This window comes from Bos indicus, chromosome 7, assembly GCF_029378745.1.
Source record: "Bos indicus isolate NIAB-ARS_2022 breed Sahiwal x Tharparkar chromosome 7, NIAB-ARS_B.indTharparkar_mat_pri_1.0, whole genome shotgun sequence".
NCBI lineage: Eukaryota > Metazoa > Chordata > Mammalia > Artiodactyla > Bovidae > Bos > Bos indicus.
In genome coordinates, this window is record NC_091766.1 from 16,275,575 (window position 1) to 16,343,717 (window position 68,143).

The 68,143-nt window shown below is 50.7% G+C and overlaps 5 protein-coding genes and 1 pseudogene across 12 annotated transcripts; 3 read left to right on the forward strand and 3 right to left on the reverse strand.

Annotated features, from left to right (window-relative positions):
- The first annotated feature begins 3,676 nt into the window (after positions 1-3,676).
- On the forward strand, positions 3,677-5,106 carry RETN (resistin). Its single transcript, XM_019963594.2, has 4 exons — positions 3,677-3,835; positions 3,999-4,126; positions 4,478-4,555; positions 4,856-5,106. The coding sequence occupies exons 2-4, from the start codon at positions 4,009-4,011 to the stop codon at positions 4,987-4,989; spliced, it is 330 nt and encodes a 109-aa protein (XP_019819153.2). The 5' UTR covers positions 3,677-3,835; positions 3,999-4,008; the 3' UTR covers positions 4,990-5,106.
- Positions 5,107-11,990: 6,884 nt separating this feature from the next.
- MCEMP1 (mast cell expressed membrane protein 1) lies at positions 11,991-14,841 on the forward strand. Of its 2 annotated transcripts, XM_019964252.2 has the most exons (7): positions 11,991-12,146; positions 12,435-12,524; positions 13,090-13,218; positions 13,383-13,433; positions 13,513-13,659; positions 13,969-14,037; positions 14,161-14,841. In XM_019964252.2, the coding sequence occupies exons 1-7, from the start codon at positions 12,029-12,031 to the stop codon at positions 14,175-14,177; spliced, it is 621 nt and encodes a 206-aa protein (XP_019819811.1). In that variant the 5' UTR covers positions 11,991-12,028; the 3' UTR covers positions 14,178-14,841. The 2 variants fall into 2 exon arrangements, with proteins under 2 accessions (XP_019819811.1, XP_070649000.1); XM_070792899.1 differs by lacking the exon at positions 13,090-13,218.
- A 1,466-nt stretch (positions 14,842-16,307) lies between these two features.
- Positions 16,308-18,637, forward strand: TRAPPC5 (trafficking protein particle complex subunit 5). Of its 4 annotated transcripts, none has more exons than XM_019964253.2 (2): positions 16,308-16,431; positions 18,028-18,637. In XM_019964253.2, the coding sequence occupies exon 2, from the start codon at positions 18,037-18,039 to the stop codon at positions 18,601-18,603; it is 567 nt and encodes a 188-aa protein (XP_019819812.1). In that variant the 5' UTR covers positions 16,308-16,431; positions 18,028-18,036; the 3' UTR covers positions 18,604-18,637. The 4 variants fall into 4 exon arrangements, with proteins under 4 accessions (XP_019819812.1, XP_019819814.1, XP_019819815.1 ...); XM_019964255.2 differs by having other exon boundaries at positions 16,356-16,425; XM_019964256.2 differs by lacking the exon at positions 16,308-16,431 and adding an exon at positions 16,497-16,521.
- A 3,511-nt stretch (positions 18,638-22,148) lies between these two features.
- FCER2 (Fc epsilon receptor II) lies at positions 22,149-34,642 on the reverse strand. 4 transcript variants are annotated; one of them, XM_070792902.1, is made up of 11 exons: positions 34,527-34,642; positions 32,838-32,954; positions 31,715-31,834; positions 31,437-31,490; positions 27,679-27,741; positions 27,153-27,215; positions 26,974-27,036; positions 26,756-26,845; positions 24,681-24,832; positions 24,459-24,565; positions 22,149-24,194 (listed from the first exon to the last, which is right to left on the reverse strand). In XM_070792902.1, exons 2-11 carry the CDS (start codon positions 32,857-32,859, stop codon positions 24,056-24,058), a joined length of 873 nt encoding a protein of 290 aa, XP_070649003.1. In that variant the 5' UTR covers positions 32,860-32,954; positions 34,527-34,642; the 3' UTR covers positions 22,149-24,055. The 4 variants fall into 4 exon arrangements, with proteins under 4 accessions (XP_070649003.1, XP_070649002.1, XP_019819817.2 ...); XM_070792901.1 differs by having other exon boundaries at positions 24,681-25,090; XM_019964258.2 differs by lacking the exons at positions 32,838-32,954; positions 34,527-34,642 and adding an exon at positions 32,447-32,700 and having other exon boundaries at positions 24,681-25,090.
- Positions 34,643-51,604: 16,962 nt separating this feature from the next.
- On the reverse strand, positions 51,605-55,058 carry CLEC4G (C-type lectin domain family 4 member G). The gene is made up of 9 exons (XM_019964260.2): positions 54,963-55,058; positions 54,298-54,399; positions 53,941-53,994; positions 53,692-53,754; positions 53,435-53,539; positions 53,013-53,102; positions 52,650-52,798; positions 52,412-52,527; positions 51,605-52,153 (listed from the first exon to the last, which is right to left on the reverse strand). Exons 1-9 carry the CDS (start codon positions 55,015-55,017, stop codon positions 52,015-52,017), a joined length of 873 nt encoding a protein of 290 aa, XP_019819819.1. The 5' UTR covers positions 55,018-55,058; the 3' UTR covers positions 51,605-52,014.
- Positions 55,059-61,691: 6,633 nt separating this feature from the next.
- Positions 61,692-62,252, reverse strand: LOC109561205 (glycine cleavage system H protein, mitochondrial pseudogene; annotated as a pseudogene).
- Positions 62,253-68,143: the final 5,891 nt, after the last annotated feature.

Genomic DNA, 68,143 nt, shown 5'->3' on the forward strand with positions numbered 1-68,143 from the left:
TTTTTGAAGATGGCCATCCTGACAGGTGTGAGTTGATATCTCACTGTAGTTCTGATTTGCGTTTCTCTAATAGCGATGTTGAGCATCTTTTCATGTACCTATTGGCCATCTGTATGTCTTATTTGGAGGAATGTCTATTCAGGTCTATTCTTCTATTCTTGTGTCAGAAATCCTCCTAGAATCGGGTTTCTCTGCTTCAGGGAGAAAAGGACAGGTGGAGGCTGAGGCTGACTGAGTGCTCTCTTGCTGTCTGTCTTTCTGTGACAGGGCAGACTTTGAGAGGGCAGGAGTGTCCCTTTGATCCTTCCTGGATGCCCAATGTTTAGCATCTTTGCCACACTAGTAAGTGCTCAATAAATCTACACTTTGGCCATGTGAACACTGTTGTATTTACACAGCCATTTTACACACTGGTGGCTCAGTGGTAAAGAATCCACCTGCCAATGCAAGAGACTCAGGCTCGATCCCTGGGTCAGAAAGATCCCCTGGAGAAGGAAATGGCAACTCACTCCAGTATTCTTGCCTGGGAAATCCCATGGGCAGAGGAGCCTGGTGGGCTACAGTTCATGGGGTCACAAAAGAGTCCCACAGGACTTGGAAACTAAACAAAACAACACTTTTATTGAGATATAATATGCATAAAGAAAAATGTGCAAATACACATGTACAGCTGAAAATTTTCACGAGTTTTCCAGAAGCCTTCCTTCTGCTCCTTTCTCATCTCTATTCATTACTTCCAGGAAAATTTCATTCTTATTCCCAACAGCACAGACCAGTTGTGCTTTAGTGGGTTTTTTTGTTTGTTTGTTTGTTTTGGTTTGCGTTCTTTAACTTTTTATTTATTTGGCAGCACATCCCAGCACGCAGGATCTTAGTTACCTGACCAGGAATTGAAACCACAGCCCCTGCATTGGAAACATTGAGTCTTAACCACTGGACCAGCAGGGAAGTCCTAGTTTGGGGCCTTTAAAATAGATGGATTGATGTAATATGTCCTCTTTTATCTCTGGGTTCCTTTGCTCACCACTAGGTTGGTGGAAATCACCCAGATTGTTGCATGTAGCTGCCTGAAATTCATATGTCCATTATGTATTCACACTCATGGCTATTGGGTGGGCAAAAGTTTTTTTCTGTGCTCAGTCACATCCAATTCTTTGTGACCCGGTGGACCATAGCCTGCCAAGCTCTTCTGTCCATGGAACTTTTCCAGGCAAGAATACTGGAGTGGGTCACCATTTCCTACTGCAGGGGACCTTCTCCATCCAGTGATCGAAACCACGTCTCTTGTGTCTCCTGCATTGGCAGGCCGATTCTTTACCACTAGTGCCACCTGGGAAGCCCTCTCTGTAAAGGGCCAGACAGCAAATGCGGTCGGCTTTGTGGGTCATTATGGACACTGCCATGACGTCTCAACTCTGTGAGTGACTTCGTAAAAGCAGCCATAGATGGTATCTTCAAAAGTGGGCATGCCTGTGATTTGAGAAAATTTGATGTGCACTCTGGACTAAATATTAAGTTTCTGTCAATGATTTAAAAATGTAAACACTGTTTGGCAGTCCCTCGAAAAGTTAAACATAGAATTGCTATAGTCACCATAGTGAAGTCGCTCAGTCGTGTCCGACTCTTTGCAACCCCATGGACTGTAGCCTATCAGGCTCCTCCCTCCATGGGATTTTCCAGGCAAGAGTACTAGAGTGGATTGCCATTTCCTTCTCCAGGGGATCTTCCCAACCCAGGGATTGAACCCAGGTCTCCCACATTCCAGGCAGACGCTTTAACCTCTGAGCCACCAGGGAAGCTCAGCAATTCCACTCCTGGGTTTAAGGACCCAGCAATTCCACTCCTGGGTTTAAGCCTAAAATAATTGAAAGCAGTCACTTGAAGGAAACTTGTGGTCCCAAGTTCAGAGCAATATCCTTGGCAATAGCCAGAAGGTAGAAACAGGACTTTCCTAGTGGTCCAGTGGTTAAGCATCTGCCTGCTAATGCAGGTGACACAGGTTTGATCCCTGGTCGGGGAAGATCCCACATGCCATGGAGCAGTGAAGTCCATGTGCCGCAAGTACTGAAGCCCACGTGCTTAGAGCCCATGCTCCACAAGAGAAGCCACTGCAATGAGAAGCCCACTCACCGCAACTGGAGAGTAGCCCCCGCTCACCAAAACTAGAGAAAGCCTGTGTGCAGCAACAAAGATCCAATGCAGCCAAAAAAAAAAAAAAAAAATTCACTGAAAAGAAACATTTTTTTTTAAAGGTGGAAACAACCTAACTGTCCATCAACAAATGGATGACACACAAAATCCAGTGTGTACATAAAATTGAATATTAGCCTGAAAAAGGAATGAGGTTTTGATCCATGCTACAACATGGATGAATGTTTAAATGTTATGCTAGTGAAATAAGTCAGGCACAGAAGGGTAACTATCCTAGGATTCCACTTATTTGTGGTATAAATAGGCAAATTCATAGGAACAGAAAGTAGATTAGAGGTTACCAGGGACTTCAGGAAGAGGAAGTGGGAGTTAGTGTTTATGGGTAAAGTCAGTTTAGAATGATTAAAAAAAAAATTGTGGAAATGGACAGAGGTGATGATTACACAACACCGTGTGTGACTGAAATCAAGCCACACTCCCTTTAAAGGCTCTGGGAAAGAATCAGTTCTGGAGTTCTTCCAGCTTCTCGTGGCTGCTGGCATCCTTTTGCTTTTGGCCACAACAGTCCCGTGTCTGCCTCGGTGGTTGCTCCATCTTAGTGCCGATGAACCGTACACTTGAAAATGGTACATTTTATGTTATGTGTGTTTTACCACAGTATTTAAAAAATCCATGTTGGAAACAAAAACAAACCAAAACAATGTAAAAACCATTCTTAGCTCATGGGTTGTACAAAAATAGATGGTGGGCAAAGCTCCCTGGTGGTCCAGTGATTAAGAGTCCGAGCTTCCACTGCAGAGGGTACCGGTATTCCATCCCTGGTTGGGGAACTATGCCATACATGATGCATGGTGTAGCCAAAAAGAAAAAGAAAGATGGTGGGCTAGATCTAGCCCATGGGCCATAGTTTGACAACTTCAGTTGTCCATTATTCCTTTGAAGAAATAAATCATGGTTTTATTTTCTATTGTGATAGGCATTTGGGAATGAACATGGCATGTAGTTCTTTTTTTTAAAGATTTATTTGTCTATTGGCTGGGCTGGGTCTTCATTGCTGCACTAGGACTTTCTCTAGTTGCAGTGAGGTGGGAGTTACTTTCTAGTTTCAGTGCTTGGGCTTCTCATTAGAGTGGCTTCTCGTTGCGGAGCACAGGCTCTAAGTTCGAGGGCTCAGTATTTGCAGAATGTGAGTTCTGGGGTTGTGGCACACGGGCAGAGTTGCTTTGAGGCATGTGGGATCTTCCAGGACCAGCGATCGATCTGGTGTCTCCTGCATTGCAAGGCAGATCCTTAACGATTGGACCACCAGGGAAGCCCAGCATGCAGTTCTTACACAAGGACATGGCTCTGGTCACGTGTGTGTGCCCTCCCACCGCTCCACATAAGCTGGTTTCTCTCTCTGCTCTTCTGACTATGGTTATTCCACCAGGTACTATCTTCCGGACCAGCCCCCAGCCTAGATGAGGGCAGGGAAGGCTCTGGAAGGCGGAGTCTGTGGCATTACTAGGTCCCTGGACTCTACCCCGGGGGCTTCCTCTTAGCCCCGGATGTGGAAAGGGAGGCCCAGGATGCCAAGGGTCTTAGCCAAGACAGGAAGCTGTACAGCCGGCAGCCTTAAAGAGGGAGCGGAGGCAGGGGCGCAGAATTAGTGTTCAAAATTTGGCCTGCTGAGTCCACAGAGAGGGTAAGTGACAGCTGCTCCTGCCTGTAGGGGCAAAGCTGGGTCTCCAGCCCCATCCTCAGTTGGGACCCACAGCTCCCAATTCCACATGCTCTGTGGGTCTGAGCTTCCCCAGGATGGGGAGGGGTAGACCCAGCTGGGGGTTTCTTGGGTTTTTTTCTTGCAGCACCTGCAGGATGAAGGCTCTCTCCTTCCTCTTCATCCCAGTCCTGGGGCTGCTGGTGTGTGGCCAGTCGCTGTGCCCCATAGATAAAGCCATCAGTGAGAAGATCCAGGAGGTCACCACCTCCCTAGGTGAGAACCCTCCCATCCAACCTCAGCCAGGCCCTCAGGGGCCTCTCTGATTCCTGACATGGAGCGAACATCAGGCCAGCCCCAACCCCAACCAAATCTCAACCCCAAACCCAACCCAACGCCAATCTCCACTGGTTTCCACCTCTAACTACAGCTCAAAACCCTCCTCCCTCAAAAACGCCCACTCAGGACAGAATCCTTGGAGGTGGGGAGTTCCCCACCTACTGGGCCTTCCCCAGGGGCGTTTTCTTGACCCTCTGCCCATCTCCAAACCACCAGGGCCTAGGCAGCATGAGAAGGGGGTTGGGGCAGCTTGGTCTCACAGTTACTTTGCATCACCCCTTCCCGCAGTTCCTGGGGCAGTAAGGATCACTGGCCTGGACTGCCGGAGTGTCACCTCTAGAGGGTCCCTGGTCACCTGCCCTTCAGGTAGGTACAGAACTCCGTTGTCCAGTCTCCTGGCTCTATTCTCAGCACCCCATATCCCCCTCCACTGTGTTTAGGTTCCATTTCTCTAGAACCACGGAGCCCCAGCCTCTAATTCCTTAATATCCTGGTCTGCACTCCCGGCCTTGTCCCTTCCCCCAACTCCCAGGCCCCATTTCCTCAGGAACACTGGTGTCCAGGCCCCCAGCATCCCTGCCACCCACGCTGCCAGCCCCCTGGAAGCGCAAACTCAAAGCTTCTGGTTCGGGGTCCAAGCTCTCTCCTCCTTGCTCCCCCTCGCAGGCTTCGCCGTCACTGGCTGCACGTGTGGCTCCGCCTGTGGCTCGTGGGACGTACGTGCTGAGACCACGTGCCACTGCCAGTGCGCTGGCATGGACTGGACTGGAGCTCGCTGCTGCCGCCTGCATATCCAGTAGCCTAAGACTGCGCTTGCGCGGTGCAGGCCTGGGGGGCGTGGCCAGGCATTTGGGGGCGGGTCATATCTCTGAGGGGCCGGGCCAGGCCCCGGCTGGAAATAAACCTCTTTGAGATGATGGGGAGGGCCCGGGCCCTGAGCTGTGTCTTCTGTGGGGTGTGGGTGACTGAGCTGGCGTCTCCAAAAAGAGCAAGGTGCATCAGCACCGGAGAGGGTGGGGGAGCAACCGCAACTTTTCTTCTCCCCATTCCGCCCTCCTCCCTTGTTGTCCGCAACTTCTATTTTTGAAAATGGGGCCCTAACTTCCTTTAATGACATCCACACTCAAGGCTCATGGTCTTCGTCAAAGGAGAAGACAGTGTTAGACTATTTTTGTGGGGGGCCTCTCTGCACGGCATGTGGGATCTTAGTTCCCTGACTGACCAGTTATGGAACCCGTGCCTTTTGCAGTGGAAGCTGGGGAGTCTTAACCACTGGACTGTCAGGGAAGTCCCGTAGTGTTACCTTTGAGGCCACCTTGACGGCCACACGAGGGTCCTAGGCCTCCTGGGAAGTTGCTGGGTTATTCTCCCCCCACAATGATGCCTCTTTGGGGATCTGGGTCTGGACAGGACAGGAACCACCCCACCCCCACCAACCCCTACCCCACATATGCTCCAGAGCCTCAAGTCATGAGCAGCCTCAGGGTCAGGGTGCATCCCTATTCATCGCTGTACCCAGAGACCTGAGCTCCATCCCTCACTCCCCACCTGCAACAGGGACATTCGTTCCTATTCCTCATGAACATTCAAATGTGACAACACTGGTAGGGGACTTGTTGGCTCTTTGGTATATCCTGCTTAGAAGAGAGAATGGCACATTGAAGGTGTTCAGGAAATGTCCATTGAATAAATAACCAGACACACAGGTGAATACACCACCTAGGTACACATGCTACACCTATATACACAGTGACACATGCCTTGTGCACACAAAATACACAACCCAGTTACCACGGTCACACAAGGATGCCACGCCCTATAGACACACACATGCCAACTGTGGGGAGGGAACTAGGGACACAGGAACTCTTGTGTGCCTTCGATGGACTCTCGTGCTTTCAACATCAAGTCCCCATCCCAGCCTGGATGATGTTGGTCTCAGTCTGGAGTCAATGCCCCAGAAGAGAAATACTCAGCACCACTGGGGGCACAAATCCAGGTGATTCAAGGTCCAGTTTCCTGAGAACCCTAACCCAGGAGTCTTAAAATCCAGTCCCTGAGAGATGCAGACAGAGACTTCAGAACACTTGGTGCCCAGGTTTAAGAGGGACCCCAGACTTAAATAGCACAGTCCCCAGCAGCACACTCCAGAGGCTGAAGAATGCGTGACAGGGTGGGTTTCTGGTTTTCAGGATGATTTAGACTTTTCCCACTGACAACCACCCCCCATGGTGGTACACCACCCCACCCCCACTGGTTGCAATGATCGAGAACTGAGATCACGAACACTCCTGGTGCCCATGGAATCCACTACATGCCAATCCAGGGATTCCCCTCCTAGGTCCTCCCCCTTAAAACACTTTGGCCTTGGGTTGGAGTGGGATCACAGAGTCAGAAATGTGTTAAGGACCAGAGAGGGCAAGCATAGTTCCTTGCCCATCCTGCCCCTCACTGTCCCCAGACTCTCATGTGAATGCCTCTGTCTTTAAGACCTACAATTGTCCCCTTGTATCTGGACCCCAAGAAGGGCCTCTTTTGAGCTCTCAGTTCCAACACAGTCTTCCTCCTGTCCCAGAGTGTAGACTTCAAAAGTCTCTTTCCTCATTTGCTAACTGCCCAGCCCCCTGTGAGAGTTGAACTTTGGTGCTGGAGAATATTCTTGAGAGTCCCTTGGACAGCAAGGATCTCAAACCAATCAATCCTAAAGGAAATCAACCCTGAATATTCATTGGAAGGACTGATGCTGAAGCTGAAGCTCCAATCCTTTGGCCTCCTGATGTGAAGAACTAACTCATTAGAAAAGACCCTGATGCCAGGAAAGATTGAGGGCAGGAGGAGAAGGGGGCGAAAGAGGATGAGATTGTTGGATGGCATCATGGACTCAATGGATATGAGTTTAAGCAAACTCCCGGAGATAGGGAAGGACAGGGAAGCCTGGCATGCTGCAGTCCCTGGGGTTGCAGAGTCGGCCACGACTGAGTGACTGAACAACAGCCCCCTATAGTAGCCAAGATTGTTGGTTGCCAGCCCCCCAGACCCCACCTCAATCTGCTGCTACTGCTAAGTCACTTCAGTTGTGTCTGACTCTGTGTGACCCCATAGATGGCAGCCCACCAGGCTCCCCCGTCCCTGGGATTCTCCAGGCAAGAACACTGGAGTGGGTTGCCATTTCCTTCTCCAGTGCATGAAAGTGAAAAGTGAAAGTGAAGTCGCTCAGTCATGTCCGACTCCTAGGGACCCCATGGACTACAGCCCACCAGGCTCCTCTGTCTATGGGATTTGCCAGGCAAGAGTACTGGGGTGGGTTGCCATTGCCTTCTCCCATATTTATTATATCATATCATAATATATATTTATGATATATAAATATATATTTATATACCATAAATATATTATACATTATACATTTATTAATAGTTTAAAATCTCTTCAGTTTTTCTGTAAGAAAAACTTTTCGTAAGAGGAGGTTAATGTTTAGTAATTAATGTTTTAAAATCTTATTTTATTTAGAAATGACCTAGCTATTTAACAAACTTTTATTATTTAGTTTAGTACAACTCTAGAAGTTTAAGTTATTCCAATCCTAAGAGATTATTTTAGATTATAATAACAGATTATAATAATATTCTATTAAAATATAATTATTTTTAATAGAGTTCATCTAAAAGTTTTTATCATATATATATATATATATATATATATATATATATATATATATATATATATCTCGAGCTAAAATGAAAGGACATTTTCTGGATTACCTAAATGAGAGGCTCGGGTTCAGAACAACAGACTCAGGAATGACTGAATCCAGGGTTTCAGACAATGTCTCCGGGACTCGACTCCTTGTCATGTCTGCTTTCCTTACTGTTGACCTCACTTTTAGGCAAGTTCTTCCCTGCCGAGGCTCCAGGCTTATATCCCGGCAGTCTGACAGAAGTGGGAAAGAGAGAATGCCCCTTCACCTGGTTAACCCAACAAAAGCCCCAGGCCTGGGTTTCATTGGTTGAGTCTGGCTCCTTTGCCCACCCGCTCTGCGCCACATTTGGTCTTTGATTGGCTGGACCTAGATCATTATTTAAAGAAAATTCAGACTGTTGCCCCATGAAAGCATCGGGTCAGCCAACCCCATGGAGTCCTCTTAGGCCACCATGACACCGTTGCTTGTGGGTCTTCAGTTCTGGGGCTACCTTTTTCTCCAAGTCCAGAGGGCTGTACCCTGGTTTTGGCCTCATTTTAGTCAGGGAAATGTGCAATGCTGCAGACCCGCCCCCTATGCCTGTCCATCAGAGCAGAGTCAGTTCCCCATTGGTCCATCTTTTTTCAGCTATTGTATCATCAGTGGAGGTGAGGCCACGTCTCTCAACGACTGACTTCTTTGTAAGAGGAGATAGAAGAGCTGGCATCTAATTATTGTTAAACTGATCTTCCTTGAGCAGACAAGACCGGCAGTAATTTATTTGTTTATTTATACTGCACTGTGTGGCATGTGGGATTTTAGTTCACCAACTAGGGATCTACTACAGCCCCTGCAGTGGAAGGTCAGAGTCTTAATCACTTGACTGTGAGGAAGTCCCAAGATTGGTAATACTTCAGGAAAGAGAACATTGTCCTCACCAGCCAGTTCTTGGGGGTAATTCCAAACTTGCATGCATGCTAAGTCACTTCAATTGTGTCCTACTCTTTGTGACCCTGTGGACTGTAGCCTGCCACGCTCCTCTGTCCATGGGATTCTCCAGGCAAGAGTACTGAAATGGGTTGCCATGCCCTTCTCCAGGGGATCTTCCTGACCCAGGGGTTGAACACGTGTGTCTTACATCTCCTATGTTAGCAAGCAGGTTCTTTACCACAAGCGCCACCTGGGAAGCCCAAAGTTACTTAAAATTTAATCACATATTTTAAACCTAAAACATACTCACTTCTCACACATAGAAAGTTTTAATCTAATTTTTTCCAAAGGGAGTGTAACAGAGTGGGACCCTATGGGCCTTCCCAGGACAGACGCCACCTCCCCCCATGTCCTCTGCTTGTCTCTTGTCTACAGAAAAATTTTATCCAAGAATAAATTTAATCAAAGAAAATTTAAAAGTGCAGAAACAAAGAAAAATGATCAAACAGAATAAAATAATAATAAACCATTAAACTAAGTCAAGGACATTTAGTCCCTCCTCAAGGGCTATAGATGCTTGGAGCTGTTTCGCGGATACCAAACCCCCCAGGTTGGGGGAACTAACTACATGATGACCAGACTGTAGCCATGACATAAGCTGCCACATCTTACACAATTTCAAGAACTGGCCTCAAGGAAATGGGAACAATCCAACCCTGGAACTGAAGATTAAGTGCACTTAAAACAATCAAGATGACACTGATCAGACCACTGCATAAGCAACTTCAGGATGATTGTCAGAGCTGAGGTACTGTTTCTGTACACAGCCCCCTCCCTCCACCTATACACTCCTAAAATTCCCCTTAAAGCTCTTGCCCCCTGATCAACAGCTGGGAGATGACTTTTGGACATGCCATATGTACACATGAGCAGACGTGCAACTGGAAGTATTCAGGTATCTACACACACACACACACACACACACACACACACAATGGAATATTACTCAGCCATCAAAAAGGATAAAGTTCTGCCATTTGCAGCAACATGGATGGACTCAGAGGGTATTATGCTTAGTGTGGGATTCCCAGGTGGCTCAGTGGGTAAAGTATCCACCCACAGTGCAGGAGACATGGGTTTGATCCCTGGATCAGGAAGATCCCCTGGAAGAAGGCATGGCAACCCTCTCCAGTATTCTTGCCTGGAGAATCCCGTGGATAGAGGAGCTTGGTGTGCTACAATCCATAGGGACACAAAGAATAGGACATGGCTGAAGCACCTGAGCAGGTACACAGGCACATGCTTAGTGAAGTAACTCAGATAGAGATACAAATAGTTGTATGTCATGTTAGTGTATGTTATCACTTGTGTGTGGAATCTAAAAACAATTTTTAAAGGAATGTACGTAACCAAATGGATACAGATTCACGGACAGGACAAACTAGTGGTTACCGGTGGAGAGAGGTGAGAGAAGAAGGGCAATATAAGGGCAAGAGATTAAGAGATACAAACTAATATGTATATAGTAGATTAGCAACAAGGATATATTTTACAGTACACGGAAATATATCCATTATTTTGTAATAACTTTAAATGGAGTATAATCTACAAAAAATATTGAACCACTATGCTATACACCTGGAGCTAACATAATATTATAAGTCAACTACATTTCAATTTTTAAGAACCCTGCTGGGGACTTCCCTGGTGGTCCAATGGTTAAGACTCTGTGCTCCCAATGCAGGGAGCATGGGTTTTTATCCCCGGTCAGGAACTAAGATCTAGGTCAGTGCAGCCAAAAAAAAAAAAAGGAGGAAAAAATATCTGCCAAAAACCCACATGTGTTTCACATCATATTTACTTCTAACAGAAGGCAAGTGCTCTAGACTGAAAGAGAAAATTCCTTGTATACTTAGCCTCATTTTAATCCCCAGTTTTCAAGGTCAGATAGACACAAGGAAAGCTTTAAAGATACCTAGACAGAGTGGAGACAGTGTGCACACATGAATATATATAAGCATGCAAATGACCACGCCATATGTACACACGTACAGATGTGCAATTGGGGGTATTCAGAAGTGTGAGTGTGCAAGTGTGTGTGTGGGTCTGGGTAGGTGAGCTGATGTGTGGATGAGTGTGAATGTGTTTCTGAGTGTTCCTTTGCCGGGGGTCTCCAGGTGGAAGGGGAACTGCTTCTGGGTTAGGTCAAGGTGACATCTGGCCTCAGTCCCAGATGTGGGAGTGGACTTCCAGTGGTTAGCCCTATTGCCTCATATCCATTCTTCTCCAAAGGGCCTTGGAGAAGTAGAACTTCTCTGGGTGGAGCTAAGGGGGGGGACTAGGGCAGAGGGAAGGTAGGTGTGGGGACCTAGGGATCTTGCCCCCAAAGGTGGGGTGCCATAGTATCTCCCATGAGAGCAAGAGATGGGAGGACGAGGTTCATCCAGGTGGACACACATACACACACACGGAGAGCTTCCTGTAAAGTTCCTGACTATCCTATTTTCAAAATTATTTTTATTGAATATAATTGACCCATGACTTTGTGTAAGTTTACAGTGTACGATATGTTGACTTGATACATTTTTCGATTGCAATATGACGATCCCCATGGAACTCAGGTCTCCTGCATTGCAGGCAGAATCTTTGTCATCTGATCTACCAACAGGGCGTTAGTTAACACCTCTACCACAAATTGCTGACCATCTTGTTTCTGGGTCTGTGTGAATCTCTTCTTGTCCCTCCTGAGATCTCTGGTCTCCTAAGACTCTTTTTTTTTTTTTTTAAGCTGTGACTGTTCTTTTTTTAAAACAAGATCTTCTTTTTAAAACATGTTCTTTTTGGCTGCACTGGGTCTTTGTTGCTGTGCATGTTCTCTGATTGGTGAGTGGCGGCTGCTCTCCAGTTGCGGTGGGAGAGCTTCTCATAGCGGCCGCTTCTCTTGTGGGCTCCAGTAGTTGTGGCTCCTGGGCTCTAGAGCACAGGCTCAATAGTTGTGGTGCAGGGGCTTAACTGCCAGATCTTCCCGGATCAGGGATCCAACCTGTGTCTCCTGCATTGGCAGGTGGATGCCTAAGACTCCTGTTGAGCCGGGGTTGGGGTGAGGATGCCCCAAGGGTGGGGGGTTCCTGGATCCCTGAAAGCAGGAAGCCTACATTTTCCTTCCTCTCCTCTACCTCAACGCAGAGATTTCCTCATCTCCCCAGACACTTTCCTGTGGGTGGGGCTGTATGAAGACAAATTTGCTGCCGGGGACCATAGAGACTGAGGAAATATACATAAACCAGGTCAAGATGCAGCCGGTAGCCTTCAAAGACAAGAGACGGGGATCCTCAGGCAATAAAGAAGGTTAGGCATCTCGGGCGAGAGGGGAGAGGTTGGGATGGGAGGAGTGAGGAGCTGAAAGTGAAGGTTGGAGGGCTCCTCCCTCCCCCCAAAAAATGTGTGTGTGTGTAACCCAAAGGCTCACACTCACTAAGATGAAGATCAGAGTTCCCTACTCCTTATCTTTGCCCCGAGAAATCTGTTGTGTGGAGGATTCAGTAAACCAAGATGTCTGAGCTCCCTCTCCCATACTCACCCCTGCCCCAGATCTCCGGGCAGGTTTCCTCAAGCCTCTAAATGACTTGCCCACAGCTGCAGATGACCCTAACTATGAGAACATCACTTTTACCTTCAAAAACCAGAACCGGCCAAAAGGCAGTCATTCACCACCCAAGAATAAGGGTAAGCAGCCGCCCCCTGCCCCCCAACCCCTATCACACAGCCCTGGGAGAGATCTGAGGGAGGGCACTGCAGGGACAAAGGACAGTGTGTGAAGGTCAGGGTCAATGGTGTGGGGGTGTGTTGGTGTCGAGGCTTTGTGTGATAGTGGTGGGGGGGTAGCTGTGTAGGTGATGATGAAGAGGATGATGTGACTGTGTTGGTGGAGGTGTTGGTGAAGGTCTGGGTGTCAGTGATGCTGGTGGATTGGGACGGGATCATCTAGACAGAGCTGATGAAAGTATTGATGAGGTCCTGATGACCTGTTGACAGGGACAGTGCTGGCAAGGACAAGTATTGATGCTGGTGATGGGATCATAAGAGGGCATCATGGGGACAGTGCTAGGGACAACTGCTAGTGCTGCCGGCTGGGGTGCATGCTAGTGGCAGGGTGTTCGATGGCACAGCTGCTGATGGTATTGAGAACAGTAGGTACAGGTGAAGAGCTGTCTGTGGTGGTAGAGTCAGTGCCGATGGGCTGAGCAGCGGTGTTGGGCCCTGGAGATGAGCTGTCCTACCTCTCTCCCAGTGCCGGCCGAGCCCAGGCCACCCTTGGACACTGCCCAGGGACACCACTGGTTGCCTAAAGCCATGATGAGTCTGAACACCTTCTTGACTCTGTCCTGCATGGTCCTCTTAGCTGTGGTCCTGGTGAAGAGTGAGTGGGGTGTTTCTTTCAGTTGGTGGAGGAAGGGGCTGGGGGCAGTGTGGAGGGGTCCCCAGAAGCTGGGGAGGGCCAGTGCTGCTCCCGACTGCAGGACTCGGGTGATTCTAACGTTTTTCTAAGGTTTTCTTGCCCCCTGCCCCACACATCCTGAACAGATTCCGAGATGTCCAGGGAGCTGGTGGTCTTGAAAGAGGAGCTCTGGAACGGTGAGGGGAAGAGTTGGGTCGGGGTTGGGGGAGTAGGGGGAGCGAAGGTGACTCTGACAACTCCAATCCACACCCTTAGTCTCCACTTCGGTGCAAGAGTACCAGGAAGAGCAGAAGACTCAGTGGGGCAACGTGAAACAGAGTGTCATGGCAGCCAAGAAAAGCATTGACACAGTCATGACGAGAATCCAGGAAGGGAACCCGAAACGGACGCAGCTGGCCACAGGTGCCCTGGCAGACCTCCCTGGGGCAAATATACCTCCGTGCCCAGTACTGGGTTGGGTGCTGGGGAATCTGGGGAGGGGACAGCAGGGGTCCTGCCCTCCCTGAGCACAAGGTTTGGAGGGGTGATGGATGTCACCCCCCCACAAACACACCCCGAGTCACTCAGGGAGTATGTATATGCTGCTGGGAACTCCAAGTACTTTGGGATTGTGTGGCATCTTTTTCGGGTTGGGGGTCGGGCAGGGAAAAGGCTTCCAATAAAGCTAAGAGTGTCCCATCTCAGCTTTTTCCTGTCTCTCCACCACTCCAGTCCCAAATATAGATGAAGTCAAGAAAACATTACAGGAAATCCTCAGTACACTGAAGACGTCAAAACCAAGTAAGCTGGGGCCAGGGGCAGCAAATGAGGGGGGTCCCCCGAATTTGGCTCCAGGTTCTTTTCCAAGAATGGGATCTGTCTGATCTCTGGTCTCCATCCTTCACCCCCGCCCCTACTCTGCAGGTCCCACACCTCAGTGAGTGAGAAAATCTCACAGCCCTGGCTGCACCGTGGAGGAAAGACAGCACTTCTTCCATGAAGAAGGAACATGGGGACCCACGCTGGTCTGAAGCTGCCCTTCATCCCACATGTAGAAAATCACATGTCTTGAGAATGAGTGTTGTGGAATTGCATGTGTGCATGTGCGTGCGTGTGTCAGCGTAAGCTCTTCAAGGAGGGTGGGTATTTCAATGTGTCGCACAGGAAGGTGTTATAGGTGAATGTTGATGGTGAGTGTGGTGTGCTTCCGGGTCACTGTTCACAGGCACACACGTGTGGGCTGTGGCATGGCGTGAGTGTAATTCGTGTCACTGTGTGCGGCTGTGGGGACCACAAAGGCATGTCACTCTAGGTGTGGGTGTCGGTGGCACGTGTCGCAGGCACCCATTTCACCGTCAGCGTAAACACACGCATGTGTCCTGCTGAATGTTGTGTGATGCAGGTGTGAGGGGGTGGGGTGCATGGGAAGGTATCACTGTAATTGTGGATGAGTGTCCTGTCACGCTATGCCGGCGTGAACAGGTGCGTGTCAACACGAGTGTGCCTGATTGCACCGCCGAGGGTTCAGAGCAGTCCCTGCATGTGTCCATTTGTTTCTGCACTCACGTTTTGTGATTCACCATGATAAAGCCCAAAGGGAGACCACATGGCTTTCCCGTCTGTTTGGTGCGGCTGGGGGGGCTTTGGGACCTGGTGGGGGAGGGTGCATAAGTGTGCAGACTTGGAGAATGGGAAAGGTCATGTGGGGAACACGTGGGCCTGATGCCAGGAGCCCTGGGGGCAGGAGGGGGTGTGAGAACCAATGCACCCAGTGGATCCCTGTGTGTCCATGAACCTGTACCCAGGGGTGACTGAATCCCTGTGCCCCTAAATGTTTGTGGACTGAGAGGTGCAATGCTCTTGGACCAAAACAGAAATGAAGGTTTTCTTCTGATAATAAGGAAAATATAGGGAAAAATGAACAGACTAGAAAAGTAGCATAAACGGGCCTGAAAGAGTTAATTAATCCTAGTTTTATTTTAAATGTTACTAATCTGTAGTGTCTGTAACTCTGTCCTTCACAAGGCTAACCTCTAACACTCTCTGAATCTGTGAATTACACCCAGCACCTAACACTCTGTGAATTACATCCTGTTCCTGTTGTTTTACACTCCCGTGTAGCAAATCACCGCTTGCAGCATTCTGCATTTCAGAAAGCAGGTCGCGGGTCAATAACCCGGAGAGCAATGGACCCAATTATTGGGTTGCCTGACACTGTGTACTTAGTCGCTCAGTCATGTCCGACTCTTTGCGACCCCATGGACCGTAGCCCTCTAGGCTCCTCTGTCCATGAGGATTCTCCAGGCAAGAATACTGGAGTGGGTTAACGTGCCCTCCTCCAGGGGAACCTTCCCAACCCAGAGATTGAACCCAGGTCTCCCGCATTGCAGGCGGATTCTTTACCTTCTGAGCCACCTGACACTAGCTCTGACTGTTTTGAAATAATGCAGGAAGAAGAAAAACGCAAGACCTTCACCATTTTGATCCTTGCCACCAACCCGCACCCCTGGACTTGAAGCCCCACCTATTAGAGTTCTCCTGATTCCCCAGGGCGGGGGATGGTGTTGGAGGCTGGGGAATGGTCTTGAGGCTCCAGGCAGCTGCGTTCCCTCTTTGCCGGGCAAAAAAATAAAACTCCTCTTTCTTTTCTCCTCCAAACGTAGTCTTCGTGCTTCTGTTAGACATCGGTGCACAGAGAATCAAGATATTGACATTAATGTCTCCCTAAGTGTGCATGGCCTCACGGATATATGAGCCCCTGAGTACGGTACTGTGCTCCGGTATGTTATCTGTCCATAAAGCATGTATTCAGGAGCGCACGTCCCCTCAGAGAACTTGTGCCCATGGGCATGCACATGGACATGTTTGTCCGGAAGGTGAGCGTATGTGTGACCCAAGATGAGCAGACGCACATGTGCCTGACACAGAGACCCATGTTTACCATCAGACGTGCACTCTGAGCAGGGGATGACCCATGCCCCTGTCCCCTTGATTGTGGGCCAACCAAGGCCAGCGAGGCCCCTGCCCGTGTACCTGCGCCCTTAAGTCGGGTTCCACGGACACATGCGCCCCCCTGTGGCCGCTCTCCGGAATCGCCTCGCGCGCCCTGCCCACACGCCCGTCGCTGCGCCTGCGCACGCCCCCCTTTTACGACGCCGTAAAGCAGCTCGGCCAAATCGGCGGCCGCAGGTTCGGGTGAGACCCCGCCCGCCGCGACCCCTCCCCGGCCCGGGCCGAGTCCATTTCCCGAACCCCTGCCCGCGGGTCTTTGGGTCCTGGGCCAAGGTCTCGGTGTTCGCAATCCCCGGTCATCCCCCACCTCGTCCCATCCGCCGGGGGTGGGGGCGCGAGGAGGGTGGGCTCCTCCCCGGTTCCGTTGTCTGGTCCACACCCGCGCCGAGGTCACGGGATCCCGGTCGTTCCGTGGCTTAGCTTACCAACCCCGCATGTCGCGCGCTGGGCCCTCTCCATGTAGGCGGCTGCGCAGCGGGGCAGGGACGTCCTGGAGTTCCTAAAATTCCCTCCGGTCCGCTTTTCATCCTCCACATTGACCCTAGCTGGGGCCCTGTCTCAGCCTCCCCAGACCCTTCCGGCCTCTGGTCCCGTCCCTGCGTAGTGGGGGGTCGGGGCTCTCAGCTCCTCTCCTGACGGTGGGTGGGTGTGTGTGTGTGTGTTACTCCGAGCCCTTGACATCCCCCATCCGCGGCCATTCTCGTCGCAGATCCAGTGTGTTTATCTCAGCATCCCCTAGGGATTTTCTCCCCACAGCCCCACTTCCGGGTCTTTCCCGCCACTGATGGCTTCTCGCTCTGGAGTGGGAGGATCACGGCGCCCCCTCCTGGCTCCGCTAACACCCCGGGTCCGATAGTCCGCCCCCTCCGTCTTGCTTCCCACAGTGCAGCTAGTTTTCTGGAAAGCACGAGGGTGGGGAGGTGGGGCTCTCAGCGCCTTCTCTGGCTGCCCCTCCCGTCTTTTTACCAAGGCGGGTCCACTCCAAGAGGCATGCTTCGTGCCTGACAAATTCGGTGTGCCCGAGGCTGCGGGTTTAGAAGGGTTGCCAGCATCCTCTCCTGGCTCGCTCCATGTGCCTTCCTTGTTCCCCAAGGCCCCAGACCCTCCTGGCCCTGAGTCTCGCCACATCCCCTTTCTTCTCTCTTCTGACTTCACCCTGGGAAGTCAGCGCTGTTGCTGCTGGAGCGTGTCCTCTCACGGCCCCTCACCCTCGTCCCCTCCCCATGCACACATCTCATTACTGGCACCGGCTTGAAGGGTTCAGGGCGATGCTTTTAATGCACAAAGATCACCTGGAACTCGGGTTGGGGTGGTTTCGAGTGCCTCCTTCCGTGTGTCTCTCCTCCCACCTCCCCTCTCTATCAGAGAATGGAAGTGTTACTTGCTCAGTCGTGTCGTGACTCTGCGACCCCATGGATGGTAGCCAGCCAGGCTCCTCTGTCCTTGGGATTCTCCAGGCAAGAATACTAGAGTGGGTTGCCATTCCTTTTTCTAGGGAATCTTCCCTCCTCAGGGATCGAGCTCAGGTCTCCCACATTGCAGGCAGAGTCTTTACCATCTGAGCCACCAGGGAAGCCCTCCACTTGCCTCCCTCCCAAGCCCTCTCCTGGACAAGGGTATAAGCCTCATAAGGGAGGTATGCTTTATACGCGGGTAGATTCTCCTTTTCTTCTCATCTCTTCCCACGTGGGAAATCAGCGATGGCATACACACGGGGGGGGGGTGGTTGGGAGGGGGTCTCCTTCCCACCTCTGACACCCACGTTTCTTCTCCCTGCAGGGCGGCGGCATGGAGGCGCGTTTCACGCGCGGGAAGTCGGCGCTGCTGGAACGCGCGCTGGCCCGGCCACGCACCGAGGTGAGCCTGAGCGCCTTTGCCCTGCTCTTCTCCGAGCTGGTTCAGCACTGCCAGAGCCGCGTCTTCTCAGTGGCGGAGTTGCAGGCGCGCCTGGCCGCGCTGGGTCGCCAGGTGGGCGCCCGTGTCCTCGATGCGCTGGTGGCTCGCGAAAAGGGTGCCCGGCGCGAAACCAAGGTGCTGGGCGCCCTGCTCTTCGTTAAGGGCGCCGTGTGGAAGGCGCTCTTCGGCAAGGAGGCCGACAAGCTGGAGCAGGCCAACGACGATGCCCGCACCTTCTACATCATCGAGCGCGAGCCGCTCATCAACACCTACATCTCCGTGCCCAAAGAGAACAGCACGCTCAACTGTGCCAGCTTCACCGCGGGCATCGTGGAGGCAGTGCTCACGCACAGCGGCTTCCCCGCCAAGGTCACGGCGCACTGGCACAAGGGCACCACGCTGATGATCAAGTTCGAGGAGGCGGTCATAGCCCGAGACCGGGCCCTGGAGGGCCGCTGATCCCCTCAAGATAAAGGATGCAGACAGCCCCCTTCCCAAGTGTGTCTTGTGTCTTGTTTGAGGGCCTCGGAGATCCCCTCAGCACCTCGACCGGGGACTTCCCTGGCAATCCAGCGGTTGGGACTCAGCACTTTCACTGCTGAGAGTGTGGTTGGGGAACTAAGGCCCTGCAAGCCACACAGGGCCCTGCCAAACAAAACAAACCCCACCATGACCCAGGGCCTTGCCTCAGACTGCTGAGGGTGGCCAGAGGCCTAATACAATGGAGAAGTGGGGTGGGGGCAGATTTGACCTAGCTTGGGGGTTGGGGGAAGTGGGGTGGGACGCCGGGGTGGGGCAGAGGGCAGAGAAACCAGGCCCAACCAAGGAGCTGCTGATTTGGCTCCAAAAGTGAAAGTCGCTCAGTCATGTCAAAGTCTTTGTAACCCCTATGGACTACACAGTCCATGGAATTCTCCAGGCCAGAATACTGGAGTGGGTAAGCTTTCCCTTCTCCAGGGGATCTTTCCAACTCAGGGATCAACCTAGGTCTCCCTCATTGCAGGCAGATTCTTTAGCAGCTGAGCCACAAGAGAAGCCCCCTGCTGGTTTGGCTGGGGTGTGGGGGGAATGCTGGTACTTTCTGGAATCACAGCTGGAGGCCATCCATCTGCAGAAGAGGTGTGGGGAGGTGGTTATTAGGGTTCGGGCAGGGGTCGGGCTGAGGGAGATTCCTTTAGACAGGGGCTGGCTTTGCCTTATGTAAAAGACCAGAGAGTGAGCAGTTGCCCCCCTACCCCCTAGCCTCTCCCGGTTACTTTGCGCCCATAGGGGTAGGCAGCAGTAGGTTGAGGAGCGGATGTAGCTGTGCATCTAGAAAACAAGCAGAAGGTAGTTGTTTGTCAACTCCCCTCCCCCCGACTGGTTTTTAGACCCTTGCTACTCCCAGTGTGGTCCTGGGCCTTGGCATCAGCATTTGAAACCAATTGGGTGTCATCTTGGGGGCTCTGAAGGACTCCGGTACCATAGTCCTTTATGTCTCAGCAAAGAACAGAATTCAGTGAGTGGGGCAGTGATAAATAAGAAATGATTGATTAGAACAAGACACTAGCTAAAGGCTTTACAAGCAGGTGGGTGAGAAATGCCACACCCTGAGAATTTAACTGAGCTGCAGTTTTATAATCAAAGGAAGAGTGCGGAGGGGGAGAAGACCTCCTTTGTCTTTCTTGGGTAGACGTCATGCTTCTATCATCAGCTCCTTCTCCAGGGTGGGCAGGGGAGCTTTCTTGTCCCCATGTGGTCAAGCTAGGGCCGCAAAGTATTGTTCTTCTTGTGTGCAGTGAGCTTGTCCCAGGAATCGGTAACTTACTGAGCTCTCTGGACAGGAGGTGGGGCTCATGTCACCATTGTTTTATTGTTTTGGGTCAGTCTCGAGCCTCTGTTACATGGTTATGTTGCTACGCAAGCCTGGTTAGTTTTGTGGTTAAGCAAATCTGCTTTCTTGAGTAACCATTAATTTACAGGGGTCTCCCATATCTTTCTACTTACAATCCCCTAGCAGGATTAGCTATCTAATGACCTGCTTTGTCTGTTTGGATGCGTGCATGCTCAGTCGCTTCAGCTGTGTCTGACTCTTTGTGACCTTATGGACCGCAGCCCTACCAGGCTCCAGAATCCTCCTGGGATTCTCCAGGCAAGAATACTGGAATGGGTTGCCATGCCCTCCTCCAGGGGATCTTCCCAGCCCAGGGATCAAACCCACCTCTCTTACATTGCAGGTGGATTCTTCACGCACTGAGCCACCTGGGAAGCCCCTTTTCTCTATCACATCTTGAGAGCCTGTCGGAAATGCAGACACTCGGGCCCACCCCAGACTAACCATCAGAGTCTGCATTTTAGCGAGGTCCCCAGGGGATTCCTGCGTGCACACTGGGGTGGCCACCCCCTCCCTCCACTCCCCAGAGTTTCCAGTTCTGCAGATCTGGGCCCCAGCTGGGGATTTGCATCTCTAACAAGTTCCCAGGAACTGCTGGTACTCCGGAGGTAGGGGGTGGTGTGTCGGGGAGGGGACCCATTTTGAGAACCCTGGCCCTAGCGACTTGCTTCTCAAGGGGAAATGGGCAGGCTCTCTGCAAAATCATCTGGGTGCTTAAAATAGCTTGCGGTTAATTTCTGAACATGTGAGCTATGCCTGGACACACCTTCCTGGTTCAAAAAGGTCGATGAGTACACTTCAGGTGAATTGCACCCTTGTGCCCACCACCCTTGGTCCCTGATCACTCCTTCCTCCCCCATCCCCCCCGCCCAAGGAAAGCCCTTCTGGACTTTTGGGGGGGAAATTTCTTCAAAATTTCACTTCCCCTCTCTCCCAGCCCCAAGACCTGAACAAGTGTGTTTTGAGAGGGAATCTCAGACACTTTTGCTTGGGTCCCCCTCACGGCGTATGAGAAGGGTTTTAAGGGCAGAGCAGGTGCAGCTTTTCCACTGACTGGAGGGGGTTACAAGACGGGGAGATGGGGGTGGGATGGGGGTGCCAGGCTTGGTCGGGGGCAGCTTCAGTCACCCCAGCAAGAGATGAGGCTCAGCACATTGCCAAGGAGGTACTGGGTGTCAACAGGAGAAACAACAACCCTGTGTAGTGCACAGATGATCAGGAAATGGCTAGTGGGGCGGGGGTGTTGGGGGGAGGGGAGGCAGCCCCCGGCAGCTGGGAGAAGGCTAGCTGGGGTGGCAGCCTGAACCAGGGGTGAGGAGGCAGTGGCGGTGCCTGGAGGATGGCGAGCCAGAGGCTCTGGGAAGCGGGATTTCAGAGGGAGCCGCAGGAATAACCTTCAGGCTGAGCAACCCGAGGTCCTCAGGGACCCTAGAGAGAGAGGCTTCTGGGCCCACTGGGGCAGGGGCCAGCTTGCAGGAGCGAGGGGCAGGAGGTGGGGGTGGCGGGACAAGCTCCATTCAGAAGCCCAGCAATGAAGGATGCCCTAGAGCAGCAGTCCCCAGCCTTTTAGGCACCAGAGACCTGTTTTGTGGAAGACAATTTTTCCATGAATGGGGGATGGGAGAGGGGAGTTTGGGGACGATTCAAGCACATGAAATTTACTGTGCACTTTATGATTATTACACCAGCTCCACCTCAGATTATCAGCCATTAGATCTCAGAAGCTGGGGACCCCTGCCCTAGGGAAATAGGACGGGGGAAGGAGATACAGTTGGTCCCCATAGGATGCTGGAGAGCTTGGGAGCTGGGAGAGGAGAGCCCAGGGTCTTTTGCTCCCTGCAGAGGATAGGTAGGGACTCGGGACAAAGGGAGAAGGTTTGGGACAAGCTGAAGGATTGTGGGGCCAGGTACCTGTTAAGGGCAAGGGAAGGATGCCGGGGACGAACTAGCAGCCACAGTCCTGCAGGCTCCCATCACAGGGGCTCTGACTTCGGATGCTCGGGACTGAAGCCCCCAGATGCAGGGGAGTGGAGTGAGGATGATGAACCCAGCACCGATCCTTGGTGAGGCAGGCAGGCAGCATCCTTTGTTTCACAGCCCCCTGAAGCAGGTGCCGAGAGCAAGTCGCATGTCAATTTAATTCAACCGATATTTATTGAGCGCCTACTCTGTGCCAGGCTCTGGGGACACAGCTGAGAACAAAACAAAGGCCCTCGCTAATCTGAAACAGATCAGTAACTTACACAACCTGCTGAAAGAAGAGGCTTTGGTACAAAAACACAGTGGGGTAGAAGGGATGGGGAGTCAGGAGGTGTCCTTTTAAATGGGAGGGAGGTGGGAGGAGCATGTGCAAAGGCCCTGTGGTGGGAGTTAGCCTAAATGTTGAAGGAGCAGTGAGGATGCTGGCGGAGGAGAACCTGGGGCGATACAGCCTGCAGGAGGGGTCCACACGATCAGAAAGAAGCCTGTGGGACTCCGGCTTTTTCCCTGAGCTGGAAGGAAACTTCTGGGGGTCTTAGGCAGTGAAGAGGAAGACCTGGGTGAGCAAGGAGGGGGCCTGCACCAAGGCTGAAGCAGGAGGGGGTGAGAGGTGAGGGGATTCTGAATGTGGCTTGACTGGGACCTTGGCTCTTTCTGATGGGTTTGGGAAGGGATTGGTGAGAGAAAGGTGGCGAGGGTGACGCCCTGTCGACCTGAGCAGCCTGGAGGCAGAAGCCTGAGTTCCCATGAGGAGAGGTTGGGTAGGCAGCTGTGCGCTGGCCCAGAGTTCTGAGGAAGGGTTTGGGGGAGAGAAAAATATCGGGGTGGTGCCAGGGAGAGCGAACAGCTGAGTGGGGGTTCTAGCCCATGTGTCACTCAAGGGGTCAGCTTTGTCCCCACCCTGTTCTGGGCCCCAGGGAACCCTCCATAGGCTCCAAACGTGTGGCTGGGGCTTAGCCTGGCCCTTGACTCTTAGGATTCTGGGTGGCCCATTGTGGGTCTCTCCTCTTTCTCAAGTGGGCCCGAGAATCACATGAGCACGTCTGGCTCTTCCTTTTCTAGACGAGAAACGGGGTGGGCAGGTGAGGTGCTTAACCAGGGGCATTCTAAGATCCTAGTCTGCCTCCCTCCATGGCCCCCCAGAGGTGTGGGGCTGACCATGTCAAATCTGGGGTTGGTGCTACCCCAGCCTCCTAGACCCTGCATGGGGGTGGGGCCGGCAGCTGAGGACCCAAAAAGGCCTCCGGGTGACCTGTCCACCTCCCCCATGAGCTTCTCCAGCCTTCTGTGTACTAGGCCCTATTCTGGACTGAGAACCACGTTCACGGTAGTCCCCTGCCTTGCCCTGCAATATTCCTGAGTAGACGTCTAGGGGTGTTCTCTGCTCCATCAGACCCGAGTCTTCATCTTCAGGCCCTGCCTAGTAAATGCTTCTTATAATGAAGTAGGAAAAAAAAAAACAGGGGAACTATCCATGCCACTTCAGTTCCTGGTACTCAGAGGTGGCGCCGGGCACCAAGTTCTACAACTCCCAGCATCCCTGTTCCACACCTGGAGACCAGAGCCAGCAAGGCCCCGAGGAAAGGGCATGATGCAGGTGGGTGGTAGGGGAGCATTGGCTGCCTGAGCTGAGGTCTCTGTCCTCTGGGGCCAGGATATGGGTCTGTATCAGGAGAGGGTGAGCTGGGGATGGAGGAGCACGCTGGGGTTTCAGGTGTTCCCTGCTGCTCCCTGGAAGGCTGGGCTGCCAGGCGCTGTGCTCCAAAGGGAAGGGGGCTTCTAGCCTCCAAATTGGAGGGCAGGGGATTCTCAGATTGGGAACTCTGAGCACTTGAGGGCAGGCCAGTGGTGACGGCCCGCTGGGCTGAGAGGCAAGGGACGGGCCCTCGGGGATGTTGGTGGGGACACGGGAATGAGCCTGCTGCTTCTGCTTGCTGGGGGTCCTCAGGGTCTTGCTGTGGGTTGGGCTGTTCCTGTGTTCAAGGTGGAGGAGTGATGCAGAAGGGTGCAGCTGGAGGGTGGGCAGGGGCACCCAGGGCCAAGGTGGCAGGCCAACGCTCAGCACGTGGCCAGCCGGTCGCACACCCAGCCATGAAGTTCGCTTCCACAGAAGGCGTCATTCCACTTCCCAGAGCCCAGCATCATCACGCAGTTCTCACCCTGGCCTGCATCGTTGGGCTCCCCTGGCTGCCAGTTGCTGGAGCAGAAAGCCTTCAGGTCAGAGGATGAGGAAGGAGGAAGGGTCCCCTGGGCCCTCCCCACCCCATCACTGGATTCCCATCACAACTCCCAGCAGCCTGGAGATACCACCCTCCCTCCCCCGAGTCTAGTCTGAATCCAAACCCTGACCATCTCCCTTGGGTTCCATCCAGAAGCTCCCCAAGGCACATACCCCCCAAAACCCTCCTCTCCCAAGACAGAAAGGCTCCCCTCCCCTCCTCTACATTCCCCCCATCTTCACCTATAGTCCAGGGGCTGGTTGTCCATCCAGATAAACTCCCCTTCAATGTCCAGGTCCCGAAGGCCAATCCAGGAGCCCCTCCAGTTGGCACGTTTGGTCAGGAAGTCCTGGGGAGGAGGATAGGGCTAGAGGGCTGGGGAGACGTGCCTGGGTTCCCCCGCCCTTACCCCACAGGAGATCGGGGTGGGAATCTGCCACCTCCCCTGCAGAACCCAGGCCCACCTGCTCCTCTGGGCTGTGGATGCTAACCAGCCGCCCGTGCAGATTTTCACAGGCGTACCGGGCCTGGATCCATTTCTTGGCGCCCTCCCCGAAGTAGTAGCACTTCTTTTGGAAATAGATCCATGCCTCGGGGCACGTGTTGCACACAGAGCCTGGGGTGGAGGAGAGGCTGAGGGGGGCAGCCGTGGTGGGCACCATGGTGGGTGCTGTCGTAGTTGCTGTGGTGCTGGGCACCATGGTGGGTGCTGTCGTAGTTGCTGTGGTGCTGGGCACCATGGTGGGTGCTGTAGTGGATGTTGTTGTCGTGGGTACCAAGGTGGATGCTGTGTTGGGTACCATGGAGAGCGCAATGGCGGGTGCCGTGGGTACCACAGACAAAGTGGGTGGCAGCATCTCTCCTGGGGGCTGGGCTGAAAAGCAGATCAACCCCAGGGCCTAACAGAAAGTCTCCTTCTTCCCTGGAGCTCCCGTGTTGATGTACATGTGAGACCATCTCCACGGCAGGGGCACCTCAGCCACCACCACCATCAGCACACACCCCCCCACCAACTGTCAGGAACATCGTGATCACCAGCACCCCCACCACAGGTACCCACAATGGCCAGCAGCATCTCTCCACCACCAACTCCACAGCCAGTGCCAAGCCAGCCACATCTTAGTCTCCAGTGCCAACGGCACGAGGAGGCCAAGACTGCCAGCATCACTTTCCCCACTACCATCCCCACCAACAGCTGCCCCCCACAGTAGCCCTCGCCACCATCATGGCCATCACCCCCCAACCAGCACTCTTGGTGACTTTCTGGGAAACTGAGATGATTTTCTTCTAGTTGGTCAGGGGAGTCTGTAGTGGGGGTGGGGTAGGAAAAGACTGGAGGGCTGGGTCCTGATGATCTCCATCAGGGACCACCGTGGTCTTTCTTTCCTTGCCCCAACCCCAAGGAAACTCTCAGCCAGTCATCACCACCAGCCCTGCCAGCTGGGAGGTTAAAACCACTCTTACTGGACTGACTCTCTGCTTATTTAAGTGAGATTTTCTTAGAGTGAAGTTATGGAGGGCTCCATAGCTTGGGTGGAATTCTTCTAAGGAGCCGTGGGTCCACCAAACTCTGAAGAGCCCTGGGGAGACTTCCCACACATCGGACTGTAACCAGAAGTCAGCCCTCTGGCGGGGGGTGGGGAGAGGGGACAGCATTAAAACAGACGAGGGCATCTCTGGACCTTCAAGATAACTTTGGGGGATGATGCCCTGGCTCTGGGTCACATGATCATGGAGAGACAGCCACCGAGCTGGGCTCAGAACCCAGGCCATGGGGCCAGATTTTGGGGGAGGGAGTCGGGTCAAAACGAATGAGATCCAGGTTCCGGTGTAGGGGAAGGGCACGGTGGGGTTTCTTGCTGGGATTCCCACAGCCACCCCAGGTCCCAGGGGACAGGACTCCACACAGAGCAGAGATCCTTCCTCTTCTCTGACCCAGCAGGGGCTTCCCAGAGGGGTGAGGGGGTGGGTCTTCAGGCAGGAACCCCCAGCTTCCACCCCAGGTTCCAGGCACAGTGATTGAACACTTTCTGCACTTTGCTGGGACCACCCCTATGACCCTCGGGACTGCCAACATCATCTCTCTCATTGTCACCCCTGGGAAGACCCCACGGTTCCCCTGGTCTGCACTGCTGCGAGGTTACTCCCCCTTTTGCCCCCTGGCTGGGTCAGACAGTCCTCCATGAGGGCTGTGGCTGAGGGCCTCCTACCCACGACCCTCTCCTGAGTGGAGATGGGCAGAGGTGAGATCAGTAAAGAGAACCCATTTTTGGTGAATGCTCAATGTCTTTACCTGGAGGAGGAAAAAGCTTGGAAGCCCCCCACCCAGGTCAGTGGAGGGGAGCTGCTGGAATCAGAAAGGGTTTTCTCTGGTGTCCCCATGTGGGTCCAGCCACACACACGAGCACACACCCATCCACACTGTCATGCTCACACCTCTACTGCAGGCTGGAACAGGTTGCACCCAAGGTCTCTTGCATGAGCCAACAAGCCCCCTCCCCCACCCCACCCCCACCCCCCAACAGAGGCGCATGCTCACCGTTGGCAGCGCGTAGCTCGATCCACAACTTTCCCACCTCCTCTTGGAGTCTTCCCAGTGAATCCAAAGCCTGACGCATCTCATTCAAGCCTTGAGTGGTTGGGTCAGGGGTAGGGAGGTAGGAGTCAAGGTGTTTGTTTTTAATTTGCGGAGGGGCGGGGCACAGATCCAGGCATACCTCCCTGCCCCCTACCCCCTGTTCCTCCCCAGCTGCTCACCGCGGGACTTCAGGTCACTCAGGTCAGCTCGAAGACCATCCAGGTTCCAGGAGAGCTCAGACTCTGATGGGGGTGGTGGCGGGGGCAGGACTGGTGTCAGGGATGATGCCCCCGAGCTGTACAGCCCCGCCTTTGCTCTAGAACCCAAGGCCACACCCCACCCCGCCCCCAGCTCTCACCCTGAGATTCCATTCTCTTCTGTTCAGTTTGGATTCGTTCCATGTCCTGCATCATCTGGGCAGCTGGTTGCAGGGGAGGGGGCTCAGATCAGATCAGATCAGTCGCTCAGTCGTGTCGGACTCTTTGCAACCCCATGAATCGCAGCATGCCAGGCCTCCCTGTCCATCACCAACTCCCGGAGTTCACTCAGACTCACGTCCATCGAGTCAGTGATGCCATCCAGCCATCTCATCCTCTGTCATCCCCTTCTCCTCCTGCCCCCAATCCCTCCCAGCATCAGAGTCTTTTCCAATAGGTCAACTCTTCGCATGAGGTGGCAGTGGTAAGCAAATTCTCAGACTCACCCCTCAGTAGTCCCTTCCTGACACCTCCTCTCCCACTCTCCACCCCCCAACCCCGCCACCAGCGTGGTCTCTTCGCCTGAGTCTTTAGAGTCACCTGCCCATTTTGCAACTCATGGAGGGCTGGAGCCCTGTGTCCACATGTTCATCCATCCTCCTTAGACCCCAAGCTCAGCTCACTCACCCTGGGATTTCTGGGCCATCTGGTCACCCTTTTGTCTTTCCAAGTCTTTGGACACCTGAGAGACTGGAGCAGGGGAAGAGAAGACCTGTTGAGCTAAGAGCGCAGGCTGGCGAATCACCCCCCACCCCATCCCAAGTGCACAGACCCCCAACACATCATCTGGATGACCGCAGCTGTTGCTTAATTTAAAAGCAATTAAAAATTGTTCTTAATTCCAAGGACACGAGGACAAGCAGATCTGCTTTTATTTCTCTTGGCAGCTAACGCATGTTTTACAAGACAAAGGTCTGTGGCGATCACAGAAAAAGTCTGTGAATGCCATTTTCCCAGCTTCTTTTGCTCCCTTCCTGTTTCAGTGTCACATTTTGGTGACTCTCGCAATTTTTCAAACTTCTTCATTCTGGCTGTCTCTGTTAGGATGGTCTGTGGTCAGTGATCTTTGGTGTCACTCTGATAATGGTTTTAGGGTACCAGGAACCACACCCATTATGGTGAACTTAATTGATGAGTGTTCTGTGTGTTCTGACTGCTTCACTGACCAGCGGTTCCCCCATCTCTGTCCCTCTTTTGGGGCCTCCCTATCCCCTGAGACACAACAATACTGAAATGAAGTCAATGAATATCCCTACAGCAGCCTCCAAGTGTTCAAGTGAAAGGAAGAGTCACATGTGACTCACTTTAAATTAAAAGCTAGGAATGATGAAGTTTAGTGAGGAAGGCACCTGGCAGGCTGAAGTAGACCAAAAGCTAAGCCTTTTGTGCTGAACAGTTAGCTGAGCGGTGAATGCAAAGGAAATGTTCTCGGAGGAAATTAAGAATGCTACTCCAATAAAGACACAAATGATGTGGAAGTGAAACAGCCTCATAGCTAATACTGAGAAAGTTTTCGTGATCTGGAGAGAAGATCAAATCAGCCACAACATTTGATGAAGTCAAAGCCAAAGAAGCCTGAGCGCCATAGAATTGATGCTTTTGAATTGTGGTGCTGGAAAAGACTTGAGAGTTCCTTGGACTGCAAGGAGGTCAAACCAGTTGATTTACTAAAGTAAATCAACCCTAAATATTCATTGGAAGGACTGATGCTGAAGCTGAAGCTCCAATACTTTGGCCACCTGATGCAAACAGCCGACTCATTGTAAAAGACCCTGATGCTGGAAAAGATTGAGGGCAAGAGGAGAAGGGGTCGGCAGAGGATGAGATGGTTGAGATGGCATCACCAACTCAATGGACTTGAATTTGAACAAAGTCTGGGAAATAGTGAAGAACAGGGAAGTCTGGTGTGCTGCAGTCCATGAGGTTGCAAAGAGTTGGACATGACTTAGTGACTGAACAACAACAAAGCCTTCTCTAGAGCAAGGCCCTAACTCTCAGCTGAGAGAGGTGAGGAAGTTGCAGAAGAAAAGTGTTCAGCCTGCAGAAGTTGGTTCATGAGGTTGAAGGAAAGAGGCCGCCCCCATAACATGAAAGAGCAAGAAGAAAGTAGCCAGTGCTGGTGTAGAAGCTTCAGCTGGTTCTCCAGAAGATCTAGCTAATTCATGAAGGTGGCTACACTATACAAGAGATTTTTGTTGCAGATGAAATAGCCTTGTATTGGAAGAACATGCCATCTTTTATAGCTAGAAAGGAAAAGTCAATGCCTGGCATCAAAGCTTCAGAGGATGGAACTTCCCTGTGGTCCAGTGGTTAATAATCAGCCTGCCAACGCAGGGGACATGAGTCCAATCCCTGGTCCAGGGAGATCCCACATGCCTCAGAGCAACAAAGCTACTGCGGCCACGGAGCTTGCACGCCTTAGAGCCTGAGCCCCACGACAAGAGAAGCCCCCACTCTCCACAAGTAGAGAAAGCCTGCGTGCAGCAATGAAGACCCAGAGCAGCCAATAAATAAATAATTTTTTAAAAAGCATCCAAGGATAGGTTGACTCTCTTGTTAGGGGCTAATGCAGCTGGTGACTTTCAGTTGAAGCCAGTACTCATTTAACATTCTGAAAATCCTGGGGCCGTTAAGAACTATGCTAAATCTACTCAGCTCATGGCCTATAAATGGAACAGCAAAGCCTGGATGACAGCACACCTGTTTACAACACGCTTACTGGGTATTTTAAGCCCACTGTTGAGACCTACTGCTTAGAGAAGAAAGATCCTTTCAAAATATGACTGCTCATTGGCAATGTATCCGGCCACGCAAGAAATCTGATGGAGACAGACAAGGAGATTCATGTTGCTTTCATGCCTGCTAACCAGCATCCACGCCATGACCCATAGATCAAGGAGGCATCTTGACTTTCAAGTCTTATTCTTTAAGAAATACATTTCTTAAGACTAGAGCTGCCATTTCGTAAGACTAGGTGGCCCAGATGGTTAAGAATCCTCCGCTTGCAGGAGACCTAGGTTCGATCCCTGAGGGTTGGGAATATCCCCTGGAGGAGGGCATGGTAACCCACTCCAGTATTCTTGCCTGGTCATCCCCATGGACAGAGGAGCCTGGCGGGCTACAGGCCAAGGGATCACAAAGAGTCAGACATGAATGAGCGACTAAGCACACCGAGCGGCCACAGATAGTGATTCCACTGATGGATCTGGGCAAAGTCCGCTGAAAACCTCCTGGAAAGGATTCGCCACTCCAAACGACATGAAGAACAAGTGTGATTCATAGGAAGAGTCAAGCTATCAACGTTAGTGGGAATTTGGGAGGAGTTGATTCCAGCCCTAAAGAGGGTTCAAGACTTCAATGGAAGAAGTCACTACAGATGCGATGGAAACAGCGAGAGAACTCGAATTAGAAGGGGAACCTGAAGATGGGCTTCCCTGGTGGAAAGAGTAGAGACGGTAAAGAGTCTGTCTGCAATGCAGAAGAAGCAGGAGACCCAGGTTCAATCCCTGGGTTGGGAAGATCCCCTGGAGAAGGGAATGGCAACCCATTCCAGTATTCTTACCTGGAGAATTCCATAGACAGAGGAGCTTGGCCGGCTACAGTCCATGGGGTTGCAAAGAGTTGGACATGACTGAGTGACTAACACTTTCACTGAAGATAGGACTAAATTGCTGCCATCTCAGAATAAAACCCTCCACCAGCAAAAAAGATTACAACTCGTTGAAGGCTCAGATGATGATCAGCAATTTTTTTAGCAAGAAGGTATTTTTACATTAAGGTATGTACACTTTTTTTTAGACCTAATGTTATTACACATTTAACAGACCACAGTATCATGTAATCATAACTTCTATATATACTGAGAAACCAAAATATTCCTGTGACTTCCTTTATTGTGACATTGGCTTTATTCTGGAACCAAGCCCTTGATGTGTCTGAGGTCTGCCTGTACTCAGGAAAGTGCAGGCAAGAGTCCAGTGAACCTGTGTACCCTTCCGCCACCCAGAATGAGATGCAAAAGCAGCAGGCATTTCTCAAAAGCTCACTGGACTCAGTTCTGAGCTCTTCAAAAGTCTTTTTTTTTTTTTTTTCCTGCCTCTTAGCACTAACACGATGCCTGTTTTACAGGTGTGGAAGCTGAGGTACAGAGCAGGTAGGTATCAGTTCCATTAGGCACAGCTCAGACCCTCCCCTCCAAGAGTCTCTGGGTTTTCATCCCCCACCCCACCTCCTCAGGCGAGCATAGACTGACCCTTAGATCCTGGGAGAGACCCTGGAGCCCAGACTTTGTCTGTCATCCCACACTAGTCAGTGGCAGAAGCAAGACAAGAGCCTGGTTTCTGCCCCCCTGCTCCCCTGCGCCTCCCCACTCAGCCCCTCCATACCATTCAGGGCAGCGGTCTCCTCCAGCTGTTTTAGATTTCGTGCATTTTCCCAGTCTGGAGCATGGGAGAGGGGGTGGATGAGGGAGAGGAGAGGAGAGAAAGGATATATTTCGGGTGTTCCCATCCATCCACACCCCACCTGCCAGCTGGAGATGGAGGTTTGGGGTGGGAAGTGTCCCAAGGTGGGAGATCAGGGAAATTGGGCTCCCCAGGATCAGAGAGTGGGGGTCAGGGAGGGAACATGAGATGGGGGTCTCGGGGGTTAGGGGTGTCCTCACGCCACAAGAGAAGCAGAGTCAGCAGCCCAGCCCATAGCGCCGTCGTCACCAGTGCCAGCAGGGCCAGCTGCGTTCCCCTAGAGCAGCACGGCCTCCGCCTTCTGGAAAATTTCGTGAATTCTGCCAGGAACACGGGGAGCAACAGGGGGTGAAGGGTGAGGCTAGGCTCCGGCTCGGCCGGACGTCCCATCACCCAGAGTCCTAGGAGCTCGTCCAGAGCCCACAGTGGAGCAGAGGGCCTCAGTGGACCCCGAGCCTCCTCCGGACATTTTACCCACATGCTGCTTTCATGTCCGTCAGCGATCGCCACCACCCCCCATCTTTGTCCGTCTCTGCATCTCTGAGTCTCTTCCTCTGCCAGTCCAGCCCAAAGACGGCTGCTCCTTCTGCCCACACTCCAGCAGCCAGCAAGCCTGACGTGGCGCCATGTCACTATCCAGAGAGATGGGTCTGGGGGCCAGGAGCTGAGATCCCCTGTCCTCCACAGACCCCCCTCCTCAGTTGGCCGACCTATGCCCCTTCTCCCTTGTATGGGTTCAGCTACCCGTCTGCCCCCAATGCTGGTTCCCCACACCAGCTCAGGAAGACTGGGTCCTCCTTCCCGGGCCCCCCGGCCCCCCGCCCCCAGCCCTCACCCTGAGACCTATTCCCTAAACACCAGACACTGGGTCTCAGTTCTTCCCCAAATCCAAACTCTTCCCTCACCCCCTCAGGGCTCCCCCAGAACTCTACCTTGCTGCCCCATTGCAGGCCCGGGTCCCCTCCCCTCAGCCCGGCTGTGAGGAGTCATTGTGTTGGATTCCACTCGTTCTGAGTCCCCTTCATATGGTTGTCGGTCTATCGGGCTCCCCCGTGCCCCAGCTGGAGCTGGGGTTTTTTTTTTTTTTTTTCGGTCTTGAGGGTGTTGAGTCAGGGAAGGGAGTGGCCTGAAGCTTCCTTTGTCTGCCTGGCTCTGTGCCACGAACCCCAGTCAGGGCTCACCTCCCTTCCCTTGCTGGGCTTTTGCTAAAAAATCACTCTTCATTCCAAATAGGGACCTTGGAGCCCCGCTCCTCTCCTGGGTGGAAAATAGGAGGTCAGAGTTCTTGATTTGGCCAGGGTCAGCTTCAGAGAGTTCTCTCACCTGAGTAGGAACTTTCCTCCATGGCAGCACTGCTTGGATTCTCCCAGTGACGGGGTGCTCACTACCTGTCAAGGCAGCCCACTTGACGGGCACAGTGGCGGCTGTTCTGGCTGGGATCTGGGTTTTAACAGGGGGTGAGGGTTAGATGTCAGGTTCTAGTCACTCACACAGGCCAGCACCTGGGACTTGAGTGCAGTGACCATTGGCTGGTTTTGTTTAGTCGATGACTGGAAATCAATGCTGCAGTTAAGTGGGGGATGCAACTGAAGTGGAGGGTGAGCAGCCTGAAGCCAGAGGTGGGCACCCAGGGGTCCATCACACATAAGGCGCAGAGCAGGTGTTCCATCAGTGTGCACCTGAGTCATCTTGGCAAGTGGCTTAACCTCAAAACCAATCTCCTCATCCACCACATGACAAAATTAAGGTATTCTACTCCACAGGGTGCTCTAGGTGAATGTGTAAAGTGCTTTGGGACATAGCAAGCACTGAAAATACCATCAGCTATTGTTACTGTTGCTGCCAGTGCAACCTCAGCCCAAGACTCAATCTTTCTGAGCCTCAGTTTTCCCCTCTGTAAAATGGGGCAACCCATGAGCCAGGGTAGGACCAAATGAGATAACAGTGGACTTAAGGCTTGTGGCACAGCTGCACACAGTGGGTCTTCAGGTCTTAAATATCTATATCAAGCATCCATTCTGTGCCAATTCCTGCTAGGAAATGCAGACTGTGTCACTCAGGCCTCAGCTTCCTTCTCTTCCAACATGCCCAAGGCATTTTTAAAAGTCTCTTGACTCTAAAGTACCTACTAGGTGCTGAAGAGCATGGGCTTTGCCATCAGAGAAGCCTGGGGTCCACCAGCTGCCCTGCCTTGCTGGGTGACGATGGGCAAGTCGCTTCCCCTCTCTGAGTCTCAGAGAAACGGAGAAGGGGTCAGCCAGGCTGTCGCTCAAACTGGGTCTTTTGCCATCCTGGAGGAAGCCAAAGGGGTCACCATCCTGTGGCCAGACATGCCTGAGCCCGTGCTGACCAGACCTGAGGCTGAGTCTTGGCTTCTCCCTAGACAAACGGCTCAGTTTGCCCATCTGTAAGCTGGGGGCGAGCGACAGCACTGGCTTTCCTGGAGGCACATTGGAGGTGCTGGTGCACAGTAGGTGAACTGAGGGACCCAGAGGGGAAGGAATCTGCCCGCCTCACACCGCGGCGGGACTGGTGAACCCAGGTGAGTGACCCAGGTGAGTGACCTCAGAGCCTATTGGCTCCACCCCAGGGAGACATGACCTCCTGGTGTGTGTGTGCTGCCGAGGGCTGGGGTGACAGGGTCCTATGCCAGCCCACCTTTCTAACACAAGACTCCTTCCCCTGCTTACAGCCTTCATATCTCCCCAGGGTCCGGCACGATCAGACCCTCATGCACGCGCCAAGCCCATCTTTCTTGCTCAGTCATGCCAATCAACTGGGTTTCACTTCCCTGAACCTGGCCCCTGCACACACCTGGCAATTCCATCCCCACCTGCCCCCCTGCCCACCATCCGTTCCATAGTCAGTCCTCCTCCTGGTCATTCCCTGAGACTCAGTCCAGAGGTCGTTTCTTCCAGGAAGCCTTTACACTTTCCACAACCATCACACACACACACACACAGTCACAGACTCAGAGGCACGGACACACAATCACATGTGTTGTGCACTCACATGAGTTTTGAATGTGTTGCTGTCCTCTTGGTCAGCTGGGGCCAATGGAGGCAGGAGCCACGGGCTTGGTGAGGAGTTTAAACCCAGAGAGGTACTTTCTCCTGAAACTAGATTCACCCACTGCTTGTATTTTCACAGACCTAATTATGGGCTTGCCACCCGGATAACCCCAGTCCACGCATGGCCTCCTCTGAAGCTCCCTACCACCTGGCCAGGTCTCTGCTATGTTGAGCTCCATCTCTCAGGTGAACAAACTGAGTTCTGAGGCACTAAGTCACCTTCCCAGAGTGCCAAAGGAGCTAAGTGATAGAGTCAGGATTTGAACCCCAAAATGACTAACTCATGACGCTGGGAAGAGGGAGAGAGACAGAGAGAGAGAGATGGAGAGAGGAATGGAGAGAGAGGGGGATGGAGAGAGAGAGGGGTGGAGAGAGAGAGGGATGGAGAGAGAAAGAGAGACAAGGAGATGGAGAGAAGGAGAGAGAGGGAGGGAGGAGAGAGGAAAATAAGGAAGGAGGGAGGGAGGGAAGGATGAAAAAGAAACATACATGAGATAATGTGATAACCTTCCGGTCAAATACTGAGAGTTTTGTTATATGGTTTATTTTAGTAGCAACCCATGTTGGGCACAGTCCTCTGTGTCTTATGCATTAACAAATGTAACATTCCTGACCAACAACCTTATGAGGCAGACCGTTTTGTTACCAATGCTGTCTTACGGATGAAAGATGGGAAGCACAGAGAGGGTAAGTAACTTTCCAAGGTCACACAGCTCACAAATGGCAGAGCCAGGATTTGAACCCAGGTGGTGTGGGTCCTGAGTCTGCAGCCTTCCCCATCATGCACCTAGCTTTGTACTGACAGGGAACTTCCTGACACCGCATGCATCCTGCTCTTCCTCCCTGAAATGTATCTCCTGATCCTTAACCCAGGGCTTCTCAGTGGGGAAACGTCTTGTGCTGAACTCCTGGTTGGGCTGTCTCCCCGCCCCAGGCCTGATGCTCTGCCTCTCAGAAAGATGTCCACCTGTGCCCACCGTGTTCCACTTCCCAACCACGACTAGGCCAGGCTGTCCACCAAGCAGGAAGGGGCTGGCTGGAATGTCCCTGGAAGGCGGACTGCAAGATAGCAAGCACTGTGTTCGCTCATCTGTCATTGTATCCCCGGCTTGGGGATGGGTAGCCTTCAGCACTTGTCTACTGAATGAATGACCCTGGTGGCCTGAGGCTGCTCATACTGGGCCCCCAAGTGTCCCTTGCAACCTTGATCCGGGCTACCTGTGGGGGCCTGAACCCTTGGCATGGTTTGCCAAGTGACAGAGGAGAAACACTTTAAGTTGGGGAGAGAGTTATCAGCTGGGCATCAGAGAGAGGTCACAGGGAGCCACTGGGTGGCCAGAGATGGCAGGAAGCCTGGGGAGTGGGGACCCTGGGGAACGTCCATGGGGGCCAGGTGGCAATGGGGACAATGGTAGGGGCTGTCACCTGGTCCAGGAACCAGAGGAAGTGGCCAGGGGCAGTGGTTATGTAGATGGAGAGAAGCAGGTAGGTTTGAGATGAGATGGTCTTGGTGATAGGAAAAAGATGGGGACGGGTGCTCAGAAGATGCTATGGAAAATGACCAGTCTCGGCAAGAGTGTCTGGGTGGACAGGCGGGCAGTGAGGACACCGGAAGAGGAGGAGAAAGTTTGGGAACAAGTCCTGCTGGGCTGTAGCTAGGCCTCAGGATGGAGTCCTGGATACAGGCTGCAGCTGGAGTAGAGGCTAGTGATGGAGTCTGGAGTTTCCCAGCTTCTGACAGCTCTGCAGGTGGATGCACCTTGCCCCAATCTCTACTGGTGCCCACTGGTCCTCCGTGTTCTAACTGGGGCTCGAGGGCTCACTGCGGTCCTGGGTCCCCACCAAGACTCAATTTAGACAAGAGGATGTTTGAAGGGCACGCACCCCCCCCCGCCCCCGACTCTGGGGGCGGGGGACCGTATCACAGACCCTGCTCCCTCTTCCCTTCGGCAGTGACAACCCACGTCTCTCACTGACGTTAGAGGATAAACAGGAAACCACACGGATGTGGGCTGTGACCCGACGGTGTCGGTTCTTCTTTCAGGGTCAGCATCTCTACACTGCTGCCAGTCACTCCTGAATCTGGACTCCCGTAGGAACTGGTCAGAGATTAGGCAATGACTGTAAACAATTCTCAGGCGGGATCCCAGCCGCAACAGGGACCCCCTGGACCCCGATTTGTCCCCCACGAGGCTCCCATCCCCAACACTAACCGGTCCTGGGTGCGGCGCCCACTAGGACTCTCAGCACCAGGGACAGGGCACGACACTCAAAGCAGCTGTGATGAAAGCAGGAACCTCGCGGCCTTGATCCGGACCCCGTCCTGGAACTGCTCAGGGCTCACCCCACCTGTCCATTTTTTTCTGATGTTGTGAGGAGGGGCAAGCAAAGGGTGTGTGAGTGTGGGGGGCGGGGAGGCAAGTAGGCGTGCCAACTTCAGGAGGACTTCCAGGCGAGGTGTCTTTAAAGCTGGGTTTCTCATTCTCTGCACTGGTTGACGTTGGACCCAGATGATTCCTCGTCGTGGGGGAGCGGTCTTCTGCATTATCCGGTATTTAGCAACGTCCCTGGTCTTTGCTCTGGCCTTCCCAGGTGGCTCGGTGTTAAAGAATCTGCCTACTAATGCAGGAGACACGGGTTCGATCCCTGGGTTGGGAAGATCCGCTGGAGGAGGAAATGGCAACCCACTCCAAGTATGCTTGCCTGGGAAATCCCATGGACAGAGGAGCGTGCTGGGCTACAGTCCATGGGGTCGCAAAGAGTCGGATACGACTTAGCGACTGAGCATGCGCACTGGCCTCCACTCGCCACTTGCTTAGCACCTCCCCTCTCCTTTCCAAAAATGTCCAGGCTTCTCCAGATGACCCCTGAGGGGCACAGAATCACCCACAGTTGAGGACTACTGCTTCGTAGCAGATTTCCAGTGGAGAAGTACTGATTTCAGACTTTTCCGTATTTCCCTGTCTCCCATCTCTCTCTCTCTCCATCCACTGTGGACAGATAAACTCTGACCTCTTTCATTCATTCAACAATCATTGATTCAACAATCACTGAGCACCTACTGTGTGCGACAGTGCAGACAAGATTAAGTCCCAGCTCTCTTGAGAGAGGAAAACAAAGATTTTCAGTTTTAATTCTGTATATACAATATACACAAATGTTATATTGCTTATATTACACATACAAATATATTTGACACAAATTGTACCATTTAATCATTTTCAGTGGCATTAAGTCCATTGCTGGGGTGCAACTATCCTCACCATCCATCCCAGAATGTTTTCACCTTCCCAAACTGAAACTCTGTCCCCCTTACACACGAACTCCCCTCCCCCAGCCCCTGGCCCCACCACTCCACTTCCTGTCTCTATGGATCTGACTACTCTAGGGACCTCCTAGAAGTGGAATCAATCAGTATTTTTCTTTTAGCCTCTGGCTCACTTCACTGAGTGGAAGGTCCCCAAGGTTCATCCCTGCTGCAGCACAAAAACAAAGTTTAAAATTCATCAATCCACAGGACAATTTCAGGTGGTGGAGAGCAGGGTGCGGGCTAGGCGGAGGAAGAGCTGGTTTAGACAGGAGGACTCAGAAACCTGGGGGGAAGGGAGGGGGCTTCGGAGGAGACCACCCCTGGAGAAGCAGACCCTGCTGCTGGACTTTTGTCTAAATGTTTCATGCTGCCAGTTGCTCCCCAGGGCTTTGCCGCCTCAAAGTCATGAGTGGATGCTCTCGCAGTCAGGGGAAACCCACACCATCCTTTCCCAGAGGCCCCAGGTCCCAGAGAGGGGCCAGGGGCCCTGCAGCCTCGCCTGACCTTGGCTGTGTGACTTACACACAGACCCCATAGGTCTCAGTTTTCCCTACGGAGGAGGGCACTGGACTCCTGGAAGCCCAGGGGCACCAATCAGCCCCTCCCTGGCAGGACCACAGGTCTCGTCATAGCCTCTTGCAGGCAGGCTCCCAGCGCTGTGGGGAAGTAGGAATTCTGAAGAACTGGGGTTGATCCTGAGTGACTCACTGGGGTGAGGGATGTGGGGTGTAGGGGCCCCCAACAATGGAGACACATAGAGGCATGAAGTGTTGCAACATCACTTGCAGAGTCACACAGGCACACCACAGACCGACAGCCACTACGCAAATGAACCACAAACACCCACACAACACACACACAGACACAGCACAAAAACAAAACAGACAGTCACTACACACACACATAAGACACAACACGAAAACAAAACACAAAGACTCACACACAGTGACAAACAACACAATCCAACCACAGATACCTACACAACACAAAACCACACATGTACCACAGACACACAGACACAGCCTAGAGGCATCTATACAACTCACACACAAAGATACAGACCACAGGACACCACCAAACCACACACACACACCACATACACATGCGCACGCGCCCTCTGCTGGGCTTCTGCAGAACTGTTTCAATAGAGGGTTTGATGGACAGAAGCAGGCCCTTTCAGCAGCAGCCCTTCTGCGAGTCTCAGCCCTCCTCCCCGCTGCAGGGCTCAGTTTACCCTCAGGCCTCTCCCTCCACCTCTGTACCAACATCTGGCTTAAATCACTCCCCATCCTTTCTACTTCCACCATCTCTCTGTTCAGCCCTGTGCATCCCTTGTGAATCATTTGTTCATGCGATGAAAACACTCATGAACAATCAATCTAAGAAAGAAATGGAAAATTTGATTAGAGCCAACCTGAGGATGATAACCCAGGAGACAGTCTCTCATCTCTGAGGGCTGTTCGAAAGAAATAAAGGGGGACGCTGGTATAGATGTGATTTGGGAGAAGAGGGGTTCACACAATTGAGCATTCATCTTTTAAAATTTCTTTTTTAATTTTTACTTTTGGTCATGCCATGTGGTGTGTGGCATCTTAGTTCCCCGACCAGGGATCAAACTTGCAACCCTGCATTGCTGCTACTGCTAAGTCACTTCAGTCGTGTTCGACTCTGTGCGACCCCATGGACGGCAGCCCACCAGCTCCCCCGTCCCTGGGATTCTCCAGGCAAGAACACTGGAGTGGGTTGCCATTTCCTTCTCCAATGCATGAAAGTGAAAAGTGAAAGTGAAGTCGCTCAGTCATATCTGACTCTTAGTGACCCCATGGACTGCAGCCTACCAGGCTCCTCCATCCATGGGATTTTCCAGGCAAGAGTACTGGAGTGGGGTGCCACTGCCTTCTCCAACCCCTGCATTAGAAGCCTGGAATCTTAACTACTGGACCACCAGGGAAGTCCCTCACCTTTTAAAAAAAACTTTCATTGAAGGGTAGTTGATTTACAATGTTGTGTTGATTCTGCTGTACAGCACAATGACTCGGTTATATATATTTTTCCCCAATTTCATATTTGAGCACTCATCTTGATAGAAGGTTGCTGCTATTCACAAGAAACAGGTATCTTCCTTAATGGTTTTAGTGCTTCCCTGAGGATGGGCAAATACAAGGAACTGAGTTTATAACATTGTCTCCTGAACTGTCTAACTATCTGAAGGCCAGTTCTGTCAATTTTCCCAGAGCACAAAGTGCCTCGTTCTGATTTTCACTCTGGGTTTCTTGCCATAGGTCAGCGATTGCAGTGGCTAATGACTTGCTTCTTGTAGAATCAAGAATGTGCAACATTCTTTGTTTTACAATCCCCTCCCTTTTGGTCTCAATTTTGACCGAGTTCGGGAGGTATTTTGTGACCAGTTTGTCCCATGGCGCTAGAAATGTTCATCCCGGGGTCTGCAGGAAGATCCCCTGGAGGAGGGCGTGGCAACCCACTCCAGTATTCTTGCCTGGATAATCCCCACCGACAGAGGAGCCTGGTGGCCTACAGTCCATGGGGTTGCAAAGAGTCAGATACAACTGAAGCAACTAAGCACACACACACAGGTCAGGCAAGGATTTCATGATAGAGCCACTCCATGTGCTATTAGTGGACTGTTAACAGTGGCAAAAGGGACTTCCCTCGTGGTCCAGTGGTTAAGACTCCACTTGGCAATACAGGGGACACGGGTTCAATCCCTGGTCTGGGAACTAAGATTTCGCATGCCATGGGGCAACTAACCCTGCTCACCGCAACTACTGAGCCCACATGACACAACAATAAATTTTAAAAAGAGTTAAAAATAATTTTCTTTACTTTTGGCTGTGTTGGGTCTTTGTTGCTGCATGGACTTCCCTCTAGTTGCAGAGATTGGGGGCTACTCTGTCATTGCGGCGCACAAGCCTCTCAATGCGGTGGCTTCTCTTGTGGAGTGTGGCTGTGTAGGTTTCAATGGTTGTGACTCAAAGACTCAGCAGTTGTGGCTCCTGGGCCCTAGAGCACAGGTTCAATAGTTGTGGTGCACAGGCTTAGCTGCTCTGCGGCATGTGGGATCGTCCCAGATCAGGGATCGAACCTGTGTCTCCTGCATTGGCAGATGGATTCTTTACCACTGAACCACCAAGGAAACTCCTTAAAAATATTTTTAAAAAGACCAGACAAACAGCAGCCAAAAGCCCCTGCACCACCTGTCCTACGAGCCTGTTATGGTCCAGGAAATTGTTCCCTCTTGTTGCTTCTTCCCCTAGCTAGAGTTACACTGTTACAGTCATTGATCTTATAGGACTGTACATTTAATCAAGTCTTTCAAGTCATCTAATCATGTTTAAATTTACCTGAGGCTTGATTACACATTTGGTAATGCAAGAAACAACCTGGTAAAATAGGGAGACTACAAGTCGTGTAGCTAGTGGCATTAATACGGTCATAAGTAAGTCAGTTCAGTCCAGTTCAGCCACTCAGTCGTGTCCAACTCTTTGCGACCCCATGAACCGCAACACGCCAGGCCTCCCTGCCCATCACCAACTCCCGGAGTCCACCCAAACCTATGTCCGTTGAGTTGGTGATGCCATCCAGCCATCTCATCCTCTGTCATCCCCTTCTCCTCCTCCCCTCAATCTTTTCCAGCATCAGGGTCTTTTCAAATAAGTCAGCTCTTCACATCAGGTGGCCAAAGTATTGGAGTTTCAGCTTCAACATCAGTCCTTCCAATGAACACCCAGGACTGATCTCCTTTAGGATGGACTGGTTGGATCTCCCATAAGTAAGTATTTAAGCTAAATACTTAGGTATTTAAGTATTTATCCATTAGGTACATTAACCATGTAATGGATACATCATCCATGTAATGGATAAAGTATTATCCATTAGGTACAGCCCAGGTTCACCCCAGGTCATCTGACCAGTCTGTTCTGCATCCATCTCTACCTTGAAGCAAAATGATTTATTGGCATCGTACATAAAGTTCCCTGGAGGTGTCTGTGCCTACAGGGCGAGTGGTCATCATGACCCCTTTCAGACTGCGGAAGGGATGTCGCCGTCTAAGGATTTACGGGGACTGGTGCAGGAGGAGAAAATTGATCTTTATGGTGAAGCAGGTTATTTCTACCTTTGCGGGGGTCTGGTTCACACATAATGCAGGTGCCTGATGCACACAAGAGAATGAGGGAGGAGGCCAAAGAGCAGAGGAAAAGTTTTATGTTTAAATTTGTCTTGTTTTGCCCTAAAATGTGAATTTTTATTTCATTGCTGTCATGCACTCATTCATTCATTCATTCATTCACTCATTTATTCACTCAGTGAGATGCTGGACACCATAATGGGGCCCTTAGGACTGATGTCATGAACAAACTGGACAAATGTCTATGCCCTTGAAGCTGACATTCTAGCAGGGGAGACAGACAAATGTCAGAGGGTGATGAAGGCCAGGAAGAGTCATAAAGGAGACAGGAGGAGGGGTGTCAGAGGAGCTGTTTATTTATTTATTATAATTTTATTTATGTACTTATTTTTGACAGTACTGGGTCTTCATTGCTGTGCAGGCTTTTCTCCAGTTGCGGCAAATGGAAGCTACTCTGTAGCTGTGGGGCATGCTTCTCATTGCGGTGGCTTCTCTAGTTGAAGAGCAGGGGCTTCAGAGCGCAAGGGCTTCAGAGCTGCAGCATGTGGGCTCAGTACTTTCCGCTCCCAGGCTCTAGAGCACAGACTCAATAGTTGTGGCTTATTTGCTCCATGGCGTGTGAGATCTTCCTGGACCAGGGATCAAACCCATGTCTCCTCCGTTGTCAGGTGGATTCTCTACCACTGAACCACCAGGGAAACCCCGGAGCTGTTTAAATAGTGATCCAGGAAGGCTCTCAGAGTGGGTAATGGTTGGGCTGGGACCCCTGAGGGAAATAAGAATCCCCAGCTTCATGGATGGGGGAGGGGTTCCCAGTAGAGGGAACAGCATGTGAAAAGGCCAAAGAAGAGCCCACACAGCCCTGTGAAACTGCCATCTTCCCCTTCTGCCCACGCCTGGGGATCCCCTGGGCTGGATGGTGTAGGGTGTTTTGGAGCAAATCAAGTCAGCTGGTGTGATGAGCAGAGTGAGCCCAGATGCCGCCCCTGCCCTGGGCTGAGCACAACATTGCCCACCATCACCTGCTCCTCCCCACCCCCATCATCCACATTCCTTATCTTTTCATCATCTGTCTCTCCTCTTGTGGGCGTGCATGTGTGCTTGGTCGCTTCAGTTGTGTCCAACTCTTTGTGACCCCATGGACTGCAGCCCACCAGGCTCCTCTGTCCATGGGATTATCCCAGCAAGAATACTGGAGTGGGTTGCCATTTTCCCCTTCAGGGTCTCTCCTCTTCCATGACCTCAACTCTGATCACCATCCTACCCCCTAGAAAATGGCAGCAGCCCCCCTTCTGGCAGCCACATGACCATATCTTCCCCCTGCTTCCAGCCACCTCTCCCCATGCTCCCCTGCCTGGAGTTCAAGGGCTTTAACCTGCTCTAGCCCCATCTCTCCCCACCCCTACTCCCTAGGCACACACTTACACTTCAGGGCCTTTGCACTGGCAGCTCCTACTCCTAGGGCGTCAAGCTGGCCTGCAGTGACTGTTTGCAAGGAGCCTCCCTGCCTGCAGAGGTCAGGTAGGGGGCCTCCTCTGAGGCCCCTGTATCCCTCTTACACCAGTCCATCTGCAATACATGAGCTCTCCTGGGATCCAGAGCTTTTTGAGGATGAAACCTAGGCACCCTTCCTGGAGGGGCCCTGAGCTCACAGCCATGTAGCTCCTCCTTATCCCGGGGTGGGGGGTGGGAAACAGGTCAGCAGGAAGAGGGCAGGCCTGAGTGGCATGGGGAGGGGCTGGCTCTGCATTTTTATCTCCTGGAGCCTCGGAGTCTGGAGCTGGGTTTGTTTTTTTATGTTGTTGGGAGGGTAGGGAAGGGTTGGAGAGGAGCTCAGGGTGAGGGGGACACAGAGCTTGATTTGTCCACATTCTTCCTTCTGGAGAGACTCCCAGGCCCCAGGCCCACTCCCTTCAGCCCCTCCAGGCCCCAGCACACTCCCTGGGACCAGGGGGCTGAGTCAGCCCATCCTGGGAATCCTGAGAGCATTCCAGGGCTTGTACTGGGAGATTCAGGGATTGCTCTGGGACATTGCCCATGGTTCTCAGAGAGGATGGGAATTGTGTGGGGACCAGACCAGACAACAGATAGTTCCCAGCTGCCTGCTGCTGCTGCTGCTGCTGCTAAGTCACTTCAATCGTGTCCGACTCTGTGCGACCCCATAGACAGCAGCCCACCAGGCTCCCCTGGGATTCTTCAGGCAAGAATACTGGAGTGGGCTGCCATTTTCTTCTCCAATGCGTGAAAGTGAAGTAGCCCAGCTGCCTAGAGATACAGAAATCTCTAGGCAGCTGAGAAAACAGAAAACCCCAGGCTCTATCATCAGGGACCCAGGCCCCTTGCCTTTAGGAGATCCAGGATTCCACAACCCTCATCCTGACTTTCAGGAACCCAGAAATCTAGGTCCCCAGGCCCCCAGGCCCTTAGGAACCTTGTCTAGCATGGTGAGTTCTTTCCACTCCATCTGGAGGCTCGGCAGGCTGGTTCCCTAGATCTGTCTGTAGGAGTGTTGCCCTCTGCTGGATACATCTGGTCACTGCGCCCTCCCCCTAGGTGCCTCCCCACAACCCACAGCTGCTGAGAGAAGGCCTTGGAGTCCTAGCTCCACACCCATCCCTGCGGACCTGAGTTTCTTCATCTGTAAAGTGGGAATACGGACAATGCCCCCACGTAGGTTTTCGTGTGCCTAAGTCCTGCGCAGTAAAAAAAAAAAGGTGTCTTCCGCCGCATAGAGAGAAGTCCGCCATAAATGGGAGCCCTGTTGGCGTTATTTCCTGAAACATGTTGCTGTTGCGTATCTCCCATTATTAATAGCTCCCCTCCCCAACACACACACTCAAAGCGCAAAGGCTCTTAGAGCAAACTCCCCACAGCCAGCAGGACCCTGTGCGGCTGGCACCTTCCCCATTGCACCGCTCCCACTGTATTCAGCTCCAGCCACACCAGCACGCTTTTCTGGTTTTTGAGCCCTTTGGGCTGGTCGTTCCTCATCCTTCAGGTCTCTGCTCTCCGAGGGAAGTGGTCCCGGCTACACCGGTCCCTAGCCTCTCAGCCCTTCAATGGTCTTTTAGTCTTGTAGAGACGTGAGAGTTGAACCATAAAAAAGACTTGAGCGCTGCAGAATTGATGCTTTCGAACTCTGGTACTGGAGAAGACTCTTGAGAGTCCCTTGGACTGCAGGGAGATCAAACCAGTCAATCCTAAAGGAAATCAACCCTGGATATTCACTGGAACACTGATCCTGAAGCTGAAGCTCCAATACTTTGCCCACCTGATGCGAAGAGCCGACTCATTGGAAAAGACCCTGATAGAAAGATTTCATGCAAGAGGAAAAGGAGACAACAGAGGATGAGCTGGTTGGATGGCATCACTGATTCAATGAACATGAGTTTGAGCAAACTCCAAGAGATAGTGAAGGACAGGGGAGACTGGTGGGCTACAGTCCATGGGATTTCGAAGATTTGGATATGACTCAGTGAGTGAACAACAACACCCCTGCCCCGAAACATGTGAATGAGTCTGGTTTGCTTGTTCCTTTGCTTGTTCCTTGCATGGTGCCCTGTTGGAACAGGAGTTCCAGGAGGAGAGGTGCTCTGCCTGTTGTCACCACAGTGTCCCCAGCCTGTGGCTCAAGGCTAGGCACACAGTGGGTGCTTTACAGGCATTGCCTCTGCACGAGTTTCTTATGACTACTGTGAGGAATTACTGTAAACCACTTGGTTTTAAACAACATGTATTATTGTGCAGTTCTGGAGGTCAGAGCCTAACACAGGTCTCACTGGCTAAAATCAAGGCACTCACAGAAAGGCCCTCCTTCTTTTGGCCACGTGGTGGGGCTTGTGGGATCTTAGTCCCCATAGCACCCACCCCCACACTCCCCCCCTCCACTGCCCCCTGCCAAGGATGGAACCCGTGGCCCCTCTGCAGTGGAAGCACAGAGTCCTAAACACTGAACCACTAGGGAAGTCCTGCCTTTTTGATATTCTAGAAAGAATCCATCCTCTTAATCTTTTCCAGCCTCTAGAGCGCCCCACCCACCCACCACATTCCTCGGCTTGTGGTCCATCCCTCCATCTGTGAACCAAACAGTGCAGCAGCTTTCCACATTCTCTGACTCCGCCTCAGTGGTCACATCTCCTTCTCTAACTCTGATCCTCCTGCTGTTCTCAGTCATGTCCGACTCTTTCGACCCCGTGGACTGTAGCTCAACAGACTCCTCTGTGCATGGGATTCTCCAGACAAGAATACTGGAGAGGGTTTCCATTTCCTCCTCCAGGAGATCTTCCTGACCCAGGCATCAAACCTGCGTCTCCTGGGACTCCTGCATTGGCAGGCAGATTCCTTACCTACTGAGCCACCTGAGAAGCCCCACTGATACTCCTGCTTTCCTCTTATAAAGGCTCTTGTGATGACACTGGGCCCATCTGGGTCATCCACAATCATCTCCCCAACTTCAGATCTTAATCTCACCTCAAAGTCCCCTTCACTCTGTAAGGTTCCTTATTCAGAAGTTTCAGAGACTAGAATGGGGACATCTTTGGGGATGTACCGACCACAGTACCCAAGGAGATGAGGGTTTTTATTATTGTTCCCACTTGACAGATGCAAAAACTGAGGCTCGGGGAGGCAGTGTCACGTGCGTAGGCTCACCCTGCGACTGAGAGGCAAGCAGTGTGGCCTTTCTGCCTGTGTCTGGGAAATCCATCCATTTGAGCCATCTGTGAGTGGGTGTGGGGACATAGGAGAGGCAAGAGTTGGGCATGGGGCAAGGTGAGGTGGATGGGCAAGGGGCTGCCAAGGGGGCCAGAGGAGTGTGTGTTCTGTCCTAGCCTGGGGGCTTCCCCGGACACCCCAGCCAATCTGGTAAGATGCCCCAGGGATTCCTGGGGGTTTCCTGGAATTTCAGGGAGTGAGATTGGAAAGGACAGGCTATTCTGTCCCAAGGTCACTTCCTTGGAAAGGGGGGTGATGGATAGGGCTGTTCCATGCAGGAAGCTCTGGCTGGGCTGCAAGGTCACCTCTGACTTGCTGACTCAGCCCTGGACAGTGAGTCATGTGGTTGCACAGGGGTCGTTGGTAGGGACACCTACTGGGAAAGGATAAGAAGGTGGCCACAAGGGTTCTCTTCTGCCCTGAACCCCCTGCTTCCCAGCACAAGCCCTAACGCATCCTTAGGCTAGAAGGGCAAGGAGCAGGGGACTGTGTTTCCAGAATGTTCCACCTCCAATCTCCCCATGTGGACTCACCACCTTCTATCTTGCCTCACCATCTCCTCCTCTCCTGGCCAGACTGTGAGCCCCAGGAAGGCAGCAGCCACAGCCTGAACCCCAACATTTCATTATGACCATTTCTAAGCATACAGAAAGCTTGAGTTTTAGAATGAAAACCCATCCTTAGATTCTACAATCAACATTGTCTCGATTTGCTTGATTATCTGCCTCTTCTAGAGCTTCATATAAATGGATTCATAGAGTCTATACTATTGATATTTTGTGGGTGGCTGCTTCTGCTCAGCCTAAGATTTTTTAGATTCCTTCATGTCCCTTGCTGCTGACCTCTTGTTTTCCACTGTAACTCCAGTGCCTGATGTATTATAAGTGCACAAGAAATGTTTCTGGGTGAGAAAATGATTGCATTAAATTAATGAATGAAATTGCTCCTTGTTCACGGAGACTTGCTCTTCCATCATCTCTCCTCTCTCCAGCTTCTCTCTGGGGCCAACCTCCTCCTTGGTCTGCTGAAGCACCATCTATTGTCATCCCCAGAAGACCTCCCTTTGTGGTGCAGTAACCACCCTTCTATCTGTCTCTGGGTGAGTGGGTGAGTGCCATTCCAAATAGCAGAGACCCCCTCCCCCACTGCCTGCTTCCCAGCCCCGCAGTCTCATCTTCCTGTGAAAACATGTGTTATCAGGCACGTGTCAACCCGTGCTTCCTGCCTTCCCACAATATCAGCTTCAGTTTCCACCCTCACTTCCGGCCCTCCTGCTTTTCTCTAGATAAGCCCCTCCACCTGATTCTAGAACTGCTGAAGACTCTGTTGGGTCAAAAGTACCCTCAGGCTTCCCTGGTGGTCCAATGGTTAAGAAATCACCTGCAAAGTGCAGGGGACACGGGTTTGATGTCTGGTTCAAGAAGATCCTCCACATGCTTCGAGGCAACTAAGCCCCTGTGCGCCACAACTACTGAGCCTGTGCTCTAGAGCCTGGGAACCACAAGTACTGAAGCCCGCACACCCTAGACCCTGTGCTCTGCAATGAGAAGTCCAAGCACCTCAATGAAGAGTAGCCCCTGCTTGCCGCAACTAGAGAAGCCTGTGTGCAGCAATGAAGACCCAGCACAACCAAAAATCAAATAAATATATCTTTAAAAAAATACCCCTCTTCCAGCTACCGCAGGCTTGAGACATTGCTGAGCATTGGGGGTGCAGAAATGGTGCAACCACTTTGGAAAACTGTTTGGCAATTTCTTATAAAGTTAATCCTCACCTATCTGACCTACTCCCAGGTATTTGCCCAGGAGAAGTGAAAACTTAAATCCATAAAAACATTGTTCATAGCAGCTTCATTCATAGTCTCATATTGGAAACAAGCCAAACATCTGTCAACAGGTGACTGGATACACAGAAGGCAGTCCAGCCAACCAATAGTTAAATGATCTGCAATGAAAAGAAACAAACTTCAGGGATTTCCCTGGTGGTCCAGTGGCTAAGAATCTAGCATGCAATGCAGGGGATGTGGGTTCAATCCCTGGTCAGGGAACTAAGACCCCACATGCTTCAGGGCATCTGAGCCTATGAGCTGCAACTAGAGTCCCAACACCAAGCCCAACTAAGACCCGTTGAAGCCAAAAATAAATAAATATTAAAAAAAAAAAAGAAACAAATTACAGCACTCTACACTGTATGACTCAGTTTATATGGCATTTGAGGAAAGACAAATCTAGTCAATACTGATGGAAAGCAGGTCCTGGTGGCCTGGGGGAAGGAAGAGGATGAGGACTGACAGGGAAGCGACAAGAAGGAATTTTAGGGGCTGACAGAGATGTTCTATATCTGCAATACAGTGGTGGCTACACAGTTGTATACAGTCCTCAAAACTTGTTAACTTGCGAATAAGTGCATTTAAAATAAAAATTGGGGGTAATTCCCTGGTGGTCCAGTGGTTGGGATTTCTCATTTCCATTGCAGGGAGCATGAGTTCAATCCCTGATTGGGGAACTAGGATCCTACAAGGTGGGCGGCTTGGTGGAAAAAATAAATAAATAAAGTGAAAATAAAAATTTTGAAATAGTGGAGAAATACACATAAGATGAAATTCACCATGTTAACCACTATTTTTTACATTTTTCAGCGTTTTATTAAAAACATTATGAAATGTTTCATAAAATTTTATGAAATGTATTATATGTAGGATGAATATATTTTGTGATGAAAAAGAGCTACCTCCATCCAAACATTTCTTCTTTCCTTGTAATCATACCACATTAACCATTTTTAAGTGGACACTTCAGGAGTGTTAAGTATATTCACACTGGGGACTTCCCTGGCGGGCTGGTGGTTAGGCCTCTGTGGTTAGAGGACCTAAGATCCCCAGTGCTGCCAAAAAAAGTATATTCACATTGTTCTGTAACAGATCTTCAGAATTGTTTCTCCTGCAAAACTGAAACTCTGTATCCATTAAGCAGCAGTATTTGTCCTTTGTGAGTGGTTTATTTCACACAGCATACTGTTATAGTATGTGTCAGAATTTCCTTCCCTTTTCAATGCTGAATAATATTCCATTGTATGGATGAGCTTGTTTGGTTTATCCATTCATCCATTGGTGCACACTTGGGTTGCTTCTACCGGTTGGCTATTGTGAATAATGCTGCTATAAACATGGGTATGCAAATATCTTTTCAAGAGCCTGCTTTCAGGACTTTGCCGGTGGTTCAGTGATTAAGAATCTGCCTGCCAATACAGGAGACATGGGTTCAATCCCTGGTCTGGGAAGATTCTACAGGCTGTGGAGCAATTGAGCCCTTGCACCATGACTACTGAAGCCTGTGAGCCCTAGAGCCTGTTCTCTGCAACAAGAGAAGCCACCCCAATAAGAAGCCTATGCACTGTAACTAGAGAAAGCCTGTGTGCAGCAACGAAGACCTAGTCCAGCCAAAATTTTTTTAAAGAACCCACTTTCAATTCCTTTGAATATCTACCCAGAAGTGAAATTGCTGGGTCATATGGAGTTTCTGGAGGGACCCTGATCCTGGTGACCTTGATTTCATCCCAGTGAAACTAATTTTGACCTCCACAAGTGTAAAATAGCTGTATATTGTTTCAAGCCACCAAGCTGGTGGACATTTGTTACAGCAGCAGTAGGACGCTCATACACTTTCCCTAGTTGACTATCCGGAAATCCATCAGTCTGACCAACAGTCCACTAGGTACGATATCTGTCCAGAAGTTCAGACAGCTCCTGGGCAAGGTCAGTGCCTTGCTCTGGGCTGCAGTTTAGAGGATTCAGAGACAGATTGAGGGGGTTCCTGGTTACAACAATGAAAGATTCCCCCTGGTCAGGGAGTTTCGGTGCTGATCCCTCCTCTTCCTGTTCTGTGGATGCTCTCAGGGCTGGGCAGCTTAGTTCTGGACTCAGCTTTGCACTGAACTAAATGCTGCTAGCCTGTCACTCCCCTCAGTTGCACAGTTGGACTTGTCTCCACTGGAAAACCTGGGAGAGCCTCCAGGTCCCCGGGACAGGAATGCTGGGTAAGTTCAGATAAAAAGTCCCCAGTTGATAAATTCAGGCTGTGTGCTCCTCACATTCCCCCAACCTCGAAATGGGCTCAGCAACACCCTCTATCTGCAAAGCCCTCCCTTCCCAGCTCCATTGCCAGAGTTGAAATCCCATTGTTCTTCCAAAGTCCATCTTTTCTGGATATATTTCCTGAACTCCCCACAGGACCTGGGGTGCCCGAGACAGAAGGAGTCTGCTCATCAGATCCGAGCTGCCCCTCTCCCATCTCTGTGTCAGGGCCTGTGTCAGGCTACCTATAATCTCAACAGGGTGACAGTGTCCTCAGGGAACTGGGCCAGCACGGCAGCATCTCAGCAGAGTCCCTCTTCTGGGGACACAGGAGACTCCTCCATGTATTCCTCAATCTAGTCACTGGTCACATTGTCCCAGAGCGTAGGGACAGGGTCTGGCTCATTCCTGTGTCCCCAGGGCTCTACAACCCCCCTGGCCCAATGCAGCTTACACACTGGGTTTCGGGTGTGGGGGGAGGGGAATCATCAGGCCCTGGAGGCTTCCCAGGTGGCTCTAGTGGTAAAGAATCCGCCTGCCAATACAGGAGACACAGGAGATGTGGGTTCAATCCCTGGGTCGGGAAGATTTCCTGAAGAAGGAGATGGCAACCCATTCCAGTATATTGCCTGGGAAATCCCATGACAGGAACCTGGCAGGCCACAGTTCATGAAGTGGGAGTCAGACACATGCATGCACACGGGCCCCTGAGGTCAGGGTCACTCACATGAATTACATCAGAGTCTCTGAGATAAAGCTTAGATCAGAGGCAGGAGCCAAGATTCATTTTCTCATTTATTGATGCTCCCTGGGGCTGCCAAGAAGGTTCACAAAATCCCCTATCTTTGAGGCAGCTCACCTGGGGTAAAAAAGCAAGTAAATCAAACAGCTCCATCCCTGAGTCGCAGGGCCTTGGTTAGGGAGGGAGATGGGGGTCAGATCACGGGTCCAAGGAACTCAGATTTTGGAGCGGGAGCAGACTTGGTGAGGTCCATGGGCGAGGGGTTGCAGCGAGGTTGGAGCGAAAGTCTCCCCGTGCAGTTACTGGCTTGGACTGTGGGTGGCACCATGGTTCTTGCTAGAGTTGGGTGGGGAAGGGATTTACGGTGGTGGGCGGAGCCAGGAAGGTGAGCGGCTCAGGCGATGGGACAAGTGCCAGTGGGCGCGGCTCTGGGCCAGGGACAAGGTCAGCAGCTGAGCCTCTTCTCACAGATCCAGTTGTCGTTCTCGTTGTCACATGGCGCGTCGTTCCACATCCCCGTGCGGAGCATCATGATACAATCCTCGCGCCCCATAGAGTCGTTGGGCTCCCCCCGATTCCAGTGGCTGCAGTGGTTTGGCAGGGGAGAGGGGGTGTTGCTGAAAAGCTAGGACTTTCCGAGTTCTAGCCTGTTTAGTACTTGGATCTCACATCCTGAGAATTAACCTGAGTATGCACCTTGGTGTATAACTTTCTCAGCCCAGAATTTAACCCTAGTCAGTTCCTGGGGTCTGGCCCGCCCAGCCCTAAGGAGACCCTATGACCTGGCCGAAGCATTTCCCCTAGGATCCGAACGGTCTGCCTCCCCAGGTCCCTTCTCTCACCTGAAACTGAGCGCGACTCCGTCCACCCACTGGTAGCCCTGGATCCTGCGCACCTTGCGCACGGCCCTGAGGCCCAGCCAATAACCGCGGCCACGCGTATTCCGACTCAGGAAACCCTAGGCAGTGGGGAAAACTGAGCCGGCGGCATCCGTCCCGCCCCGCCCCCTACGACCCCGGGCCACGCCCCCTCGGGTAAACTCAGCGCTCTCCCTGCTCCCAGGCAGCCGGGGCTTCGCACCTGCTCTTCCAGGCCTCCGACTATCACCAGGTGCGCGCCGGAGCGCTCGCAGTGCTGCTGTGCCTCCACCCACGTGGCCCGCAGCGTGGAGAAGAAGTAACAGGAACCCTGGAACGGCAGCCACGACTCGGGGCACTCCTTGCAGGAGCCTGCAGGGTGGCGAGGGTCAAAGAGGTGATTTGCTCCCAAGTGGAGCAGACGAAGTGGATTGGAGAGGGGGATGTTGGACAACCCCCCTATCCCGGGCCCAGGATTGGAACCTCCGAGACCAGGCCAAGGTCAAAGGGCGGGGCCAGGCGGATCAGGGAACCCCGGGCAGAGTCCACTGATCCTCTCCCCTTGCCGCCCTCCCTGCTTGCTCACTGTTCCCAAGCCGGGCTTGCTCCAGTGCCCGGAAGAGCTCAGTGCGAATGTTCTCACGGTCCCTCCCCGCTTCAGCCAGGTTCTGGGTCACTGAGAGGGAGAAGATTATAGCTAGGGTCAGGATCAAGGGTAAGATCATGATTAGTTAAGGTCAGCATCCACGTCCGTGGTCAGTGCCAAGGTGACGAATGACATTACTGTCAAGGACTGTTAGAGCTGGGTAGGGTGCCCGTTATACTTAGGGTTAGGACTTGCAGTTAAGGTTAGAGTCCACAGGTCAGGGTCAGGATGGGGGACACTATTTGGGTCAATGGTCAAGATCACAGGTTAGGTGTGTAGGGGGGGGTGCACAGAAGGGTCCAGAGTGAATCGAGTTTCGGGTAACAGCAGGGGTGAGGGGTTAGGGATGGTCCCGCCCTCACCGCGCTCGCTCAGTTCTTTCAGGGCACTCTCCTGCTGCAACAACTTCGACCTTGCCTCTGTAAGCTCCTTGCTGACTGTCTGCAGCTGTGCCTGCGTCCTCAGGCCTGGGGAGGGGGTGAGGTGATGGGAGCTGGACACCTGAGGTCAGCCCGCCCAGCCCCTACGCGCCGCGAGCCCCCGCTCCCACTCGCCTCCTCCAATCCCGGCCACAAGTCCCGCCCCCTCGCCCCCCGCCCACCACCACCATCTCACTCACAGCAGCTATTGCACGCTCGGACCTCCTCCTCCAAGATACCCAGCACCGCCGTCTGTTTGGAGGCTGGAACGATTCCACGCCCGCACGCACGCACGCCAGGTCATCCTCGGGGACTCCCAGGACCCCACCCAACTCCAGGGCCAGCCCCGCGGACCGTGGGATCCCCGCGCTCCCGCCCACTACTCCGACACCCGGGTCCGAGACCCTTCTGCCCCCGAACTTTGGCAAGAGCCTCTGTTCTCTCCGTACCGTTTGCGCTCAGCCCGTCTTGGAGGTCAAGCAGCGCCCCGCGCTCGGTGGACGCTGCGGAGAGAGGAGGACTCGAAAACTCTCCCCTCGGCCCCTGGGAGTGCGGGGACCCGGGTCATGGGGTGCACAGCAGGGGGCGGACGGACGTGCAGCATGGGCGGACAGGCACATGCACGGGGCACAGACTCGCACATGTGGGTGCTCGCACTCAGACCAGGCAGAGGCTCCGGATCTGGCTGGTGAGCCCTGGGGCGCAGAAAACGTCTATGTTCTCTGCGGGGTGAGGGTGGGGGTGAGGGTGGGGGTGGGGGTGAGGGGGGCGGTGCACACGCCATCTCCCATCGTCCAGTCACTCACCCTTGGAAAACAGGACGCTGAGAATGAGGGCCCACAGGACTGTGATGACCACGAGAGCGAAGAGCAGGAAAAGGGGTCTCCGTCCCCAGCGTCCCAAGTGCCCTGGGATAACACAGACGGACTCCTGAGCTCTTCCCTGGATCCTTGGGCTCCCAGGACTGAGCCCCAGTCACTTGGGTTTCTCCCAGGTAACTGAGATTCAGAGAGGTGCACTAAGTTGCCTGTGGTCACACAGCCCCTAAGCGGCAGAGTTGGAATTTGAAACCAGGTCCAGCTGACTCTAGGATGGGTGGTGTCTTTCCTGTACCCACTACAAAAGCTCTCTCGTGGCTGAGCGTCTCCCTTCCCCCACGTGTGCATACGTGTGTGCCAATCGCTTCACTCTTGTCTGACTCTTTGCAACCCTATGGATGGTAGCTCGTCAGGCTCCTCTGTCCACGGGATTCTCCAGACAAGAATACTGGAGTGGGTTGCCATGCCCTCGTCTGGGGGATCTTCCCACCCTAGGGATGGAATGAACCCACGTCTCTTATGTCTCCTGCATTGTCAGGGGGGTTCTTTACCACTACCACCACCTGGGAAGCCCCTCCCTTCCCCATCAAACCCCAAACCACTGGCCAGAGAGGGACCCAAGGGGACCTCTGAGGCAGCCCCATTGCTCATACCTCCGGGGACCTCTTCCAGCCTGCCGTCCCACTTGCTGTACCCAGCAGTGTCCATGGTGAGCAGGCGCCTAGCTCTGGGAGTAGATACAAAAGTAGTCCCATCCCTCCCCCCACCCTACCCACCCTCTTCCTTCCTTCCCATCTTCCTGGTCTCAATTCCTGGTACCGAGAACCACGGACCAATCACAGAGATGGACCCTTTCTGGGCTGGGCTGGGCTAGGCTGGAGTAAGGGAGGGGTGGGGAGGGGAAGTGGGGAGTTGGAGGGGGTGGAGGGGTAGAAGTGGGGAGGGAGGGCTGGAGAGTGAAGTGTGTGCGTGCGTGTGGGCCTGGTTGCAGCAGCAGCATCTCCAGGCTGCTCATCCCGGCTGGACCATCACCAAGTACACACTCCAGCGACACTCCCCAGAGTGTGCTGGGGCTTTGCTTTCCAGCCCAGTCTACATCTCTTATAGGTCTGGCACCAATCTTCCTTCAGAGAGAGACAGGTTGAACCCAGTCAAGTTCAAGGCCACTCCCTTCTGGTCCCTGAGAAAGCCCCTTCAGGTGTGCCCCCCACTCTACCCCACCCTGTGCCAGCTGCTCATCCCTTTTCAGCTCTGCTGCATGTGCCAGCTAGAAGTTGCATCTGACCTGAGCTTCATTCAGTCCTCTTTGGCCAGAAGGGAGAACATTGCTGATTGTTGAGGGGCAGTCAGCTAAGCTTCTGGACTCTACGATTGGGTGTGTATGTATAGGGTATCCATATGCAACTTCTAGAAGCCTGTTTTTCTCCTCTGTGTAAAGGGGGACAAGGACAAGGCCTCCCTCCAAGGAATGCTGTGATAAAGAAATGAAGTAATATGTGGCAAGCCTTGACACCATCCCCAGGCACAAAACCCTCCAAATGTCACTCATTCTTTCAACTAATATTGGATGCCTACCACGTGCCAAGGAGCTGAAGCTACGTCAGTGCCCCGAAGAAGCAAATTCCTTTTCCCTTGGAGTTAGCATTCCAGTAGGAGCTTCCCTGATAGCTCAGTTGGTAAAGAATCCACCTGCAATTCGGGAGACCTGGGTTCAATTCCTGGGTGGGGAAGATCCCCTTGAGAAGGGAAAAGGCTACCCACTCCAGTATTCTGGCCTGGAGAATTCCATGGACAGTCCATGGGGTCTCAAAGAGTTGGACACAACTGAGCGACTTTCGCTTTTCACTTTCAGGATGTGGGAACAGCCAACAATGAACATAATCAAAAGATAAGCTGAATAGTATAGTGGCTCTAAACTCCAAGCGATTCATCTCCCCCACCGATATGGACCAAAGTCAGGAGACATTTGTGGTTGTCACAATTGGTGGGGGTGCTCCTGGCATCTAGTGAATGGAGGCCAAAGATGGGGCTCAACATCCTACGATGCACAGGACAGCCCCCCACAGCAAAGACAGGAACAGGCTTCATAGTCTTAAAGAGCAAGCTTATGGTTACCAGAATGGAAGGGTGGGGGAAGGGATAGTTAGGGAATTTGTGATTATTTACACACTGCTATATTTAACATGGTGAACCAACAAGACCTACTGTGCACCACAGGGAACTCTGTAACAACCTAACTGGGGAAAGAATTTGTGAAAGAATAGATTTATGTACATGTATAACTGAATCACTTTTCTGTAAGACTGAAACTAACACAACATTGTGAATCAACTGTACTCCACTATAAAATTTTAAAAGTATTTAAAAATAAAATATGAAATAAACAAAAAATCACAAGTATTACAAAAGAAAAGGAAGAACAATCAAGTTGGACAAGGAGCCCTGGAGTGCCAGTCTGGAGCAGTGACCAGCAAGTAATGTGGCCTGGGTGGGCTTCGCTGAAAAGGAAAAAAAATTTTTTTTTTGGTAAGGAGCACTTCCTGCATTTTAGCCCCCCTTATAGATGCATTTCGGAGAAGGCAATGGCACCCCACTTCAGTACTCTTGCCTGGAAAATCCCATGGACGGAGGAGCCCCGTAGGCTGCAGTCCATGGGGTCACTAAGAGTCGGGCACGACTGAGCGATTTCACTTTCACTTTTCACTTTCATGCATTGGAAAAGGAAATGGCAACCCACTCCAGTGTTCTTGCCTGGAGAATTCCAGGGACCGGGGAGCCTGGTGGGCTGCCGTCTATGGGGTCACACAGAGTCGGACACGACTGAAGCCACTTAGCAGCAGCAGCAGCAGCATAGATGCGTTTACACACTCCACCTTCTCACAACCTCTCAACAACCCTCAGAAATAACAAACCTTATCCACTTTCTGTTTAAAATTGTTATCTGATTCCTATTCTCTCACCTTGTCTCAGGCAGGAATGAGAGAGAATTACACGATCAAATAAAATGGAAAGACAAGATTTTTTTTAAAGGAAGACACTCGTTAGTGTAACTTGGAGTCGTGTGTTCTGCACCAACTCCCAAAGGTCCCCAGTGAGATTCAGCCCCAGGTGCCCACAGCAGTACCTTCACCTGAGCACATCCTATACAAGCATTTTCCCTTCCCTCTCCTATCCTCACATTCCTCCAGGGGCTTCTAGAACCATCTCCCAGGTAAACTACAAGTCCTCTAATCCTTAGGCTCTGCTTCTGGGGTGACCCAAAGACTCCCTGGCTGTTTCAAGAGACCTGCAGAGTAACACGTTCAGCCTGGCAGGGTTCCATAAGAGGCAGCTGCTTTTATTTTTGCTGTTGATACTGTTATTATAATCTTTCTATAACTGGCCATCCAAGATCAACTGAAAACTCTAGTTAAATGGGTTACCCATATTCAGGGAGAGAAAGAGTCTTAGAAATGTTGATTTTAACCTGTTTTCTTGTTTTTGTTGTGTAGTGGCAAAGTCGTATCCGACTCTTTGAGACCCCCATGGATTGCAGCACACCAGGCTTCTCTGTTCCCCATTATGCCCCAGAGTTTGCTCAAATTCATGTCCATTGAGTCTGTGATACTACCTAACCATCTTAGCGACTGCTGCGCCCTTCTCCTTTTGCCTTTAATCTTTCTCAGCATCAAAGTCTTTTCCAAGGAGTCAGCTCTTTGTATCAGGTGGCCAAAGCATCAGAGTTTCAGCTTCAGCATCAGTCCTTTCAATAAATATTCAGGGTTGATTTCCTTTAGCACTGACTGGTTTGATCTTCTTGCAGCCCAAGGCACCCTGCAAGAGTCTTCTCCAGCACCACAATTTGAAAGCATTCTTGGTGATAACTAAAAGGAGGATTATCAGAGTGATTATAAAACTGGATTGCTGGGTCTTCTGTGATGGCTCAAGTGGTAAGGAATCCACCTGCCAACCCAGGAGACACGAGTTCAAGTCCTGGTCTGGGAAGATCCCACGTTCTGGGCAACTACTAGGCCGGTGGACCACAACTATTGAGTCCCTGCTCCACAAGGAGAGAGTAACCCCCACTTGTCACAGCTAGAGAAAGTACACACAGCAAAGAAGACCCAGCACGGCCAAAATAAGTGAATTAAAAAAAAAAAAAAAAACTGGATTGCTTCTACTTCACAGGAAGGAATCACAAGTTCAGACAGGAAAGGTAGTTCACCCAGGATTTAGCCAAAACGCGTCTGTGCCCTAATCCAAAGCCATGTTCCTCCTGCAACACAGCCAATTCTCTTAGTTACTGTGCAAGACTGAAACATCCGGACCAAATCTCACAGCTTTCCTACACAAAACCCTGCATTGTGACTTCGTTACTCCTCCCCTCCAGTGGAATCGATTTCCTCTCAGTCAGAATCTAGAACGCCCGCGCGACGTGCTTTGACCAATGGGTGTGCAGAAGCGCCACCACGTGAGTCCGGGGGCGCCCGTGCGTTTTTGCGGCTTCCACCCGCGTGCTCCTGGCGTGCTGCGGGTCTCCTGGTTAGAGATTCTGACTTTACTGGGTGAGAATGAGAGGCCGCGTGGAGGGGAAGGCAGTCCCCATGGCCTCCAGCGAGAAAAATCCTCTTGGCTTGTCCGGCCAGTTCAACTGTCACCCCAGGGCAACAACCCAACTGATTCTAGGCAAGACCAGCAAAGGAGTCACCCCCTAAACCCGTGGAATTGTGAAAAGTAACAAGTCAGTTTTAAGCCCCAAGAAGTAGGGTGATTTATCTTGCATAGACAGCAAATGAATATGTGCCATATATTGTACTGTTGCAGAGCAGTAAGCATATACACTATTCTATACTATTCCACCAAGGAATGAAGGGAAAATGAAGTAGGGTAAGCAGATAGTGCATGATTTGGGGCAGCTGTTTTAAGACAGTCAGGAAAGGGTCTTCTGAAAATGCAACATTTCTTTGGAAAGTGGTTTGACAGTTCTTACGTCAGTGAAACATAGTATTACCATGTGACCCAGCAGTTTCCAAGAAATATGAAAAGATACATCCACATAAAAACTGTCACACTGAATGATCATAGCGGCATGATTCATAGTAACCAAAAAGTGGAACTAAGCCAACTGTCCTGGGGTACATTTAAACAATGAAATGCCACAGCCATAAAAAGAATGAAATCTTAATACATGCTATGATATGGGTGAACTTCAAAAACATTATGCTAAAGGAAAGAAGCCAGATATAAAAGACCATATATTATATGACTCCACATGTAAGAAATATCCAGAAAAAATAGAGGCAAAAATAGATTGGCAGTTGCCTAAGGCTAGGAGTGGGGCTTCCCAGGTCGTTCAGTGGTAATGAATGCACCTGTCAATGCAGGAGACTCAGGTTCGATCCCTGGGTTGGGAAGATCTCCTGACAAATGAAATGGCAACCCATTCCAGTATTCTTGCCTGGGAAATCCCATGGACAGAGGAGCCGGGTGGGCTACAGTCCATGGGGTCAGAAAGAGTCGGACATGACTTAGCAACTAAACAATAACAGAGGCTAGGAGTGATTGGGGGCAAAGTGGAGGGTGATAGTTATAGAGTGTGGGTCTTATTTTTAGGGATTATGAAAAGTTCTTACGTTGGTTATGGCGATGGATGCATGATGGTGTGAATATAATAAAAGCCATTGCATCGCAAGAGTGAATTGTATGGTATGTGAACAGTATTTCAATTAAGCCAGAAAGAGAGAGAGAGGAAAGAGTTAGGAAGGGAGGAAAGATGCAAGGCAAGAAGGAAGGAAGGCAGGGGAAACATTTAAGCACAGATCCAAAAGAAACAAGAGAATAGCCTCAACATATTAGAGGAAGCACATTGCAACCCAAGGGAATAGCAGGTGCAAAATCTTCGCTATTTACTCTCATTTATTTAACAAACATTCATTTAACACCTCCTAAGTGCCAGACCAAGGAGCTGTAGATGTCAAAAAGAAGCAGCTGCAATTTCTGCCCTCATAGAAGTCACACATGAAACTAAGAATTCCAATTACTACATTACTAGAACAAAATGTTCCATAAATTAATTTCATTTTCTAATCAATGACTTTCCTACTTTCCTAATTCTCAAGCTCAGATTTTCCCCTCCTTTCTCTTGAATTGTCCAAGAATCTTTCAGTTCAGTTCAGTTCAGTTCAGTTGCTCAGTCGTATCCAACTCTTTGCAACCCCATGAATCGCAGCACGCCAGGCCTCCCTGTTCATCACCAGCTCCTGGAGTTTACTCAAACTCATGTCCATCGAGTCAGTGATGCCATCCAGCCATCTCATCCTCTGTCATCCTCTTCTCCTCCTGCCCCCAATCCCTCCCAGCATCAGGGTCTTTTCCAATGAGTCAACTCTTCGCATGCAGTGGCCAGACATTTGGAGTTTCAGCTTTAGCATCAGTCCTTCCAATGAACATCCAGGGCTGATCTCCTTTAGAATGGACTGGTTGGATCTCCTTGCAGTCCAAGGAACTCTCAAGAGTCTTCTCCAACGCCACAGTTCAAAAGCATCAATTCTTTGGTGCTCAGCTTTCTTTACAGTCCAACTCTCACATCCATACATGACCACTGGAAAAACCATAGCCTTGACTAGACGGACTTTTGTTGACAAATTAATGTCTCTGCTTTTTAATATGCTATCTAGGTTGGTCATAACTTTCCTTCCAAGGAGTAAGCATCTTTTAATTTCATGGCTGCAGTCACCATCTGCAGTGATTTTGGAGCCCCCAAAAATAAGGTCTGACAGTTTCCCCATTTATTTCCCATGAAGTGATGGGACCAGATGCCATGATCTTAGTTTTCTGAATGTTGAGCTTTAAACCAACTTTTTCACTCTCCTCTTTCACTTTCATCAAGAGGCTTTTTAGTTCCTCTTCACTTTCTGCCATAAGGGTGCTGTCATCTGCATATCTGAGGTTATTGATATTCTCCGGGCAATCTTGATTCCAGTTTGTGCTTCTTCCAGTCCAGCGTTTCTCATGATGTACTCTGCATATAAGTTAAATAAGCAGGGTGAGAATATACAGCCTTGATGTACTCCTTTTCCTATTTGGAACCAGTCTGTTGTTCCATGTCTAGTCCTAACTGTTGCTTCCTGATCTGCATATAGGTTTCTCAATAGGCAGGTCAGGTGGTCTGGTATTCCCATCTCTTTCAGAATTTCCCACAGTTTATTGTGATCCACATAGTCAAAGTCTTTGGCATAGTCAATAAAGCAGAAATAGATGTTTTTCTGGAACTCTGTTGCTTTTTCGATGATCTAGCAGATGTTGGCAATTTGATCTCTGGTTGCTCTGCCTTTTCCAAAACCAGTTTGAACATCTGGAAGTTCATGGTTCATGTATTTCTTTTTTTTTTTTTGTCGTTGTTGTTGTTTCAAAGTAGTTTATTTAGAGGTTCCAGTTTCACTCCTCAATAGATTTTATGTATTTCTCATATGCTTCTTCACTCATTAGTTCATCTAGTTCTGAAATGTCATCTTGATCAGCCAACCATCTTCGTAACAAGACTTGTTGACAAGTCCTGGATTTTCTGCTAGAGCTTTATTAATTTCAGTTACTTCTCCTGATAGAGGAGAATAGAGTTCACTAGCAGCTTTCACACTTTCCAAAGCACCAAACTCCTCTTGTTTGTTCAACTTTGTCCCAACTTCAGGCAGACTACAGTAAACAACATCTCCCAAAGCTGCCTGTGCAAAATTGCTGATTCCCACTGTTCCGACACCATTTTCTGTTGTTACCCATTCGTGTTTTTCTGTGAATTTCCGCACCGACTGCAGAGCAGGGCCGGTGCGCAGCTCCCGGACGGCACCGGCTCGCAGTCCCCAGGGCCGAGGCGAGCAGGGCGCGCTGGGTGCCGAGATGGCGCGCAGGCTGCCGACCGCGGCCCGCCCGCTCCGCACCGCGCGCAGCGCCATGTTCGCAGGGGTGCAGAGGGTCTCCGCGCGGCACCTAGAGCACCCAGGCCGGCGGGGGCGGGGCGGGACCGGTTCATGTATTTCTGAAGCCTGGCTTGGAGAATTTTGAGCATTACTAACGTGAGAAATGAGTGCAATTGTGTGGTAGTTTGAGCATTCTTTGGCATTGCCTTTCTTTGGGATTGGAATGAAAACTGACCTTTTCCAGTCCTGTGGCCACTGCTGAGTTTTCCAAATATGCTGGCATATTGAGTGCAGTACTTTCACAGCATCATCTTTCAGGATTTGAAATAGCTCAACTGGAATTCCATCACCTCCACTAGATTTGTTTGCTCCTGCTGCTAAGTCACTTCAGTCGTGTCCGACTCTGTGCGACCCCATAGACAGCAGCCCACCAGGCTCCCCGGCCCTGGGATTCTCCAGACAAGAACACTGGAGTGGGTTGCCATTTCCTTCTCCAAAGCATGAAAGTGAAAAGTGAAAGTGAAGTCGCTCAGTCGTGCCCGACTCTTAGTGACCCCATGGACTGCAGCCTACCAGGCTCCTCCATCCATGGGATTTTCCAGGCAAGAGTACTGCAGTGGGGTGCCATTGCCTTCTCCAGATTTGTTTAGTGACCCTAAAAACCAAAGGGGAGGAGACTGAGCAGAAAGGCTTCCACCCCCAATGGAGACTGGGACTTTTTCAGCTCACTTTTGCAGTTCCTTTCCAAACCACGCGGTGGCGCTATTGAAGACCAGTCTCTATGGGTTGACCAATGAGATGGGCAGCCTTCTGGATCCAGGTACCCAGAAGCCAAAGCTGTCTCTTTGCACTCACTCTCACCAAGGGACATGTGGGCTGAGATACAGACCCATATCCACCATCCCAGGAACTCATTATCTTAAGCTTCACCCAAACTCTTTGAATAGGTATTTAATGACTGCCTTCTCTGGCCTCTCGTGAATTCCTTTAACAAATATTTGAGTGCCTACCGTGTACCATGCCCCGTGGAAGGCCAAGTCATGGCAAATAAGACAGCAAACCCCAGCTCAGCTGGATCTAAATCTAAATATTTGAAAAGCAAAATGTTGGGGGAAATATCCAGGTAGAAAGGATTTCTTAGTCAAAATATCGAGAAGACAAAAGAATGATTAATAAACTATTTTAATCTATAATTTGTCTATTTTTTATCTATTTATTATTTATTTGCCTGTGTCTGTTCTTAGTTGTGGCACAGGGGTCTTCATCGTGTCATGTGGGATCTCTTATTGCAGCACACAGACTCTCTAGTTGTGGAGTGAGGGCTCAGCAGTTGCTCCTGGGCATGTGGGACCTTACTTCCCGGACCAAAAATCAAACAGAAGTCCCCTGCCTTGGGAGGTGGATTCTTAACCACCGGACCACCAGGGAAGTCCCCAAACTACATTTTCAGAAATTCAACTTTTATTTGGGTCATGTTTCCTTAAGAGGCTGTTTTCCCCAGATCTCTCAGTATATTACCATATAAGCACACACAGTGGGGTTTTAAAAAATTATTTTAATTGCTGTTCTATTTTTGTTGTACTTTTATATCCATTTCTGGTCCATTCCAGGCTTACCTTAGATATACCCCATGGGCTAGTCTGATTCTACATTCCAGGCTTACCTTAGCTAGTCTGATTCTAAAAAATAGGTTCTGTTTTGTTCTTTCTACTATTTTTGGTTTAAAGACATGGTGTTATTTACTAGTTGAGTCAAACTTCCTGGGTTTAAATCCCAAATATACCCTTTACAAGATGTATTGGGTTGGCCAAAAAGTTCATTCAGTTTAAAAAGTAAAGCTAAAAGACACAGTTTTATATTTTTACCAAGAACTTTATTGAACATCATAATCACAGTTTGTTTCACTACCTTCGGCCATTTTCAGGCAACTTCATAATTCCATCTTCCCAAAACTTATCTTTTTTGGCAAAGAACTGTTCCAGGTGCCTTTTACAGTCTTCCAGGGAATTGAAAATTTTCCATTAAGAAAGTTTTGTAAAGATTGAACTAAATGGACATCTGAAGGTTCAATGTCTGGCAAATACGGCAGATGAATCAGAAATTCCTGGTCAAGCGCTTATAGTTTTTGCCTGGTCATCAAAGAAACATGTGGTCTTGTGTTATCCTGATGGAAGATTATGGGTTTTCTGTTGACTAATTCCTGATGCTTTTCATGGAATGCTGCTTTCAGTTGGTCTAGTTGGGAGAAGTAGTTGTTGGAATTCATCGTTTGGTTTTCCAAAAGGAGCTCATATAAAGGACTCCCTTCCAATCCCACCATATACACGTCCTCACCTTCTTTGGATGAAGACTGGCCTTTGCTGTAATTGATAGTAGTTCATTTCACTTGCCCCCAAATCTATTCCATTCCACATTATTGATTATCACACAGTATCCACTTTTCATCGCCTATCACAATTTGTTTGAAAAATGGAGTGGTTTCAGACTTCCCTGGTCATCCGGTGGTTAAGAATCCACTTGCCCATGCAGGGGAAATGGGCTCGATCCCTGGTCTGGGAAGATCTCACATGCCATGGAACAACTAAACCCATGTACCACAACTACTGAGCCCCCGTGCTGCAAGTACTGAAGCCCTAGAGCCCATGATCTGCCACAAGAGAAGCCATGGCAGTAAGAAGCCTGTGTCCCACAATGAAGACTCAGCATAGTCAAAAATAAATATATATACTTTTTAAAATTCTACTGTCATTTAAAACAATGAAACATTTTTGTTATGTTTCAGTAGAGAATTGCATATGGAAATACAGTGAAGAAAGTTTTTCCCCCGTTAACTTATGTGGAACCCAAACATCAAAGTGATTAACATAATCAAGCTGGTGCAAATTATTTTCAACACTTGACCTGAATACTTTGAGTGTATTGGCTATCTCTCATGTGGTATAACATTGATTATTCTCAATGAATGTATTGATTTGATTGATATCAATTTCAACTGATCTACCTGACTATGGAACAACATTCAGCAAGAAATCTCCAGCACAAAACTTTGCAGACCACTATTGACATGTTCACAGCACCTTCTCATACACTGCACAAATCTCTTTGCATTTCAGTTATGTTTTTTGTTGTTATTCAATCACTAAGTTCTGTCCAACTCTTTGCAATTCCATGGACTGAAGCACACCAGGCTTCCCTGTCCTTCACTGTCTCCCGCAGTTTGCTCAAACTCATGTCCTTAAGTCAGTGATGTTATCCAACTATCTAATCCTCTGTTGCCCGCTTCTCCTCCTGCCCTTAATCTTTCCCAGCATCAAGGTCTTTTCCAATGAGTTGGCTAGAAGAGTTGCCTTTTTACCTTTCTTGAAATAATAAAGCATTGTATGCTAAAAATGTTCCTTTCTTTCCTTCCACCTTCAATATAAAATGGCCACCCCAAAATTCACCAATTTTGATGTTTTTTTAAATGCATGCTGATATGATAGCTGTCACAATACATTCTAACAAAATTGTTTCAAATGAAGTTAAAGACAACTAAGAACCACTAGAGCCATCTTTTGGAAGAAAATGAATGAATCTTTTGGCCAAACCAATACAATCTTAGAACAATCAATGACTCTTCTTATGACTCAGTTCCCCATCTAAAAAATGGGAGAGTAAAATTAATAGTTTCTACTTCTTCAGACTATTATGAGCTTATCAGTTAACATGTATAAAAGTTCTTTAAAATTCATGGCTATTCTTATTTTTATTCAATCATTTCAACTTTAATTTAAAAAACATTCCCTATTCTTACTTTCTTTTAGTTTATTTTGGCTTTTTATAAACTAATTTGTCTATCTATGACCCAGCAACTAATGTCCTGGATGTTTATCCTAGAAAAAAGAAAAAGTATGTTCACCCAAAATTTGTGTACAAATGTTTATAGCAGCATTGTTTATAATAGCCATTAAGTGGAAACAACCCATTAAAAAAAATCTAACTTGTCAAGTGAGATTCTTAATTCCTTCATTTTCAGTCCTTTGTTAATGGAATGAACCATCCTTTCAATCCACCCTTCCCCCCAACTCCTCTCTCTTACTTTCCACACATCCCCCTCGCCTTAGTTTAAAAAACAAAAAGATTTCACATTTTTACCAGAGAACTTCTTTTGCTTCTCACTGAATCTCATTGTGGCTTTTCCCCCCCTCATTGTGGCTTTTGATCCTGTTTCCTGAATCCTGCAGATTTTGAGTATCAGTATGTATTGACTCTTCTGGTTTGCTTTTCTATACATTGTATCCTTTTTCCATCTTTTTCTATGAGATGGTTTAGGTTTTTTTTTTTTCTTTCTTTCTTTATTAACTTAGAGAAGATCTGTAGGTAGAGATGCAAAGGCAAATAGTATCTCCCAAGTAATGGAGGGTTCTTTCCATTTTTCTTGTGATGCTTTTGATTGCTCATTAATGAATAAGAAGAACTTGATGGGCACTCACTCTGAAACAAACGCGTAATAAACTAGTTGCATAGGCGGCCATGGTCTAGATCGCAGTGACCTAGATTGACAAGAAGCAGAAACCACTTGAGATATATAGCTCTGGGACATTTCTGTAACTTACACACACACAACCACGCCAAGTATGCAAGGCATATGCAAGGGTGTGCATCACCCATTCAGAGAGAGGCTGGCCATGGTGCTGAGTTGGGGAAGATGGTTAGACATTAAAAGTCAACAGTCAGACTTCCCTGGTGGCTCTGTGGATAAGAATCTGCCTGCCAATGAAAGGGACATGGGTTTGATCCCTGGTGCAGGAAGATTTCCACATGCCAAAGAGCAACAAAGCTCGTGCGTCAAAACTACAGAGCCTGCGCGCCTGGAGCCTGTGCTCCACGAGAGGAGAAGCCAAAGCAATGAGAAGCTCTTGAACCACAAGAGTAGCTCCTGCTCACCGCAGAAGCCCCATGCAAAGAGAAAAAGAAAGCCCATGCAAAGCAATGAAGACCCAATGCAGCCAAAAATTAATAAAATAAAAATTTTTAAAGTCAACAGGCCTGGGGAATTTGCTGGTGGTCCAGGGGTTAGGACTCTGCACTTCCACTGCAGTGAGCACAGGTTCAGGAACTAAGATCCCACGAGCTGCACTGAGTGGCCAAAAAACAGATAATTACAACAGCAAAAGTCAGCAGGGCTCAGAGGCCATGCAGGGCTGACGAAGATTCCTGTCCACAGGATGGGAGGTTCCCGCTCCTCTTTCTAGAAGTCCCCTGGTTCTGAGATGCACAAGGATGATCTTGCCTTTGTCATCAGAAATGGAACCTGAATCAACAGGGGCTGACAGCTGCCTTACCAGCAGGAGGTTACAGAGGGGCAGGACATTCTGGGAGGGTGCACCCTCCTTCTAGGGCTCTCAAGGACAGCAGAATGCAGGAGGGTTGAGGGCTCAGTAGGAGGAAACGGAAGGAAAAAACCCACAAGCGTTGCACAATCTCATGAGACTATGTTCTTGGGAAAGGATCTAGTAGGAACGGATTTGTCAGCCATTATGGAGGGCATTGCTATTTACTTTTGGCTGTCTTGGATCTTTGTAAAGAATCTGCATGCAAAGCAGGAGACATAGGTTCAATCCCTGGGCTGGGAAGATCCCCTGGAGAAGGGAATGCCGACACACTCCAGTATTCTTGGCCTGGAAAATCCCATGGACAGAGGAGCTTGGCGGGCTACAGTCCATGGGGTTGCAAAGAGTCGACACGACTGAGCGACTGACACACACATATGGGGGGCATTAGAGGAAGTTTTCTGAAAGAAGTAGCATTGCAACAGGGCCACCAAGAACTTGTGCACTGCTGACAGAGAAAGGAACAGTCAGAGGGCACAGCCAAGGCTAAGGCAAGGAGACAGGAAAGTGGATCTCTGTTGTACACACCTGTAGCTGAGGCTACTTTTGGGGAGTGGCAGCAGAAGAGGG

Excerpts from the sequence above, each read along its gene's own strand:
- RETN (XM_019963594.2), top strand. The coding sequence starts at position 4,009 with ATGAAGGCTCTCTCCTTCCTCTTCATCCCAGTCCTGGGGCTGCTGGTG. Across the intron at positions 4,127-4,477 it reads GGAGGTCACCACCTCCCTAG|TTCCTGGGGCAGTAAGGATC; the intron begins GTGAGAACCCTC and ends CCCTTCCCGCAG. Across the intron at positions 4,556-4,855 it reads CCTGGTCACCTGCCCTTCAG|GCTTCGCCGTCACTGGCTGC; the intron begins GTAGGTACAGAA and ends TCCCCCTCGCAG.
- MCEMP1 (XM_019964252.2), top strand. The coding sequence starts at position 12,029 with ATGAAGACAAATTTGCTGCCGGGGACCATAGAGACTGAGGAAATATAC. Across the intron at positions 13,434-13,512 it reads GAAAGAGGAGCTCTGGAACG|TCTCCACTTCGGTGCAAGAG; the intron begins GTGAGGGGAAGA and ends CCACACCCTTAG. Across the intron at positions 13,660-13,968 it reads ACGGACGCAGCTGGCCACAG|TCCCAAATATAGATGAAGTC; the intron begins GTGCCCTGGCAG and ends CCACCACTCCAG.
- TRAPPC5 (XM_019964253.2), top strand. The coding sequence starts at position 18,037 with ATGGAGGCGCGTTTCACGCGCGGGAAGTCGGCGCTGCTGGAACGCGCG.
- FCER2 (XM_019964258.2), bottom strand. The coding sequence starts at position 32,504 with ATGACTCCTCACAGCCGGGCTGAGGGGAGGGGACCCGGGCCTGCAATG. Across the intron at positions 26,846-26,973 it reads GAGTGACCTGAAGTCCCGCG|GCTTGAATGAGATGCGTCAG; the intron begins GTGAGCAGCTGG and ends CAACCACTCAAG. Across the intron at positions 25,091-26,755 it reads CGAGCTACGCGCTGCCAACG|CCCAGCCCCCAGGAGAGATG; the intron begins GTGAGCATGCGC and ends TCTGCTTTTCAG.
- CLEC4G (XM_019964260.2), bottom strand. The coding sequence starts at position 55,017 with ATGGACACTGCTGGGTACAGCAAGTGGGACGGCAGGCTGGAAGAGGTC. Across the intron at positions 53,103-53,434 it reads GAAAGAACTGAGCGAGCGCG|TGACCCAGAACCTGGCTGAA; the intron begins GTGAGGGCGGGA and ends TCTCCCTCTCAG. Across the intron at positions 52,799-53,012 it reads GCAAGCCCGGCTTGGGAACA|GCTCCTGCAAGGAGTGCCCC; the intron begins GTGAGCAAGCAG and ends GCCACCCTGCAG.